Source organism: Nuphar pumila, chromosome 10 (genome assembly GCF_984573655.1).
Source record: "Nuphar pumila chromosome 10, dmNupPumi1.hap1.1, whole genome shotgun sequence".
Classification (NCBI taxonomy): Eukaryota; Viridiplantae; Streptophyta; class Magnoliopsida; order Nymphaeales; family Nymphaeaceae; genus Nuphar; species Nuphar pumila.
This window is the reverse complement of record NC_143258.1, coordinates 87,226,004-87,286,951: the sequence shown is the minus strand read 5'-3', so window position 1 is coordinate 87,286,951 and position 60,948 is coordinate 87,226,004. Positions and strand designations below refer to the sequence as shown.

Sequence of the window (60,948 nt, the reverse complement as noted above, 5' to 3'; positions counted from 1 at the left end):
GTGCGACACATGGTAGTTTTAACCAAGTCAGCCTTCTGAGTCGAGAAAGCAACACAAACACCCCACACAAGAGTGCACGGTCGTAACAGAGTGCACACAAACTTAAAGAGAGCAACCGAGAGAGAAGCAACGAAGGATAGAGAGAAAGTAACTCATATTTATAAGTTGCAAGATTACAAAAAGAGAGTAAGAGGGAGCGGGGGGGAGAGGGACCCGTAACAATTGTTGTTCATGTGAGATCTTAGGTCAAAGGTCATTTATGTATACTACGAAGGAACAAAGAGGTATTTACATCGAGAAATAAAGGCGTCAACATGGCGGATTGGAACATGTAGTCTGCCTCACGTAAATATTGTATCCATCTTATTTTGCATTCATATTATTATTGCTTTAGAGCTTTTAATAGGTATTTATTTCAAGTGTCATATAATAGGAATCTTTCATTTTTTTTTCTTTTTTTTAATGGCAAGCTGGGGTTAGGCAATATATCTTAAGCCCCATGTGGCAGAGGGATTCGAACCTGGGCTTCAGCTTGGCACAAGACCCCGCTTACCACATGGGATACCACCTCAGTGGTAATAGGAACCTTCCTTACAAAGCCCTTACAAGTCTTTTTTTTTCTTATAACGAAGAACCCTCACCGAAATGAGAAAAACCTCGAGAAGAGTCCCACGACCACCCTGCCTTACCTGACCCACCTCTGAAAGCTATAGACACAACCTTGCATAAAGCCCTTATTAAAGTTAACTCTCATCAATGTTGTTGGGTGCATGACCCACATGCTTACTCTCCCTCAACAAAAGAACATAGGTCAATCGGCTTGATTGTGAAAAGCCCAAATGATACCTAGATAAATTCTTGCTAAATTACTGTTTGATATTTTTTTGTTTATTACACCAGAAAATCTCACTTTGGATTGGAGGAACTGATCTTAGCCAGATGTATCATGGTGTTATCCGTGATAAAGCAATGGCAGCCCCATGCTCCAGCAGGATTCGATCCCGAGCCTTCAGATTGACATAGGACATTACTGACCATATGGGTAACCACCAAAGTACCTTTCTTGAACATATAAAGTGGGGTTACTCTTATCAAATTTGCATTGCTTTGCAAACATTTCAACTATAACAAGGTGTATTTGTACAGTCAACCAGCCATTTTTCAAATTGTCGTTTTTTTTTTCAAAGCTGAGGATGTGATCCACATGTCAAGTAGTAAATTCCGTTTCGGACATTTTATGATGGAAAGGGATAACTTGCCCATGTGTATTACTGAGCTAGTTTGGTGCAAAAAACAGTTGACATAGAAGACCTTTATAATATTGTAATTATGTTTTATTTAGATTAGGGGCATTTAACTCTTTTGAGAAGGCAGCGCATCTTATTTATTATAATCTTGATTTTAAGAAAATTAAGAAAACAGTGATTTTAATAGTTTGTTACCTAAAGTTATCACAGCTGGTAAAACAATAACCTTTTTGGTCAAAATGTGGTTGATTGATTGATTCTTTGATCTAAACCATCATTTATTACGGTAGTTTTGGCCGATCAATCACAACAGACCATAAAACTCAAGCCCTTATCAGGTAGGACATATATATATATATATATATATATATATATATATATATATATATATATATATATGAGAACTGAACATAGTAGCCTCATTTTTTATTCTGCCCAACAGGTTTTAAGTGTTTTATTATATATCTCAACCGTTAGATGTATTTAACATGCACAATTTAGTGAGAATAGACTTTTGGATCATGTTTTTTTGATGAAAAAAATATATTTTTATGAGACAAAAAAAAATTGATACCTTCCTAGCCATTGATTTTGGATCATCAGAAAAACCTGTATAGAAGTCAGACTCTTGGATCGTGTTTTTTTGACGAAAAAAAACATATTTTTATGAGCCAAAAAAATTTGATACCTTCCTAGCCATTGATTTTGGATCATCAGAAAAACCTGTACAGAAGTCAGACTCTTGGATCATGTTTTTTTTACCAAAAAAACATATTTTTATGAGCAAAAAAAAAACTGATACTTTCATAACCATTGATTTTGGATCATCATACAAACCTGTATACAGGTCAAATTCCAACCATCCAAAAGCCTATTCTCACTAAACAAAACCTATAGATTAGACATGAAAAAACAACTTAAAACTATGATTTTTAAAGGGGGGCTAAGGAACACATTACTTGATATATATATATATATATATATATATATATATATATATATATATATATATATATATATATATATATATATATATATATATATATATATATATATATAGAGAGAGAGAGAGAGAGAGAGAGAGAGAGAGAGAGAGAGAGAGATGAAAACCTACCGGATAGAAAGCTTACTAACCCTACCCGCTAAGAATTTTGTCAATTTTTTTAAAATTGTGACCTTTCAGATGTGTTCAACATGATTGATTTACTAAAAATTAACAAGAAAAATGATATTTGAAGCCTAAAATGTTTATGAAAATTGCAGACTGTTGATTTTTATCCTTATAAAACCTATCCATGCATCAGAATTAAATGATCCAAGTGACAGTTTTTAGTAAATCAATCGTTCTGAACACATTCATTGTAAGTAGGGGTGGCAATTTCTGACACGACCTGCCAACCCGACCCGCCAACCCGCCTCTTAGGCGGGTTCGGGTTGGGCTTAAGCCAACCCGTTTAATAAGCGGGTCGACCCGCGTAACCCGTTTATTAAACAGGTCGGGTTCGGGTTGGGGGTATGCCAACCCGCCAACCCGGCTGACCCGTTTAATAAACGGGTTAGGCGGGTGGGTCAACCCACCAACCCGTCTGCCCGACCCGTCAACCCGACTACCTGCCAACCCGATCCGTCAACCGCCAACCCGACCCGCGAACCTGAAAACCCGTTTACCCGACCCAACCCATTTATTAAATGGGTTGGCGGGTCGTGTCGGGTTACCCGTTTATTAAACGGGTCGGGTTCGTGTTTGCCACAACTGACCCGTTTAATAAACGGGTTCGGGTTGAGGTATGCTGACACGCCAACCCGTCAACCCGACCCGATTGCCACCCCTAATTGTAAGGTCAGAATTTTGAAAAAACACACAAAAAATTAATGGGTAGGGTTGGTACTTTTTTTTTATTTGGTAGGTTTCCATCTCTCTCTCTCTATATATATATATATATATATATGTCTTACCTGACAAGGGTAGACCAAGTCCTACTAAGTAGTCAAGTCAATGCAACTTGTGACCTTGAGCTTTATGGTCTGTTGTGACTGGTAGGGATGCAGTCGGTAGCTTTAGATTACTCTCTTTCTTTATATATATAACCACAAGTTGCATTGACTTGACTAGGTCTACCCTATCTCTCTCTCTCTATATATATATATATATTTATGCGAGAAAAAAGTCGTTAAGTACACCCAACAACTTTTTCTAAAAAAATTTAGAAAAACACCTTTTAACAATGGAAAAAAGTGAGAAGGTTTTTCTTTCCTGTTTAATAGGGTGTGTGAGTCTCACACAAAAACGGAACGCCCTTTAATGATATGCAGTGAACCAAGTAGTTCATTAGCCCCCAAGGGGTTTTGTGCAGTGTAGTGCGCTTTGGCCACTTAGACGGGTGGTCAGAGTTTCATTCTCACGAGTATTAAACCCTTTGCATTAATGAGGGCAAAGAATAAGCCCCTGCTCAGCCGAAGCTGGAAGCAGATCAGGTCATGCTGAACATACATGAGCGTTTTTGCTCATGCTGACATCGTAGCCATCCGATTTGCATTTTAAAAAAGCTCAAAAGTCAAACAAAACCACGTGGCATTCATCCAAAATGCAAACAGACGGCCACGATGTTGGCAGCAGAAGCAATGGGTGCACCAAGAGTTTACATTGTCTGAAAAGCATCCGTATGTCAGGCTTAGCCAATGCGACTAGGTCTCTAATCCCGAGGGTGGTTTCCCGTCCTGCTTAAGTTCGACTAGGTGTGCATTTATTTGTTAGCTTAACAAAATGAATTAAAGTGAGTTTCTGTTCCGAACAAACCAAACATAAAAATCCTTCGTAAGCTCGTTTAGAAAATATATTTATTATACCATGTTTAATGTTAAAAACCAGATGTTTTCAAAAGCTGAAATAACCTTAAAAAACATAAATTTTAAAATTTCGTCTAGTTTGAAGTTATCATGTTTTGTCATGATATTAACCCGATAAAACATCTTTTATATGTATATATTTTTATGCTGTATAATTATATTTTTGTTACAAATATCGATAGTTTCATGAGATTTTTCCGGAAAACAAAACTTTTAAACTTATCGCTAACGAAACAGACACGAATCTTAAGTCGAGCCAAACTCAAACATAGCCCAAATTCGAACCGTCAAAAGCTTGGATCATGTGCAGCCATATCAAAACCAAACCAAACCAAACCGGTTTGGTTGGGTTGGGCCCAAACCATGTCTGGGATACTCAATTTGCTCTCTTGTTGCGTACTCTAATATACCATCCCTAATCAAAATGATTAAAAAATAGCGTGTCCCATGTCTTTTTAATGTCGTGTCCATGTGACCTGAAATTTGACAATGGACCCAAATCTGTCTCTCATGCACGCACCAAAACGGTTTCACAAATGATCAAGGTAAAGAAGCTATAAAACACAAGCCCAATCAAACTCTGTAGCAAATACCAGTCCATCAGAGGATTTAAGTTGATCCTAGCTGCTCAATTGATGCATCTGGACGGCTTGTCTTAGTTCACATCCACTTAAAAATGTGGATTAACGTTAATTGGACGGTTAGGATTGAATGAAGGATGGATCCTATTAGATAAGGAGATCCGTTTTCTGATTGTTTCCCCGTTTGTTGTTATATATATATATATATATATATATATATATATATATATATATATATATATATAGAGAGAGAGAGAGAGAGAGAGAGTTATGGTCGATCGTCGGTACCGCGGTGACCAAGGAAGAATGGGTCATCGAGAGTGAGGGCCTACGTCAGAGATCTCGGGCACAATTTGAAGGAGAAGTTGCAGCAGCAGCAGGCAGGAGCAACGCAGAAAGAGGTCACCACCTTCATAGATCTTTCTCAACTCCTCGCGGCCTCTTAAAAGCTTGTTTTTTTCTGTCTTGGGGAGTGATTATTTTTTGTGGGGCTTTCCTCTTCCGTACTCTTCTGCTTTCTGGATCAAAGATGTTGCTGCACTTCCATCACCCTTCGAAACTCAAGACGAAGAAGGTAGTGGTCATATCTCGCCTCATAATTGTCTTTTTTCCATAGGAATTATTTGACCATTATGGTTTGCGGTGTGCTGTTTTAGGGTGGGTTTTTTGTGTTTCTTTCGTATTAAGTATTGGGATTGGTTGTGGTTGCAGCATTTGTTGTTCAATTTTTAATGTTTTTACTCTTCTTTAGTGTGAACTCAGCGGCAATTGTGGTTTGTAGTCTGTTACCTCGTGTGATAAATGATGGGCGTAATGTGGATTTTCATTTTCTATTTCCCTGCATACATAGAGATGGATTATGGATATACGATTGATGGTCTTTTTGGTCTGACTACTTGTTTCTTGTTCCTCTCTGACATTATAAAATTTTGGCTGTTTAGCAAATACTATGTTAAGCTAATTCAGTACATGATGATGCCAAAGGACTAGATTGTTTGGTGGCTTAAACAAGCAGGTAGTATAGTTATTCATTCGTGACAAGGGCAAAAATTGGCTTTTGATGGGCAACTTGATAAAGGGTAACAGTGACTAGAAGCGTTCACCATGGATCCTCTTAATTACATTCATAAGTTATGAGGCTGATGATGGCCAACAAAAAAAAAAGAACAGATAATCTGATTTTAAAATGCTAGGAGTTCGCAAACGATTGGATTTTCTGTAACCAATTTATATTGAAAATTTGAAATTGAACCTCTGTTTCTGATTTCTTGAGGTGTAAGGTAGCTTGATTATTCCATCATTGAGTATTCTTTGACTAAGAAACAATCCTATTCTTTGTATTTGTGCTCCTGGATACATGGTTCAAGATAGTTCCAATAGCAAGGAAGATGCACTTTCAAGAAGTTGGAGGATCAAAACCTTCTAGTACGCGAACACCACCTTGCTGCAGGCTAATGTTATTGCCAGCATCCATATTCTTCGCTGGCAAAATTACTGTTTGTTGCTTTCCTGGTTTAGCTTGAAAATAGGAGTCACGTCATGGAAATCATGCAAACTATCATGAGTGATTAATGTAAACTGTCTTAATGCTAAATTGGAGCTAGATACAGAGTACGAGGGATTGTGTATGATAAACTGAGGTTGCTCTTTAATAGGCTGGAGATTGTTTGTTGACATATTATTTAACAATTTCTTCAGGTCTTGCTGTCTTAGAGTGACTTATGATGTGCTTTCCAACTAGGGTAAATCGCTCATTATTGATAACCTTTGAAGCAAAGGATAGGCTTTCCTGAGTAAATGTATTATGAGCAATCACTGTAGAAGGCCCTGTCTGGTTGTTTCCCCACGTCCTTTTTAATAACATGTTCTGTCTATATTGACCACAGATAGTTCCATTGTGATGAAATGTACTGAGTCACACTGACCCTTGTGGATGCTAGCATCAGATTTTGGTGGATTGTGATTAAATTATAAGATTAGATATCTTAGGATGCTGGCGGTCTGACAATGTATCACTTTTTCTGCTGAGGCTCATTCTACATTGATTTAGAGTTTGTAATTGTATACTAACACTATGTTTACCTGTGTTCTTGATCTGGATGTTAATTTCACTACTTGTGACACGTATATTTGAAATCCTTTTCGTTTTTTAGTGCTTATTAGTGATGGCTTATTTGATGAAACATTCTACAGATAATCTTTGAGTGATCTCAATATGACTATCTCCCATGTTTGCATGGATCATGGGATTATGAGCTTTTAAATGGATAGAACATAAATGTTATATTCATGTAAGTGCTATTACCTAAAACACCCCTTGATTACTAATTTAGCCTTATTTCAATCTAATATAACTTTTGATTTATGTCGCCTGGACATGGCTAGAAGGACATGGGACTTGACATTGTTGTGTAATTTTTCATTAAGAACAGTATACAAGGGACACAACATGAGGGCAAGTTGAAATATCTCTGTGACTGCTTTTGGTGTCATAAATATCTGGGATTCTGAATCAGAAAACTAGAACAACTTGATTGTTTGATCTGATGCTTTAATTGTATTTGGAGATTTGGAATCTCATGTTATTAACCAAAGACTTTTATGAGCATTCATGGGATTTTTTATGCTAAATAATATTTTGTTTCTCTCAAATTCTAATTGAAGTAATATCAAATAATTTTCTTTCGTGGGAATATCCTGAAAAGTATTCTTTTACTGTCGTTCAGTAAAGAGACTGTGTTTTGTGACAGCTAAATATATTGTATTTTACCATCCAGTTTTTGCAGTGCTTTTTGGCATGTGGTTGCATGATGCAAACATTTTTTGTGGTGGGCCGGCTATAGTGTCCCTTAAGATTGTATTGCTGGGTGAGTGCTCAGTCGTTTGATAAGAGAGCAAATTCTCAATGTTTTTTGAAGCTTAATGGCAAGTTTTGACCTATTAATAGAGAAATTCTGGATATCTTGTGTCCTACAAGCAGTTGCTTAAGATCCTGATTTATCTCTGCTAATTAACACCACATATAGCTAAGCAAGGCCTATGTTGGGCTAACTTTGATCATTCTACCAGTAATACTAGCACTAGCTTCATACTTATTATCTTAAATTCATTTCTTTCAGAGTCACTTTGCCTAGCTAAACTACTTTCCTAAACAAACATTACCGCTAGAGCTGTGCACAAGAGAACCCCAGCAAGACTTGCTGTTTTTCAGCTCGTTAACAGAGAAGACCAGCTCAAGTTACCTGAGTTTGTTTAAGGCAGGCTTGAGTTTCATTTGAGGTCAAACAGCCAAGCTTGAGTTCAATTTGAATAGGCTCATTAAATTTTTTATCTTAATTTGTTATCTATGATGGGTTTTGATCTTTAATCTACACTATAATACTAATTTTTGAATTTAAACTATACCTACATACATTATATGCATATATATTATATAAATATATAAAAGAACACATATAAATGAACATGTATATATATATAACTCATTTCTTAGTAACAACCAAGCTCGAAGCAAGCTCTTACTGAGCAGAACACAGAACTTGGTTAGTTCACGAACTAACAAGTTTGTCACCGACTCACCAACCCTTAACTCTATCTTCTTCCTTATTATACTGAATGAAACTTCTTTCCAAGTCATTTTTGCCAGAATTTTTGTCTCAAGTATAGAAAATCTGAAGATTATCCTTTAATGACCTTAATGCAGTGGAACTTGAGTTCACTCTCCACCTTCTTCTTTTTGGTTGGAGACTTTTTTACATTCTCAAAGAGTAAACACATAAGGGAATTTTCAGGCCCCATTGTTCTGTGTAACATCGCTTTCCATTTATTTCAAGGATTCTCTGGCCATAAGTTGTTATTTTTTGACTTTATAGTATGTCGTACTCTGAAGTTCTTATGTCACTATATAATCTACATTTGCATCACGAGGCTATATTTTAATGTCCCAGCTACTATGCTGAATAAACATTATTATATTAGGATTCTTCAGAGAGAACCATTGCATTTCCTATTATTCTTTCTGCTGGGAGTAGAAACATCCACATACCTACCATAGCACAGACGCTTCTTTACAAATCGTTTTATCATGTGGAATTATGAGCAGGAGTATTAGTAAGATGCATGTGTTACATGAGTTTATCTTTTCCTTATTTTCTTGGTTTTCCTATTGCAACCATATGATATAATTATCTAAAAGAAAGTATTTTTTTTCTTGTCTCCTTTTTCATGTACATGGTATGTCATCATGCTACTTATTACCATTGAATGATTAGTTGTTTTTTCAAACTTTCTTCTCATGCTAAGAACTTTAATTTTTAAATTCATTGATGTCTCTCTCTCTCTCTCCAAATTTCAAACATTCCTGCAACTAACATTAATTGGATATTCTATCTCTAGTGAATGCATGCCTACTTTTCATCATCATTGATGGATATCGATGTAAAGAATAGTTAGCCTCAGACTTGCAGATACATCATATACTATTTACTTTCACAGGTGTTATTTGAAGAGAAATACCATGCACTTGATTCTGGTACATTGGAGCAACTAAAAGAGCTAAGCTCCAGGAGGAAAGCACTTGAAGAGTCTATAAATGGAACCACCTTTATTACAGAAGTGATTGCAAGGGAAATGTCTGGAGGACTTACTTCTCAATGTCAACGGGTAATATTCGATTGCCACTTGTATTTGTTCTTCGTATTTTTACTTTATGGTTCTGTTCCTGATTTGATTGCTTTCATCAGGACTTGCAAAAGTTAGAGCTGTATCTACCTTTGCTGGAGAACCTAATAGTGCATGTTGACTTGATTAAAGACAACCACCTGATGCCTCAATGGAAATCAGATCTTAAAATACGATGGACTAGTGCACTTAGTGCGTCTTCAATCTTCAGTCTTGGGGGACCTAAATTCTTTGGGATTGATAATCTACGGTTTGAACTTGGGATGATCCTTTTTCTTTATGGTGCACTTTTGCGGGAGAGAGCCCTTGAGATTGTGTCAGATGGTTCGTGTTTGGTATATGAATTGCAATTATTCTGTAACTCTATTTGTTTTCCACCGTAATCTTATGTTTGTATCATTTTTGCAGATCTTGTGCAGTCATCTGCTCTTTTCAGGAAAGCTGCAGGGGTTTACCACTATCTGGCACAGGATGTACTCCCTTCTCTAGAGCCTTTTCTTCCTCAGGACAGACCCCCAGAGGCTATGACGTCAATGTCTTCCATCATGAACCTTATTTGCCTGGCTGAAGCACAGGTTAGTTTTTCTTTTCCTCCCCCAACATAAGAGTTTCAAGATTACTGATATAAGGTACTAGAAAATGTTAATTGACAATTAGTATAATTTGCTGCAACAATTTTGTTATTTATATGTCCATATATGGTTTTCCTGTAAAACATTTGTTAAATTTACAAGCAAAATTCTCTCTCTCTGTATGGGAGCCTTTTTCATTTTCTTCTTGGTGACTTGTCATGGAGATGATCTTAACTTTGTTTTGATGATATCTTTCTTCCATATATGTAAATCACTGCTACAAGCAGAAAAAACTGATAAGTTACATCAAAGTGCTTATTTAAAACAAAATTGTTGATAAAGCAAAAATATGGATTTCCCAATGTACCATAATTTCGGGGATAAATGTAGATGTGGCAGATGAGTGCTAGTTTCATAAAAAAGATATTCCTTTTCTATTTGATGCTTGATTTGGGATCAACTCTTTCTGGTAGTAGGTTCTTGGTGCTTTGTAGTTCAACCAAAAAATAAGAATATTTAATTGTGGATATTTTTAATGTTTAAGGAGGTCTGTCAATTAATGATGAATTTATTTGTTGGTGAGTTTTACTCATAAGACTGTTGTTTGATTGATGACTTCACGTTTCAAAAAGATAAGCAATGCATGTTATTGATAAAATTTTCTCTGCTGATAGAGTCGGTGGCTATCCCTTTCCTTTAGAAAGCTTAATGGAGAGCTGCCTTTCCTATCTATTTTCTTTCTCATTTTGGAAACTAATTGGTTTTTGCTGTTAATTACTTCAAAATGGCTGAAAAGATAGCTCTTAGTTGGATGAAGTGGGTATGGAGATAATTGTGATTAGGGCTGGTAAACTATCTGAATGAACTGAACAGAGGGTGTTCAAGCTTAGCCCATTTCTTGTGTCGAGCCGATCCGAGCTTGAGCTCATGAAAATCTGGAGCTAAACGAGCCAACCATGAGCAGGTTCATTTACAAAAAAAATATATTTTTTAAAAGTTGAGCAAAATATATAATTGTTTCAAACTTGTAAGCAATAGGCTTTTAACTGGAAACTTATTGCTTGCAGGCCAAACACTTCAACCATCATCATTCTATAATATAAAATTTATGTAAAATATTTTTATTATTAATAAAGGATCCTATTTCACGAGCTTGTCGAGCCTATTTCACGAGTTTGAACAAGCACTTTACAGCCCAACATGAGCCAAACTGTGAGCGGCTCATCTCATTTCCCAGCCCTTGTTGTGATGGCCCAAATCTATCATTGGAGTTATGTGGTAGGCTACTTGATAACGGCCCATATTTTGTTTTGGTTATACACATCTATAACGAATGGTGCATCAAAAGTACATGAAAAAATTAAATGCCAATGAAGGTTTCTGTGGGCATCTTAATTGAAATTTTCCAACTTTTATATCTCCCAATAGGTGATTACTCATAACCACCAGCCAAAAACTCAAGAAATTGATTTTTTTTTTAAGTATCACATTTTTTTGCAAAATATTGGCAATAAAAAATATAAGAAAATATAAATAAAAAATATTTAAAAATAAAATCCACACAAATTTTCCACAATAAATAGCCGATAAAAACATAATATTGCGTTTAAAATGCGATATTTATATTTTTTCTGAAAAACTCGCGAGAATTTGAAAATATCGTGAGAATTTACCATTTGTAACTTTCGGGTAATTTCTCGCGATATTTTCCCGAGATTTTCATAAATTTCGCTAGATTTATCACCATGCTCATAACCAAGGTTGTGCTGGTTATCCTAAAGTGCAAAAGAGATATATATATATATATATATATATATATATATATATATATATATATATATATATATATATATATATGGCTCGCTTTGGCTCACTTTGTATTTTTGCTTCCCTCCGTGACTTCTTGCCACTCGGCATGCATCATCATAATGTTCATGTTTTAGGGAATTGGGATATCCCAAACTGTATCATGTTAAAACGTTCTGTCCTTGCTTTATGTACCTTTTACCATGATATTTTTTCCTGAATAGCATTCTGATTCATAACATCTCACGGTAGGCTGTCACAATAAGGAAAGCTGAAGAAAAGGCAAGCAGTGGGAGCCTTCTCACCAAGCTACACTATGGTGTCGTTCAGTTAGTTGATGAAGCTATTTACATCTTAAAATCAAATGCAGGAGTCTTGAACAATGTGTCAAATCAGCTAACTGTAAGTGTTCTTTTCATGTTGGCATAGGTGTTTAGCTGTTTTTGTTTTCTGTTCTTGTTATAGTTGGACTATTAGTTGCAGCTTTGGTATGTGGCTTATGTAGAAATTTCTCATGGGATTTCTTGCTTGCTTCTGTTACAGAATAGTAGCATCTTGTCAAATTGTAAATATTGCGTTCAGTTCTTTCAGTATTTTATTTCTTGTTGATGCCTCTATTAGTTCATTATTTTGGAATTATGAACTTACGGAGCATCATGGTGCAATATGCAGGATTTCATTTCCTTGAGTGGTATCCTGCATGAGGCAAGAAGTCGGAGGCATAAAGCAATGGAACTGTATGATAAGGGGCAGGTGGGTCTTGCAATAGGAGTTCTACGTCATGCCACCAACAACATGAGCAGATCACCAGGTGAAGACACTTGGCGTGCAGTTTTTAAGCAAGAAAAGAATGCACTCGGTGAGATTTTGAGGAGATTTGAACATGAGAATGAGTTTGTATGGCAAGAGAAGATTCCTTATGTGGACGAGCTACTATTTTCGGAGGGCAAGAGAATAGTAAATGCCATTCCTTACACTCCTGCAAGATTAGAAAGGGAGCTTATGTTCATGATTTAGTGCGAACGCTGGAGGAATACATTCAGTCTATACGGTGCAAGATCTTTGCCATGGATGGTCTGCCAGTTTCCAAAGGGAAGAGATTCGTGAATGACACTGGTTGTGCACTTGTGTGATTAGATGTGGAGCTTGTTTTGATGATGTACTGGTCCAGTTTTTGGGTTTTATATGTGAAGCACAATGAGATGGCTATTATAGTGATCTTGGGTTGCTGGCATTTTAGTTTGGTTTATTCAATTTCTGTCATGTTTGGCCTTCTTCATCGACTGGACAGCGATGCTGGACGCACACAGCCATGTGCCCGGTTGGTTGAAGTATGCTTGCTCTCTTCTCCAAGACAATAGCCAAGGTTGGGAGTTTGATTTAGAAGATTTGGCCAACAGATGTCAACCCCTTATCCATGCACAGTATTACATACTTGTCGACTGTTCAGATGTGCTCTATGTGATGCTTTTTTTCTTCCCTTCTTGTGGACGTATATGTCTGTGAGTCCATGCACACATGCATGAGAGAGAGAGAGAGAAAGAGAGAGAGAGAGAGAGAGAGAGAGAGAGAGAGATGTATGCTTATTTCATGTAATCCGCGGAATTCTTCTTATATACATTGCTTTTGTTTCGGATGCGCACGCCATATATTTTGTGCCAATGAATAGTATATTATCACTCATGCGTTGTTGAGTAAATATGGCCGTAGGGGTTTGAATCATGCTTCCTTAATTTTAGAACATAATCGTGAATCGATAGGTTTAGATATTTTTAACCCTATTTTCAAAACACATTTAAAAAAAGTAAAAATAAATATTAAAAATGCACCAAATATAATTATAAAAAGAAGCTTTTTTCACATCTAAATTGTTAGACTGACAATATGATTTGTAGGAAATGAACTATTACCAAACATATCATTCTGGAAAATCTGTAAGTAGGAAAAACTGAACCCATTGATATAGCATGCACCGATGCACATTACATAAACTCATTGGTACAGATATATATATATATATATATATATATATATATATATATATAGAGAGAGAGAGAGAGAGAGAGAGAGAGAGAGAGAGAGGTGCTTAATCCCTACATAATTGACAGGAACTTGATTCTGCTGCTCAGCATTTTTTTTTGTGAAAAAAACACTGAAAAACGCATTTTGGGGGGATTTAGTGGCCCTTCAAAACAAAACACCGCTAAAACCCTTTTTAAAAATGCTGAGCATGCCGTTAGGGTCTTTAATGGTGCTTTTGAAGAGTCGCTAAAGGTCCCAGCAGAACTGGGATCAAAAGCACCTAAAGACCCTTTTTAAAGCTTTTGTGCATTTTTTGTGCTGACCGTCCATCATGCATGTGCTATGGACGGTCAGCATGATTAAGTATGAGTTAAGCACACAATGATCAAGTTGCTACAACTTTTCCTATATATATATATATATATATATATATATATATATATATATATATATATATATATATATGAAAAGTGGTAGAGCCTACTGCCAGCCTATCGCTAGTAAACAAGTGTCTCTGCCTGATCGGGTGCAATATGAATGCACACAAATTTGTGCATTAAGCACCCCCATCACCCTCAATCAGGTCTTGGTCCCACACCTGACAGGCCCTGTCCCAAAGATGGAGGGTGATCAGGTGTTTAATGCATAAATATTTGTAAAATCATATTGCACCTGATCTTTTCACGTGTCTATGTTGTTTTTAGTAAATCTGGTCCTACAGGTGTGTTGGACATGATCGGTTTGCTAGAAAATGACACTTGGATCATGTTCTTTTATAACAATTATGATTTTTAACCATTAAATAATTTTCAAAATTATAGTCATTCAATTTTTAAATCTTATAAAAACCTACCTGCTTGTCTGAATCAAATGATCCAATAGTCAGTTTCTATAAAATCAAACACCAAAAATGACCATACTGTACATAAAAAATGACATGTTTTCTGAAATACCTTATAATTTTTGAAATATGCTTACAATTTTTTAAATATGCCTGATGTCCAAAGTTGCAAATTTTTTACAATAAAAGGACCTTTTTACTCTTTGCATAAGCAAATTTTCTTATATATGTGAACTTTCTCCTAAATATCCAAAATATGTAAAAAATTTCCCAAATATACAAATTTCTTCATAAATACATGAATTTACTCACACATTTGTGAATGTCCACCAATCAATACCCCTTATGCAATTTTATTAAAAGAAGGCTCACGCATTTTGGGGGCATTTGTAACCATAATTGCGAAAGTCTTCAAAATGTTCACACTTTTTTTAACTAAATACTCTCACATTTGCGAATGTCCTGACCTTTGCATGCGAATATCCTCCATATTTACGAACATCTTTCTGCCTGTGCCCCTTATGCGATTTTATTAAAGGAGTTTGCCTATTTTGTGGATCTTTGCAATTCATGGTTGTGAATGTCGTATTGTATTTGTGATGTCAAAATATGCCAGACAAAGGGCCTCTTGTCTAGTATTTACAAAAGTGTCACAAAAGGTAAAACCTTTAGCAGTGGTTCAAAAGCATTTCTAAAGTCTTTATCGATGCTTCAAAAGTGTCACTAAATCCATTAGTGATGCTTTAAAAGCGCAAAAGGCCTCCTACCTGGTGTTCGCAAAAGTATTGGTAAAAACCTTTAGTGATGCTTCAAAAGCACCGCTAACAACCCTTTGCCTTTTAGCGCACGTGAGTCCACTGACATCTCCCAGTTGTTACATATATATGAACCTTTATAAAAAAAATGGCACACGCAGGAGGATATTCGCAAATACAACATGAAATTCGTAAAAAGATATATATTTAGGAGAAATTTGCATATTTAGTAAAACATTCTCATATTTGGAAGAAAATTTTGCATATTCTCGTATTTGAGAGGAAATACAAAATTGGGTGTGAGAAAATTCGCATATTTTTTATATTTAGGAGAAAGTACGCATGAGAAAATTTGCATGTGCGAAGGGTAGAAATGCCTTTTTACCATTAAAAATTTACAACTTTGGATATCGGACAAGTTTCAAAAATTGTGATAAGTTTCAAGAATGAGTCATTAAAGTTGTTTCTCGAATCAAGCATGTAGATCACATTTGTATGGTCAAATTTAAAAATAAATAAAAAAATCCTTCTAAAGCCCGGTAGGCTGGCTGTGGCAGTACCACCTACTCTCTCTCTCTCTCTCACACAGACACATATATATATATATGCTAAATGAGTTTCTCAAGTTTTTTCATTTTATTTTTAAAATTTGACCGTATAGATATGATCTATGTACTTTATTTTATAAGGATCAACTCTTGAAGTGTTCAACTCTAACACATGGTGATTTTTTATAATGTTAAAAAAATCAATGGTCCAAAATCTTTATAAATTTTTTAGTATTCGAATATCATTTTTTTCATCAAAAATGATCCAGGTGTGGATCTCTCATAAACCAATCATGCCCAATACATTTATGGGGTCGGAACTGCAAAAAAAATACCGAAAGAGCAAAAAAACTCATTTAGCATGTACCCACTACAATATATATATATATATATATGTGTGTGTGTGTGTGTGAGAGAGAGAGAGAGAGAGAGAGAGAGAGTAGGTTGTAACTACCAACTTAGTAGGCTTTGGAAGGATTTTTTCTAACATTTGACCATACAATTGTGAACTACATGCTTGATTTTATAGAAATCAACTATTAGATTGCATGATTCAACACACAGTTAAGTTTTAATAAGATTTAAAAAACAATTATTAAAATATTTAACACTTAAAAAATCATCTTTTTTTTATCAAAATAACGTTATTCAAGTATGATTTCCTAGCCAATCGACCATGGAAAACACATCTGTAGGGTCAGATTTGGAAAAAACAACCCAAAAACCTTAAAAACTGGTGGTAGGCTTAAAAACTTTTCTTATATATATTAGTAACGACAGAGTACTCTACTCTTTAATATATACCTTTGGATTATTTTCAGTCTAACTGTTTAGAAGATGTTGAAATTTGCATGGTTTTAATTCAATCTTTAATGGCTCCGTCTCAAAATTTTGCCATTCATCCCTGCCTTCATCCTTGTAGGAGTTTTGATTTTAACCTCCATCCCAAGTCTATTCCTCGTTTCATATCTTCCATCCCTGGTCCAAACGAGATGAGGCGGGGTGGGGTTCCATTTCCCCGATCCTTTTGCTGCTACCGCTTCCCGTGGTTAGAGAAAGGAGAAAAGAGAAATAAGAACTTGTGTAAGTCGTTAGAGGAAGTAAAGATGAGAGATGCAAGAAAGGTTTTACATTAGGTTAGGGATGTATATTATATATATGATTTTATAATATATATAAAAGCATAATAGTAATTTCTTAATAAGGATCGGGGATGGGGCGGGATAGGGCAGGGCAGAGGCAAGAGTAAGTCCATCCCCGCACAGGTTTGGATTTTAACCTTCACCCCTGGTCAATTCCCCATTTCTTATCTTTCATCCCCGGTCCAAATGGGATGAGGTGGGGGCGGGGCCTCATTTCCCTTCCATCTATTGCCATCCGTAGGCGTGAGTGATAGGGTAGATTTCAAGGCTAAAAATTAATTGTTTCTGACTTTTTATTTTTCCCTCAGTTATTATTATGCATTAACGTCCATTATCCAGAATGAAAGAAAAAACATGCATCCATTTCATAATTCATCCATGCACGCTTGCCATGCAGGCATCTATGTGTATCAATGTTCATGCATTCATGCCCATGTATATGAAAGAGGGAAAGTGTAGAGAAAGAACACTTGCATCCATGTCCATCATTCATGCATGTTATGCATTCATGTTTTTCATCCACATGCATGAAATTTGAACAAAAGAGAGAGCAACTCCGTGATTTCATACCACCGAGGTGGTATCCCATGTAGTAAGCGGGTCCTGTGCCAAATTTAAGGCCCAGGTTCAAATTCCTCCCCCACATGGGGCTTAAGAGATATATGGTAGGGGTCTACCTAACCTCAGCTTGCCTTTGAAAAAAAAAACTCTGGTGATTTCATCTTTGGAAAGCTCCATTCCTCCTCCTCCCTCATTTATTTATTTGAAAATTATTAATAATAGAAAGCCCCCATTTAAGTTCTATAATAATGATAAAAGATAGATTTTCAAACAATACTTAGACCGTTGGTTTCAAAATAATCCGATAGATAAGGGAGCATGTGCTTCTAGAGCACCGCATCATATATATATATATATATATATATATATATATATATATATATATATATATATATATATATATATATATATATATATATATATATATATATATATATATATATATATATATATTTGCAATTAATTGTCATTGCCATTTTTTTTAAATTGTCTCTCCATCATTTGACAATGCAGGCATGAGGCAGAACTTGTCACCAAGATAGGTGATAAGATTTCTTTGGTATAAAGCCCATTGCAATTGATTCATGCATGATAAAGATGGTGGAGAGAAAAACAGATGGTGTTCACGTGATGGGAATATGTGGGCAAGGTAGAATCGGCAAGACAACAATTGCCATGGCCACCTATGACAAGCTTTTTGATGGATTTGAAGGTTGCAGCTTCATCACAGAAATTAAGGAAACAACAAAGAAGCGGAAGGGGCTTCTCTCACTATACAAGCCAAGCTCGTTCGTGATGTTAAGAAAGAGAATGTTAAACCAAAGGGCACGGTCGAAGAAGGAATTAGGATGATCAAGCAAAGGCTTAGTCGCAAGAGAGTCCTCATAGTGTTGGATGACCTTGATCACAAGGTGCAACTTGTTGCATTGAAAGGTGACCAAACATATCCAAAACGAGAGGGTTTGTTCGGTGTAGAAAGTAGGATCATTGTCACCGTAAGGGATAAGGCAGTATGTAACACCTCGATGTGAGACCTTAAGAGTTCGAGTTCGGTTGGTTTTACTTCCTAGAGGGAAAGTATATAACGTTCACACAGATAAAACATGACTAATTTTTTTTCCAATAACTCATTTTTTTCACAATGTTCATCATTCATAATATCAGAAAATAGCAAGTATATAAATGTTCAATGAAAAGAAAAATAAAAACTATTAAGTGCTCTGTCGAAGAAGTAGTCAATCACGTCTTACCTGTGCTAGTGTGCCTGGAACCTACAGTTATAATTATATATGGAGGTGAGTTTACAACCCAGTAAAAAATAATTATAAGCAAATAAACACTTTAACTTATAATTATAGTGCGCTCTAAGCCCTTAGTTTGAGTTTAGTTTTCGATACACTACACAAGTTTGTATATTTTAATTATCCTTCCATTAACTCTTTTAAATACTATCACACTAAGTTAACCCTATGTGGGCTATACCGGTCATAACTGTCTATGGGCGTAGCAACCCGCGTAGATTACTCAAATTCTATATGTTGGCCAGACAATGAATCATAAACTCACAGTGATTCTCAGACTACTAGACACTATAGTGAAACAAAAAAGAGACCTCATCGATAGCTAGCCGAAAGGTCATACTCAATTTCAATCTAAGTATGGTCCATGATACATCTGAACCATGATGATTATTAATCATCCATAGTTGTCTAGAGTTCCAAACACTGCCTGAGTATAACCCTAAATCATAAACTAAATTCAACACATTGGACCTTATTATCAAACTCGTATTTCACTCATTTTCTCATGAGTGATATTGTGAAATGACCATGATGAATCTTACTCTTTAATCTCAGGATGACATTAGGGTTCACACTTGTCTCATACTAAACACGCAACGATATAGAGTCTCTACATCGTTAAATCACCGGTGGCCTACTCTATATGGTGGCTACACTATAGCCACGAACCAGATAGCCCTTATCATAGGTCACCACTTCTAGAATTTAAGGGTTTGTGCATGCTAATCTCAACATATTCATTTACACGATATGAATAGAATAAAGGAACTCAAGTCTAATCACAATCTTATCTTGATGCATGTTATTAACAATTTATCACAAAATAATATTTTTCTAATATGCATGACATATCAAGACTAATGTGTGTATAATTATCTCATAATTTCATACATGGTCATTTTATGTACATCATGTTCACATGCAAAAACTATCTTTTAATCATGCTAAATCACAACATTACAATAACATGTAACACAAAAAGATTTATTAATAACTAAAATTACTTATAATATCTCTTACCTCGAATACGAATCTTGTATTCTTGTCGCAATTGAGTCTCAAGCGATTCTAATAGTAGGATCTGATCATTACACAAGCATAATCGTATTAATACTCATCACCTCTTATATTTTAACAAAATGATCAAAATACCTCTCCTAAATTGACTTGTAAGACCTTGATTTTTGCGCTCTTAATTTGATCAAAACCAGAAGACAAAAAAAAAATTCTCTACGATACGAGTCCAATGCACCAAATCTCACTCGATTCTAAGTTTGGAGTGCAAAGTTATGTTAATTTTACCAAAACAGATCTTGGGTACATATAAGGGTACTTTAGTCATTTTGATAATTATTTTCAATATTCGAAATTAAATCACAACTCGATCAAGATCCATTTCTGATCTGATTCCAAAACTATCTGATTGGATCCAAACCCATTATTGATCTGAATCCAGACCAAGTTCTGATATGGATTCAGAACTGATCAATTTAGTTGCATCCAGATGCAATTATGATATGGATCCAGTTCTATTCTAGATCCAGTATTGATCTGAACCAGGTCCAGTTCTATTCTAGATCTAGAATAGTTAATCTGGATCCAAACCCAAATCTCTTTGGATCCACTTCCATTTGGATCGGTCCAAGTTAACTGGATCCAAAAATGATCTAATCCAGATCAGACTGGATTCAAATAGAGACCCAATCAAACTCAAATTGTGAACGAAACCAATTCGGTCTAACCTGATTTGGTCTATATCAATTCGGTTCTAAACTGATTCATCTTGAGCAGACTCAATCTGAACCGGTTCAGCCTAAACTTGTTCGACCCATTTTTTTTGTACTCACTTGGTTTGGTCTAGGTCGCACCCAAACCAAATTTTTTTTCTAAAAGAAGACACGTGAAAGGGAGCTCTGCACCTTCCATCGTATTAGACACAGAGGGGTCGGCCCCTACCGACCCTCTCCCTCCTTCCTCCTCATGATAGAGGGGTCGGTCAACCGTCTCTCTCTCTCTCTCTCTCAATGTCATTTTTTTTCGTTTCTCTGCAACTAGCCAACAGTCATGGTTGCCAGCCCTCTGCTTGACCAAAAAAAGCAAGAAGGAAAATAAGAACATACCTGGAGTGTCTTTTGTTCGATAAGTCTCTCCTCTCTTTGCGACTCTTATATTTTTTTTCCATGTTCCTTTCCCTCTACCGCTTGCTTGGTCAACGGTGGAGGGGACACACCATGAGGGCCATTTATAGCCCTCGTGATGGATTGAGGATAACCTCACCCCTCCCTCGTCGATCGTGGGGGGTGAGGTTTATCCTCATCCCCCCAGTTCGTTACAAGGGAGGCGGTTCCCCCAAATGGGAAACCGTCTTCCCTCACTTTTTTTTTTTTTTAACTCTATCCCCTCCGACGATTTCATCGGAGGGGGTGGTGTTACACAGTGTCACTAATGTGAGATTGTCCTTGGATGCAAAAGTAAGCTCTTAATTGACTCTAGGGATGGCAGTGGACTGGGGGGAAATGGGGCCCTCCCCGTCTCGCCCCGTATGGACGGGGGATGAAGGGCATGAAACGGGGATGGAGGCAGGAATGAAGGTTAAAATTCATCCCCGTATGGGGATGGACTTACACTTTCCCCTGCCCCACCCCGCCCCATCCTCGTTAATAAAATTACTAAAATACTTAAACCTAACTAATAAAATTATAATAAAACCATAATAATATATACCAACTTACTAACCCTAAATCGTGTGCAACACCACGTTCGTCGGTCCTCTGTCTCTGTCCACCATGGACGACCATCATCGTCGGTGCCAGATTCATCCACCAACTTTGCAAGGGATGGGATGCATGCAAGATTTGTTGTCTCTAGTTGCCATTTACAGCGATCTGTGGTTGCTCACTGCGGCATTTTACTTTGGTTCTAGGTTCGGATTTGACAAAAATGACAAATGATTTTAGTTCTTGAAAATTCTTCATGAATTACAAGGTTTTGTTTTTCCATCCAAGGGATGCTACACATATTATAGAAGTCACTCATGATATTAAACTTAAGACACAATATCCCTAAAGTGATATCACTGATATGGTTCCAGACTAGCAGATGATTTTGTTTCTACATGTGGAATGTTTGACTTTTTTGAAGATCTTGCTGCATCCTGATTGCTTCAACATTGACACTTTTTGTTTGTGTTCAGTAGTTCGCGACATGGTTGTGTCTAACAAGTACCAATAAGTTTTAGCCTCTCTGTAGGAAGTTACTACTTTTCTACCCTATTTTTTTTTCTAGAATGATGAAAGAATGTACTCATACCTCTACCTGCTATGTGTGAACAATGGTTTCTAAATCATTCTTAGTCTCCTTGAGAAACTTATTTTGAACAATCTTGAGCTACAAATGTGTAAATTCATAGTGCAATTTTTTTTAATTAGTTTGGCTATAGCACTATTTTCTGGTTCTTTATTTGCTATTTGGGGCTACATCAACATTTTGAATGTCAATTTTGTTCCATGGAGAATGTGATCTCATAAAAGAGGAAAGAAGGGATAAATCTAGGAAGTCTTGGATGTATGTGGATAGAGCATGTAAATGTTCATACAAGCTGCTAAGAATTGATACTAGGAAAAGGAAAGAATATGTAGAAGTCAAAGGCCCGATAGTATGGCTGAGGATAGCATGAATTGTTCTAACAGCCTGTGGGAAGAAAATAATAGATTTTATTGAAATGAAGAAAATTAAAAAAAGATGGGTGGGATTCTGATGTGATGTTCATGTTACATCTTTTCTTTCCAAGTCTTTATGAACCTTAATGCATGATGGAGAGAATTTTAGAATATTAGTTCCCGGCATTTGCAAGCGGCAAATCTTTTTGGACAGCTTGTTAAAGCAGAATGAGAATTATTCAGATGAGAAATAATGGCCTAGCATCTATTAGAAAAGATTGCTGCCAGAAGCTGCTTCTTTCAGCTAACATCTAATGACCTCACCTTGTACTTAAATAGTAAGGGTCGCATTAAGGTACCATATGGCTACTGAACTTGTTTTTGGTGTTGTCTATGGTCTAACTACTTTGATCTTTGGTTATTATTTTTATTTGTGTAGGGATGATTTCTGAATGTATGTGCACTTCAAGAAAAGGTTACAAATATCTAGTATGACATGCATTTCTTATTTTTCTGCAATCATGCTTTTTGCAATTTTTTCAGAGGTAGATTGTCTTGATATCTATGAATATTTTTCATACATTGCTAATCTCAGTTTAACTTTATCCTATCAATAAAAAGAAAGAAGACTTAACTTTTTGAACAACATGTGTTTATAGTGGTGTGCCAAGAGGAATCATGGTTTGATACCGTCAGCATTTTGGAGTCTGATTGTGATGACTACAACAGTGTTCATGGAGGTTTGAAAAGTAAAACCTATGAATTTCATTTATAAGAAGAAACCTTATATGATTGTATGTTTTTGATGTTCACATTTTATTGCAAATTGTTTTCCTATCATGAGTGGCGGCTTAGGTGCTCAAATGGTGCAGTATGATGGTGCATATTGCCTAGTAGATGCCATGTGCAAGCTTGAGGATTTATCAGATGGAACTCCAATATCTTTGACAGTTGAACGCTATCTTAAAATGGATGGAGGGAAAATAGAGTTCTTAAACAAAGATGATCAGCCATTACTTGGCAGAGTTCTCCATAAGCTACAAGCCTGTCAAGCACGGGAGGCCAGGTATTGGTGCCACCCACTTGTCTAGGTTTATCCCTCTCAAGTGATAGGGCTTTTGCCGATTTTATATTTTGGTAGTGAAACTCAGAGGATGCTCTATAGTGTTTATTTGTTTCTCTTTTGATTAGACAAATTTTGGCTGCACTAGCTATTTCGAATATGTGAGTAGTGACAAGTTCCAACACATTCCAAACAGTGAAGGGCTTAGTATAATTTTTGTCATCACTTGTGTTGGTAAATTTAAGGAAAACATAGATTTGAGTGTGTTGTCGACTAGAAAATTGAGGCATCACAACTTTTTTTGGTTTCTTCTTTCAACATACTTCTTGTTTGCAAAAACTTCTAGATTTGTCAAATAAATTCTGCTTTGGTTGTACTTTTGTGCGATGGAAAGCCTCGGTTTCAACAATTCCCCGCCTCAGGGTGGCAATTTCCTGCCTCGAAGGTGAGGCACCAATAAATTACCTTGGGTATGCCATAGATTTATCAGCCTATCCCCCAAAGGAGAGCGTGCCTCACCTCATGGCATACATCTTACCACGATCCAAATGCATAACATGTGCCAAGTGTGAAATTGAAATTTATGTTTGAATTTTAGTTTCAATATGTCCATTTAGTCCACACAAGCACTATATTGGTTTTTCCTTTATAAGCGATTCTATACTTTCAATGCCATTCATTTAACTTATGGTGGCTTGCATTTTATGTCCGTTCTCCACAAAGCTTGGTGATTGCTTTATGCTTTTTATGCTATAAGTCAACCATGATAGTGATTGTGCTTATTTTGCTTTGGGTCTGCAGTAAGCGTGTCTTGGTATTTGAACCATATCCAATCCAACTAAAGTGGGTTGTATTTGGATCTAATCTTCTAGATTCAACCAGGTTTGACAGGATTCAAGCAGATCCAATAGATGAACCCATATGTTGTAACCCTTTTCTTTTCTTTCTAAACATGATTGGAAGATCCAATCTCATGTGATGAGATCCATGGTGGGGCAGGGTGGGATGGGGACGGGGATGGGCATGAGGACAGGGCGGGGCAGGGATGGGGATAATTAGTTTGAGACGGGGCAGAGGTGGAGATCCAAAGTCCCCCCGCCACGGGAATGGACCGGGGATGGAGGTTAACTTTTTGAGACAGGGCGAGGGTGGAGACTTTGTCCCCCACCCCCGCCTCAGTCCACTGTCATCCCTAATTGATTCCCATCAATTTTCGGTCATGGTAATCAGACATTGTCACTAATGTGATATTGTCCTCATGCTAACCTTGAAGTCGGCCAATAAATGAGCCAACTTAGTTTCTTGATGCAAAACCGGTTTAGATGTTATAAATTTGATGATGCAATCTTTTGTAAAGTCAAATCCAAATATATAGCTGACCTGATATCGTGTTTAGTTGAGGTTTCTAGAAGGCGTTGTTTAATTGCCCATAAGGGTTCCCCACACCTAGCTAGGTCAACATAAGACGTGAATACTAAGTTGGATGTTCATTGCCATGAAGTGGGAGTAGTAGCAAGCTCCATGGTAGATGATGGTCCAAAGTTGGTGTTTCACGTTAATGAGTGTGGCTACCATAGTACGGCAAGAGTTTCCAACAAAGCTAGTTTTTCTAACACACTAACACGTAGGATTGGGAAATAAGCCGATTCGCTAATGGCTCGGCTCATTTAGGCTTGTAAAGAACTCGTTTGAGTTCATAAAATAGGCTTGGCAAGACGAATATGAACAATAGGTACGTACTCTGCTCAAGTCAACTTGTATAAGCTTGTTAGGTATTAAAAATACATTTTTCATGTATGTTTTTGTATTCATATTTCTTTTAGCTCTAAACTAATGCATTTTTTTCTATAAACAAGCCAGCTCAAACTTGGCTCATTTAACTCGGGGCCATTATGAGTTCAAACTTGGCTTGGCTTGTCACAAGAATGAGCCAAGCTTGAACGCTTCGAGCTCAGCTTGTTAAGTTGTTTACCAGCACTACTAACACACATGGTCATAATTTTAATATTTTAGATAATTTTTAAATAGTTTTTAAATAATTTTTAATTATATCTCAATAAAAGTGTATTTTTATATTGATTAAAGAACTCAAAAATCCTTGTTTTATGTTCTATTTTTCAACAAAAACTCGCTTCAAACCCCAAAGGGGTTTGGCATAGTGGAATGGGACCTAGGCTGCTAGGCAGGTAATCCATATTCAAATCCCATGGGCATCATGAAAAGACGTCAGTCACCACGTAAACCAGATAATAAAAGTGCTTGAAGAAAATATTGCCTCGCATGTTTTGGCTGAGACGTTGAAGCATCTATTTATAACCTTCTTGATTATAGGGGATATACATGACATAATACGATATACAAAACACTCCAAATGTAATGATGATTAATCTTGAAGACTCCACAAGGCCACGATATATTGAACACTCCAAATGTAACGATGATTAATCTTGAAGAGTCCTCAGGGCCACGAGAGTCTTGGTTTGACTGGTATCTTTGGCCTTATCACTTTGATCCTTATCTCTATCGTTATTATCTTTAACACGCCCCCACAAGCTCAATGAGGGGAAGCACACGTTAAGCTTGACAAGAAAATCGTGAAACTTTGAAGTAGGCAGCGGCTTAGTGAGACCATCGACAAGTTGATCTCCTGAGGAGATGAACTGTACTTGAAGATTGCTAGTGTGGACATGATCCCGAACAAAGTGAAAGTCAATCTCAATGTGTTTCGTGCGAGCATGAAACACATGATTGGTTGCTAAAAACAATGCACCAAGATTGTCACACCATAAAATTGGCAGTTTGGCTAATGAAACACCAAGCTCTATAAGTAAAAACTTTAACCACAGTAGGTCAAAGGTGACACAAGCAAGAGACTTGTATTCAACTTCAGTGTTGGACCTAACAACTATATGTTGTTTACGAGAAGACCACGAGACAACATTGTTGCTTAGAAAAACAACAAAACCATCAGTAAATTTATGATCATCTAGGCAACCTGCCCAGTTAGCATCGAAAAAGGCACTTAGAATGAGGGAAGAAGATAGTCAAAGAAGGTCGTACTCAATGGTGCCCATCAAGTAACGAAGAATACGCTTAACTGCAGATCAATGCTTATCAAGAGGTTGATGCGTATATTGACAGACTTTGTTGACGACAAACATAATGTCAGGGCGAGTAAGAGACAAGTACTGCAGACCGCCCATGATACTACGATACATCGTTGGATATGAGAATAACATTGTTTCAAGTTTGATGAGCTTCAGAGAAGAACTCATAGGAGTGGCAACCGGCTTGGCGTCAACCATGGAAGCCTTCTTGAGAAGATTAATAATATCATCTGTTGAGAAAGATGCACACAATTGTTAAGATAGCGGACTTCAATACCCAAGAAATAGCTTAACCACCCAAGATCTTTGACTAAGAAGGTAGAGCCAAGGTTGGCGACCATTCGGGTGATGGCTTCTGAAGAGTTACCTATGATTATGATATCATCTACATAGACTACTAAGAATAAGACAAGCCAACTATCTTTATAAATAAAAAGAGATGCATCAGATTGAGACATGACGAAGCCAAGAGATAGTAAGGATGAGATCAAACATTAGTACCATGCCCGGGGGGCTTGTTTAAGCCCATAGATGGCACAGTCTAATTTGCAAGCATAATTAGGGAACTTAGCATCTTCAAAGCCTGGAGGTTGGCTCATGTACACGTCTTCATCAAGATATCTATTTAGGAAAGCATTGTTGAAGTCAAGCTGACGCATGGTCCAGTTGGAGGAGATTGCTGGAGAAAAAATAACCTGAATGGTGGTGGGCTTGATGACAGGGCTGAAGGTCTCATAGAAATCAAGACCTTCCTGATGAAACCCTTTGGCCACAAGACATTCCTTGTACTGGGCAATAGTGCCATCACAGAGATGTTTGATACGGTAGACCCACTTACAACCGACAATATTGAGATGGGGATGTGAAGGGATAATGTGCCACGTTCGATTAGTCATAAGAGCATCATATTTTTGTTAAATAGTGGTCTGTCAATGGGCAAGCTGGGAAGCTTGTTCAAAGGTAGACGGTTCAAGCTCAAGAAGAGATGGGATAAGAAGATAAAGAGAAGTTGTGAAGGTTTTGGGTTTTAGAGAGCCAATCATAGACCGAGTGACCATCAGATGGAAATGATTCAGGAGACAATGAATAGCCGAATCGGACTCCGGTGGTTGAGAAAGGAGGGGAGGAGTTAGGGAAGGGTCGGAAGACACAGAGGGGTCAGGAAGAGAAACAATAGCAGGAGGGGAACACAGTAGGGATGGTGAACTAGTTACAATATTCTCCATAATAGTGGGAAGATAAGGAGACACAGGAGAAGGGCTGGTGGGTGGGGGGGGGGGGAGGATAGTCTGGGAGGGACAAAAGGTGGGGCATATAAGGAAAGACCCTACTAAAGCATGATTGAGGAAGGGAGAGAGGATGGGTTGGAAAAAACTAGGGCACTAGGAAGAGAAGACTCATCAAAATATACATGAGAGATATATGTTAGACCGGTTTGTGGATGAAAACAAATATATCCTTTTTGGCAAGAGGAATAACCTAGGAAAATACAGGGTAGAGTTTTGGGTTAAAACTTGGATTTATTGTAGGGTGTAAGGAGAGGGTAGCAGACACAACCAAATATACTCAGGTGAGAGTAATCAGGTTTATGATGGAAGAAGAGTTTATATGGTGTGTGGCATTTCAGAACGATGGTTCGAAGTCGATTGATAATGCAGACTGTCATCCGGAACACATCGACCCAATATTCAAAGGCAAGACTGGTACTGCTAAGCATGTTTAAGTTGATTTCAATAACATGATGGTGCTTGCATTCAACAAGATTGTTCTCCTCATGTGTGTGCAGGCATGAGAGACGATGAAAAATACCATGTTGTTGAAGATAACTCTTGAACTCTGAACTAGTAAATTCACCATCATTGTAAGACTGAAAATATGTGATAGTAAACCCAACTTGGGTTTCAACAATGGGCTTAAAATTTTTGAAGTAGTCAAAAACTTGAGATTTATTTTTCATAGAAAATAACCAACAAAACCTTGAAAAATCATCAACTAACAATAAGTAATATCTAAAACCTTCTCTAGATTCCACAGGTGCATGACCCCAGACATCTGCATGCAAATGTTCTAGAGCCCATGAACTAGAAGATTGAGAGTGCCCAAACGATAGCTTATGAGCCTTACCGATGAGACACTTAAGGCAGGGTTTTATTTGTCTTTCTTTATTTAAAATTGTTGGATCTAAGAAGGGAAATGATAGCTTTGTTGGCATGTTCGAGCCATCGATGACATAGGTCAGATGATTGACGACTTGATGTATATGTCGTGCATAGAGATGGGTCAATGCATGCCTTGATGGGATATAGTCCCGCACTGGTTTTCGGACCTTGAAGCTGAATCTTGCCTATCTGATGATCCTTAACAATAAAGTGAAATAGTGAGAACTCAAAAATACAATCATTTTTTTGAGTAAATTGACCAACAGATAATAAGTTCTTTGTAATAATTGAAACATGAAAGACATTTTTTAACGAGAACTGAGATACATTAGATGAGATAACCATGTCTCCTGTATGAGAAATAGGAAGAGTCTTACCATTGCCTATCATAATAGAATCGCTCCCAAGATATGGAGACTTATTGATAAGATTTTTCTCATGCATAGTTAGATGATTGGTGGCTCTTGTGTCAGGATACCAAAAATCATCACCTCCTTGTTGTATAGACATTGCTGAAAAATTCATTGGAATGTCTCAATAGTCCTTAGCAATATGCCCACGTCTGTTACAGTATTGACAAGTAATTGGTAAATGTGGGTTAGAGTAGCCTTGATTGTTGTTCAATGGAGAACCGCATCCATTTTCCATACCTTGATTCCACCATCCTCTATAGGAGGTGCATCCTCGACCTCTACCTCGAGTGGTAGAGAATGCAGTTTGACTGGATTCTTGAACTTCAGACGACTTAGTGATGCAGAGCATCCTAGTCATCAATTTAGTGAAGATGAGTTGGATTCAAATCCAACTCACCATACCCGATTCAAGATGCAATACCCTTGCAAATTCAATGTCATGCAGGACTATCAGAGTCTAATTGGATCTCTGAGAAAATCTATTTTTTATTATCGTATTTTAATTTGCTAAGATTTTTGCTTTCACCTTCTTAGAAATTGCATTTTTACTTTCGATTCCATTTTGTCAAATTAAGGAATTATATTAGATATTTCTTTTTTATTTTATTTTATTTTTAGGTGTCAAATTCTACGGATATGGATAGTTCTAGTGTTCTATAGAATCTTTTTTGTGGCACTAGAGGGTGTATGGGGTTGAAGGGTAGTTTTTTTTTTATCGCATTTAATTTTAATATATTTTTTTGTTGGGTATGGATCTTAAAGTTGTATGGATCTTGCCTAAGATCCAAACCAATTGGACCTCTGTGGGTGACGACACTTCATGTGAACATCCATAGGCCTCATTTGAATTCTGTTTGACTTTGAAGTCAATAGGGTTGTTGGAGACTTATTAATGCCTTATTCAAAATTAGCCTATTCTTGGCCTTGGGAGAGCTCCAACTTGGGGAAGGGCTCTCTCTCTTTATGAGGCCCCTTCCCCATGTTTTAAGAGGCCAAGGGGGGGGGGGGGGGGGGTCAACCAAGAGGGGAGATTTTGAATTTTGAAGAGCAAAAAAAAAAGCTGAAAATTGAGAGAGGGAGGAAACTCTAGCATTATGGCTGGTTTGGCATATTCTTGAGTTTGATTGTGTGTGAGTGAATGATTGAAACTCGTCAGCTGTTCGAAGATATGTCTTCTCTGAGCTTGGAGGCATTGTGGATTGCATCGTGGAGACTACTGAAGTGTTCTTTCGTTTGTTGGCTGCAAACAAGATACAATTCTGCAACTTGTTTTCATTCCATGTGTTTTTTGCATAGATGTTATCATTGATTACTGGAAATCATTGTCGAAGATTATGGAAATTATTTTCAAATTATTATTGTTGTTGTTTATGTCATTCTTGTTGTTCATAACTCGGATTGTTTGAGTTGCATCTGATTTCTAAAACTTATTTCCTTCTAAAGAAAAAATTGACTTTCCTTGTGTTGGATGATTCATGTGTGTTTCTGCATTCAGAATTGTCAGATATTGTCCTGGTATTAAGACCATATCTCTCTAGCTACTTATTTGCTTTGGGTGATCTTTGACTTGTTGGAAAGCTAAGATCCGCCTCTTGAACTTTACTGTTTACCATTATTTTTGAATCATTTTTGTTAAGCTCTCAAAATTCATAGCAAATTTTGGTCGAATGGACAAGACCAGAATTTTGTCCTGTTAGTTGCATCCTTGCTAGTGTTTTGTATTTTAATCATATCTACTTTTATGTTGAATAAAAATTTGTGAACCATAACTTGTTGGAAAGCTAACATCTGACTCTACAAGTTTTCTGTTTTGTGTTTTGTTTGATTTGTTTTTATTGAGTGTCAAAAATCCCTAACAATGTTATTTTGTTGCATATGGTCTAAGCTATACTCTGTTGTTTGAAGTTTCTGACAGAGTTTCATATTTTAATCATATCTCACTCATTTCCAATTTGTTTATTGATCTGTTTAAAGTTCTAGTTTAGTAATATTTTGATGAATATCTTTCATGTTTTAAGGATCTGTTGAATCGTCCATCTGTAACTTCAAAAGTTGACTTGTTTATTGCATGATTAATTCCCATATCGATTTTTTGAATGTTGAGGTTATGAAAATATTGAAGAGTAATTTAATCATAACTTTCAATTGACTTTCCCAAAATCCACAAACCTTGATTTGTTTGAAAGTTAATAGCATCCCGCAAAACGTTTGTCTTGAGTTTTTCTAAACTCAGTTGTCAGATGGATCAAAAACCCTCTCGAAGTTGTTGGACTAGTCATTGATCTGTTTTGGATGTCTTGTCCATCCATCTCATAGATCCTGTCATAACTCAATCATCACATATTCAAATTTTGTGTTTTTAGATCTGTTGGAAAGGTGTGCTCGTTGCACAACTTTTCTGTGTTTACCTCTTCTATCGAAATAGAGTGTTCAGATCTCGAATGATAGAGTGTTTGAGTCCTGTTTGGACTCACTTGTTATAACTTTAGCTTTCGTGCATAGAGATCGATTTGAATCTCAAATCGTGAATCGGTTTATGCATCGAGTCTGCCATCATTTTGGTATCAGAGCTGACTCACCATCATTTTGGTATCAGAGTTGACTCACCATTACTTAGAGTGCAGCATGAGCACTTTTTTTCTTGATTGATTAATAAATCATATATATCAGCAAACTCATAAATAATGGAGCCTATCGTGACTGATGTTACAAAACTTTTAGATTCAATGGGCAGGCAATTCAGCGTGACCTGAATAAGATCTGGGTCATTGATAAGATGGCTTGTGGATGCTTGTGAATCAGATAAAAATCTGATCTTTTCAAGATATGCCATCATATCCCGTGATTCCTTCTTGATGAGGGTTAATTCTTTCTTCAACATCATGGTGCACAAAGGTGATTGTGAACCATAAGCTTTCTCTAACATTATCTAGGCTTCTTGGGCAGACTTAGTTCTTATTATTTGCTAGAATACTACTTCAAAGACAGTAGCCTTAATCCAACTTAAGGCAAGTTGGTCGGCTTTACGCCATGCATGGTAGCCAGGGTTGACTACCTGTCTGCCTTCTTTATCAAGTATGAACTCAACTGATTTAGAAGATGACCCATTAACAAAACCTAATAAATCTTGACTCACCATGACAGATTTCAGCTGCGAATGCCAGAGAAGGTAGTTTTCTCTATTCAATTTAATAGATACAAGACTTGCTACAATGTTCTATTGAGTGGCAGATACAGTAGGAGTCATTGAGTCATTCTACCTTTCCTATCAAAGAAGGACAAGATCGAAGGCAGATACAGTAGGAGTCGCAAGAAAAGAAAATTGATTAGAGGGGATGCTTTTGCAGCAATGGACATTCTCAAGGTGCTCCATATTGACTACTTTGATTTGCGAGGTCAATCGATGCAGCTGCCAAGGAATCTAAGATGGCTGTAAATGAAAGAATGCTTGACGGAGTCGTTTCTCTGTAACGATGAATGCGATCTTCGGAAACTTGTGGCCCTACAACTGGATGGCTGCTTTGAGTTGGAAAGAGTCTGCCAATGGTCTAGCACGGTAGACCTAATATCGAAACTAATAAAAGCAAGAGTATTGTGTACATTCCAGACCATTTATTTTGGACTCCTTTAAAAAAAACATATTTGCATTTGTTTTTTACTTAATCTAAAAAATGTGCTTTATTTAGTAGAAAACATGTATTAGTTGAAACATTTTTATTGTTTACATATGTTTTTAGCTCAACAAAAAATATCAACTGTTTATATTAAACCAAAAAATTAATTAACTAAAAATCAAGAATTCTTGTTAAATTGATTTGATCCAAAGCATGGTACTTAGTGAATGAGTAATGATAAATACATCTCTGGGTTTGGTTGACAATACGACAGATAAATGATGTGGAACCTGCACATTACTCGTAAAAATCAATACAAATGGAGGGACACCTTCTAAATCACGTGATTTGGAATTACAAAGGGCCCTTTGCAAATCCGATTCGGGTGAAATGAGAAAAATGACTCATTTGCCACGAGGAAACGATAATCATTCTCTCACGTTTGTTTTGACAAACGTGAGAGAGTGGAGCCAATGAGAATCATTTTCTCATTTGGGTGAGAGAATGATTCTCATGGGATCTAAACAAAAGCGTCAAAGAATCTTGCACTTAATCCTTCTTTTAATAAATGAAATGTTGTGCAGGTTTTCAAGAAATTGAAAGTCTTGGAGCTCAATTATTGTGTGAGTTTATATTGTAATCAAATCACCATTCTGTAACTCTCCTAAGGAGAAATCCCTATGTAATCTATAAATACATAAGGATAATCACCACCAAAATTCATTCAAGGTGGTTGATAGCTTGTGGACGTAGGTGCTTCACCGAACCACGTTAAAAATTCTTGTCTTTCTTTTTTTTCTTTATGGTATCAGAGCTTCACGATCCTACGATCGCTTCCATGGCTACTTCCTCCGCTACTTCCTCTCTAGCTTACCCATATCCATATAACCTCAATGTTGCAAACTTTGTGACGATTAGGCTAAACTCGTCAAACTTTCTTCTTTGGAAGACTCAGCTTCTTGGCCTCATCGAAAGCCAAGATATGACAGATTTTATTGAAGATGATGTTGCTCCCCCTGCTCCTCGGATTCAAATCATCTCTGCCACCAGAGAAGTTGAGGAAAGACCTAATCCCCACTATCAGGCTTGGCGCAAATCAGATCGTCTTCTACGAGGTTGGATTACGGGAACTCTCGCCGAAGAAGTGATGGGCCTGGTTATTGGCCTCCAAACATCTAATGAGGTATGGAACACTCTGTTGACACATTTCTCTCATAAATGTCAAGAGAGGGAGCACCTTCTTATGCAAAAATTACAGACTAATAGAAAGAGGGATCTATCTATTGCTGAATATATCTCTACTTTCAAAAAAAATTGTGATGAGCTTGCTGCCATCGGAAAGCCTATTGAAGACCGATCTAAAGTTTTTTGGCTTCTTAGTGGATTAGGACCGGATTATGAATCCTTTACCACCACTATGATGAAACCTCCCACACCGACTTACATTGATACGGTTGCTCTCCTTCAAAGCCATGAGACTATGAAAAATATGTATCATGACAATGGAAATCAGCAAGTTGCTTTCTTCAACAAGCGCTATGCTAACTCCAAGTCTAAAAACAATAGACAACCGTCTTTCAACTCTCATGGATGAGAGTTTACTCAAGCTGCGCAGCAGGGTAATCCGACTAGCCGGCAAAAGAATGTTGAGGCAGGCAGCCACCAATCTCAAAATAAAGGGGTACGCTGCCAAATATGCCACAAAATGAATCATAGTGCCGCAAATTGCTGGCATCGATTCAATCATGCTTTTCAGGCACAGGAAGTACCTGAAGCTTTGGCAGCCATGAAAATAGCTGATGGCTACGATGAAACTTGGTTTCCCGACACCGGAGCTTCCACCCATGTGACGGCTGACCCAGGTAACCTCTCAACTCTTGCCCCTTATAGAGGAAAAGATGAAATTATGGTTGGAAATGGAGAAAATTTGCGTATTACTCATATTGGGAATACTATACTTCAAACCGGGAAACATGGTCTTCCCTTAAAAAATGTTTTTGTCGTGCCACAAATTAAGAAAAATTTGGTTTCGGTCAGTCAGTTAACTTCAGATTACCCTTGCTTTTTTGAATTTTCTGCTGATGGGTTTTTTGTTAAGGACAAGAACCACAAGGTGATAGCATCCGGGCATAGAGCTGGCGATCTTTACGCATTTCAGAAGGCATCCACTTCACCACCGACAACAGTTTTTTTCTCCTCCAGGTTTCGTTCAGTTAATAAGGATGTATGGCATCAACGATTAGGACATCCACACCTTCAGATAGTTGATTTTTTGGCCTCTAAACAGCATATTAACATTTCTGGTTCTTTGAAAAACCAGCATGTTTGTTCTAGTTGTCAACTTGCTAAAATGTGTCGTCTCCCCTTCCTTTCAATAAAAGAGCATTCTACTACTCTTCTTGAACGCATTCACTGCGATTTATGGGGACCAGCCCCAATTGTCTCAGTTCAACAATACCGGTTTTATGCTATCTTTGTGGATGAAGCCACCCGCTTTACTTGGATGTACCCTCTTCGATTTAAATCTGATTTATATCAAGTCTTTCTTGATTTTCACAAATTGGTTGAGCGACAATTTGATAAAAAGATCAAAGTTTTCCAAACCGATGAAGGAGGAGAGTTCAACAGCCATGCCTTGGCCACCTACTTGCGTTCCCATGGAATTCGACATATAAAAGCTTGTCCCAAAACCCCAGCCCAAAATGGTTTAGTGGAACGCCGCCATCGTACTATTGTTGAATTGGGGCTAACTATGCTTTTTCATGCTCATGTTCCTTTGAAGTATTGGGTTGACGCATTTTTAACTGCAGTTTGGTTAATAAATCGCTTGCCCACTCCCACATTGAACATGCAATCTCCCTTTCAAGTTGTGTACCACAAATTTCCTGAATTTTCAAGCCTTAGGGTTTTTGGTTGCCGATGTTTCCCATACCTTAGAGACTATGCTAGACACAAATTCGAACCACGGTCTCTACCTTGTGTTTTTCTGTAGTATAGCTCTATTCACAAAGGCTATAGATGCCTATACCCCGTCCAACCGCATCTACATATCCCGTCATGTTGTTTTCGATGAACAACTCTTCCCCTTTCATCAACCGGGCCTTTTATACTCCCATCCTATCTCTCATTCATTACCGACCTCCTATAGTGAATGGTGTGATTTCTCAAACCCAACTTCATCACCGACTGCCCCTTCTCTTCCTCTCACCCAAATGCACAATCCAGATCTGCCCTCTTCCACACAGTTACCGGCCTCCCCTGCTCTTACATTTTCCTCTGATTCCTTAGCTTCTACTCTTCCTTCTCCTGTTCACACTACTACAAGTCCATCCTCATCCCCTCTTCTCTTACCTTCTAATCCCCATCCTATGATTACCCGGGCCAAGGCTGGCATTGTCAAACCCAATCCTCGCTACATCCTTACCCTAACTGTTCCCCTTGAGCCAAGAAATGTTAAAGAAGCCCTCACTCAACCAGCTTGGGTAGCCGCTATGCACGAAGAACTCCAAGCCTTACATCAGTGTCAAACATGGACTCTTGTTCCTCGCCACAAGGACATGAATGTTATTGGAACACGCTGAGTGTTTAAAACCAAAGTCAAGAGTGATGGGACTCTTGATCGCCTGAAAGCTCGCCTAGTTGCTCGGGGTTTCAATCAAATTCCTGGAATTGATTTTTTGGAAACTTTTTCCCCGATTATTAAACCGGCCACCATTCGGCTTGTTATCACCCTTGCTTTGACTTTTCAGTGGGAAATTCGTCAACTCGACGTCAAGAATGCCTTCCTCCATGGCCGTTTGGATCAACCCGTTTACATTGAACAACCACCTGGGTTTATTGATTCTACTTGTCCGCATCATGTCTGCCGCCTTCACCGAGCTCTTTATGGACTCCGGCAGGCCCCACGAGCGTGGTTCGACCGGTTTGGAATTTTTTTATTGGAAAAGGGATTTTATGCTAGTGTTTCAGATTCCTCTTTGTTTATTTACAAAGACAAGCAGCATACAATTTTCTTGCTCCTCTACGTTGATGATATCATCCTCACTGGCAGCTCTTTCACCTTCCTTCAACAGTTCATCGGGACACTCAGTCATGAATTTGCTATGAAAGATCTTGGATTATTACACCATTTTTTAGGGATTGAAGTCGTTCCCACTGCCACCGGACTGTTCCTCAATCAGAAACGCTATGCGTATAGTCTTCTTGCGCGAGCCAACTTACTTGGATGTAAACCTGTCTCCACGCCTTTGGTTGCTCCTTATCAAGTTTCGGCTTCCGATGAGCCCTTTTCGGATCCTACCTTATTTCGCAGCCTCGTCGGCGGCCTTCAATATCTAACTTATACCCGGCCGGATATTACTTTCAGCGTGAACTATGTGAGCCAATTCATGCACGCGCCCACTACCGGACGGTTTCAACTTGTCAAGAGGCTTCTTCGTTATGTTAGTGGCACCCTTTCGCTCGGCTATACGCTCTCTCCTCAATCTCAGCTGTCCTTACAAGCTTTTTCTGATTCGAATTGGGCCGGTTGTCAGCTGACCCGACGCTCCACCACCGGCTATTGCACCTTCTTGGGAACCAACTGCATCTCTTGGTCGGCTAAGAAACAGCCCACTGTTGCTCGTTCCACTACTGAGGCCGAATATCGATCTATGGCATCGGCTGCCGCTGAGCTCACTTGGATCACATACATTTTAAAAGACTTGGGCGTATATTTGGCTACTCCACCCGTACTATTTTGTGATAATATGTCAGCTTTACAAGTTTCCATTAAACCTGTTTTTCACTCCCGCATGAAGCATGTCGAACTGGATTATCATTTTCTACGCGAGAAGATTGCTCTCGGCCAGCTTGCTACTCAGTACGTTCCTTCTGCTCAACAACTTGCTGACATTTTTACCAAGCCTTTATCGAGCTCTACCTTCAATTTTTTACGCGACAAACTGGGCTTGACATCTGCCCCGCCCAGTTTGAGGGGGGCTGAAAAGGAAACTACTATTCAAGATCAAAAGGAAAGAAATTCTCAACGGTGTCAATCCTCTCCACTGATTGTGCCCAATTACTTGGGCTCAGCTGGCCAACCATCCAAAAGGCAAGACGCTGATTTTGTGGACAGAAATCCCTGCGTGATTACTTCTCAACAGAAACAGTTTGAGGAATTAAATGGTGAAAGAGCTAATCAAGGGATTGTAATCAAATCACCATTCTGTAACTCTCCTAAGGAGAAATCCCTATGTAATCTATAAATACATAAGGATAATCACCACCAAAATTCATTCAAGGTGGTTGATAGCTTGTGGACGTAGGTGCTTCACCGAACCACGTTAAAAATTCTTGTCTTTCTTTTTTTTCTTTAGTTTAACCCAATCTCTTGCTCTTATGCCATGCCCAGTGAAGATGGTGATTGATTGTTCTGTAAATTTAAAGAAAATTGATAAATCAATTGAGGATCTTAAGAAGTTGAAATTCTTGAGCATGAGGTACTGTTTGAATCTAGAAGAACTGCCCAGAAGCATTTGTCAAATGAGTTGCCTTGAAACCCTCAACTTAGGAGAATGCTATGCACTTTCTGCTTTGCCAGAACCATTGGGGGATTTGGCATCTCTGAGAGAGCTCAACCTTCACGGATGTGGATTCCTGATTCGATTGCCGGACTCAACCGATTACAGAGCCTCGATGTCGGTGAGTGTAGGTGCCTTAAACGTCTCCCCCACCTTCCCTCCTCTATAATCACTCTTGGTGCCTCTAGCTGTGATAACATTGCACGCTTTTGAGTGTGCCACCTGGCTGCCCTTCATCTGTGAGGCCCAATCGAGTGGCACAAAATTTGTGAATTAAGCACCTGCTCGCCCTCCATCAGTCTTTGGGCCCCACAACTGGCAGGCCCTGTCCCAAATATGGAGGGCGATCAAGGGGTTAATGCACAAATATTTATGCAATCATATTGCACCCGATCTTTTTCCTTCATGTGGGCACAGCCTATCAATCGTGGGGCAGGAGACCAGATGAGGTTAGGGGTGGCAAACTAGCAATCGTGTCGGGTTGGCGGGTCGACCCAACGGGTTGGCATACCCCCAACCCGAACCCGACCCGTTTAATAAACGGGTTACGCGGGTCAACCTGTTTATTAAACGGGTTGGCTTAAGCCCAACCCGAACCCGCCTAAGAGGTGGGTTGGCGGGTCGTGTCAGGTTTTGCCACCCCTAGATGAGGTTATGTCAGTGCAATGTGATTACACTTGATCTGCCATCCTTCACACTAGCCTTAGCCTGCCGTACCTATGTAAAACTTTTTTTAGTTTTGAAAGACAAGCTGGGGTTAAGAAGGACCCCACCAGTTATACACGGTACCATTGGATTTTGAACTTGCAACGCCCCCAACACAAGGTAACTAGAACTGACAGCTCCTACCAAACAAGCGGATCCCCGTAAGACCTATAGGTGCCTGGTTAGGGAGACTCAAGTTTGGCATAGAGGGGAAAGCATGGACGGATCAGTGACTTGAGAAACCACAATTTCTTTTAATCACTTCAATCACCACCGTCCATTGTGCTAGCAGTAGGGCCCACCTTGCTGATGTCATCATTTCACAATGAATGGTGATGAGGGAAGCGATGGAGGGTGGTGATTTAGAAACACAAAAAATTGTGTTTTTGTCAAATCACCTGATCTGTCCTGAGGGAGAGCTTTCTATCCACAGGGTGAGGGATGTGGATGGCTTGTTTAACACATCATTGCTGTGCTTCTTGACTGAAAGGGTACCTGTTTCTGGCACCTTCTTTCTTTCTGTGGAAAGCAGGCCAGGTTTGAACATTTGGTGGATAAGCCATGAGGATCAGCACTTCTTGTTGCACTTCCACGAATAGTCTGCCCTGCATTGAAGCTCATTTCTACTTGCAAGTGGAAAGATGGTTTTGTTGGATTGATATTCCCATCAAGGTCATTGCAGATAGCCTTGAGGTAGCCTTTAAGATGACAAGGCGTGCTACCAGTCTTCATGATACCACTCAATAAGTAATTGATTTCACAGATGATCAGGAGATGAAGCGGTATTTTAGGGATGGATGTAAGATGCTGCAGGTTCCAACACTCGAGTTTATGGTGTTTACAAGCTGACAAGTGGCTACATCTGCCTTAAAAGAAGCGGTTGAATACTCGGATTAACGGGCTTAAACAATGACTTATATTTAGGCAAGCCTATTGTGAAGCCCTTCTGTATCATGTCAAGTATTTGTTTAATTTCTATGATTGAGTCAAATATGTTCCTTTCATCTGATTCCTTTCACACTGACATAATCTTAGGAACAGTCACAAACTTTGTTATTTGGATTTTCTCGGTAAAGAGAATTCTCACAATAGATTTAAAAACAATTATTTTACTTGGAAAATTTTTGAAAAAATATTGGTATATATAAAATTTAAAAATATATAATAAAATACACATAAATATAAAAGAAAAAGTTTGAGATATAAACACAAATATCATGTAAATAACATGAATATCATGTAAATAACATGAATATCATGATAAAGAAATGATATTTTAAAAAATAAGTGACATTTCCAATGTCTTTTTTTTTTTGAGATTACATCAGTCTTTGAAAATCTGGATATAAAAATTGGGTGATTTTTTTTTTAAAAGGATGGATAAACATTTCACTATCACCATAAAAACTTAATACATTTGTATGGGTTGAAGAGAGATCAACCTGGAGGGATCGTAACATAGTTTGGTTACATTGAAACGAGGGGGAAAGCCAATCCAGAGACTGGCTACGTCCCACCATGTAGAAGAAATCGAAAAGGATTTGCCGATGAACATTCGAGTGCTTATCCTAGAAGAGCCGAGAGTTCCTTTCCTTCCACATAGTCCCCATGCAGTTAAAATCCAGCAGCGCCACACAAAATGCCAATGCTTGCTGGCCACAATGACAGGCGGTCAGAGAAGAAGAGACCTGGCCCATGAATCCTCCCGAGCTGATGGAGCGGGAAAAGCCCATGCTGCCACAAAGAGATCCTGAACGAATGGGCATTGCCAAAAGAGATGAAAACTTGTTTCTTCTGCAACACAGCACAGCGAGCAACAACTCGAAATCTCAATACCCGTCTTCTTCAAGGTCGATTGAGTCGGCACACGATCTAACACAACCAACCAGGCGAACACCTTTGATCTAGGAGATGAGCCGCTAGCCCAAAGCATGTCCAAGGGCATAGATGACACACCAGAGTCGGTGAGAGAATAGTAACAACTTGCTGTGGAAAAAAATCCGATCGATCTTTGAAGTAAGCCCAAATAAAATCACCCGACAGGGATGAGTGTCCTTTAAAGAAACCCCAAATCTTCCGCCAACCTGACCAAATATGTGAGATCTTCAAAAAATGGTCGATATTTGTGACTATGAATAGACCCTCCTATTATAAATGTGAGAGAGAGGGAGAGAGTTCAATGGCTGCTTAGGAGCATTTAGCGTCACTTTGTGTTGGGACGTTAAAAATGGTCGAACGAACTGTTTGTCTAAGTTATCACCTAAAAAATTAAGTGCCATCTAAGTGTCGCCTGAAAAAACAAGCGCCATGTAGTTTGTCACTTAGAAAAATCCGACATCATATAAGTTGTCACCTGAAAATTTATGCATCCAAATTTTGAGGCCACAAAGGAAAAAATTATCAAGTAAATAGTAAATTGATCAGGTTGAACATATTTTCTAGCTTGCCGTTAATAATGATATTTTCACTAAAAGCAAGAGTCATTTGCATAATTGCTCAAAAGTTTAATGATGAAAACAAAACAAACAATAGAAAATACTGACAATGACATAAATGGCAGTTACTTTTGACACAATTCCTTGTTTTAACCATGACTAAAGAATATGTCAAACATAGCCAACTCACTACTCAAAATGTAGCAAACATGGACACTTGATTTTTTATCTTGATAATTTTACCCTTTTGTTAACAACAAAATTAGAAGCCTTAGTTAAACCACTTGTCTAAGTTGTCGCTTAAAAAAATCAGGTGTTGCCACATGAGGGCAAAAATGTCAAGTAAACAGTAAATTAGCCATATATATTGAGTCTATTTTCTAGCTTGCTGTTAGTAATGGTATCTCCAATAAAAGCAAGGGTCATCTATGTCATTGCCGGTAGGAAATATGACCAATTCACACTCCATATTTAGCCCAAAAACCCGATATAGTCTTATTAAGGAGGACAAATGCTAATGTTGTTTTGTGTCATGCATTATAGACCTATAAGCTTAATGACATAATATATTTTTTGTCAAATTTCTCATTAGATAAATTCAAATTTTTTGTTTTCTTGCATTTTAGCAAAAGGAAGCAAAAATTAAATTAAATTACAAAAAAAAAACCATTTTCATCTATTTTTACAGAAGAAAAATTAAACAATTAAGTTTATGTTGTTTTCATCAAAAGATCGCTAGCCAATTTCTTGCATTCTTTTTGTGTTTTTTTTCCAAAAAACACTAATATTTGTCACTATGCTTATAAGTATTGACAAATTAATGGCCAATTACTAGGTATTTAATCATGGTTCATAAACCATACTACATTTATATTTCTTGGATTGGTGGTTTGTCCACTTTACCAATTCATCTACACATTATGAATTTACCTAATGTACGAAACTATCAATTCGATCATATGCTAAAATAAGAATGACCAACTTTAAATGAAAGCAGAGTTTGATCAATAAAAAGAAATTTTTTTATTAAATTGCATATTTGGAATTACTAACCAAGACATAAGTTTATGCTGCTGGCTGGTCAAATTAGTCATGCAATTTTGATTTAAAGAGAAGATTAATGTGATTTTAGAAAGGAGATATCGATTAATTTACAGCTGGCAGAAGGTAACATATATAATCACGTCAAAATTTTGATTTGTAAGGGCTTTTTGGCAAAATATGCAGCAATACACATAGGGGTAGCCATCGAGCGATGTACCCAATGGGCAACCGACCCATTTGAGTTGGACCCAGGCGGCACATTGCAAACTTGGGCATGCCCAGCTCAACCCAACCCAACCCAACATGAGCCCAGGTAGCCTGGGTGAACTTAGGGTATAAGTAATAGCAACAGAATTTACAACGTCCTACACTAGGCCGTCACTATTACTTAATTATAGGGACTGCCCTAGCCTTAAGGTGTTTTCGGTGTAGTGTACTATTGGCCTTTAACCTGGGTCCTTCCCACGGGAGAAGCCAGGAATCTAAATTAGGATGGGCACAGGTGTATCAATAGGTCGGGTTTGACACAAACCTTACCCGTACCAAACCTTATAGAGTGAAGGTTGAAGGTTGGTGACAAAGAAGGTTGGATCTTAAGGATCCGATTAGTATATGAAGGTGGGTGTAGTTTGTAAAATTTCATACCAGACCAACATCTGACACGAGTTCAGATCCGAGTTTTCAATGTAAAAAAGAAAAAAAGTATTATTTTACCCATTTATATAGTCCTTATGGGACCTGGGTATGGTTTTTCTTATAGTGGATCCATCAGACTCAGGTCTGAACCCAGTTTCAACACCTTGAAATCAAATCCAAATTCATACCCATCTAGGTCAAAACTAGAACCAACCCGTTGACACCCTTAAGCACAAACACACAATAAAAGGGGCAAATAATTACTAATAAATTATACTAACAATATGTTTAAAAGACAATAAAACAAAACCGGTAATATTTTAACTAAAATCAACCACTCATTATTAATGCTAATGGAAAAAAAAACACAAAAAACCTTAAATCTTTAATTAAGCATTCATGTTATTAAAAAATATATCAAAACCCTAAACCTTAACAAACATCATACTATATGTTAAGTGAGGAAGAAACAAAATACAACCCCTTAGATAGATCTAAATCATAAAAAAGCTTATCCAATAATTATTGAGTTGAGCTCAGCTGAAAATTGTATTAATTCTTTGCCCGATACCTAATAAGCCATTTTGGATCAGATCAGAGCGAGCCTCACACGAGTCAACGACCCTTTGATTTGCTACATAAAAAAATAAAAGAGCCCTTTTTATATGTTTTGGGAGGGCCTTGCCTTGCCCCTCTGAACTGATCAATATAAGGCTAATCCACGCCACTTTTAACGCTTTTATGAGTGGTTTATTTTGAGAAAGACGAAAGAGACGTGCATTTCACCACGGCAGGGGTCGCTGGATTGGCCAACGGGGTAGTTGTGAAGGTGTTACGATGAAGGCACAGGATCAAACCCTACTAGGGAACAGGTGTGCCTGCAACTTTAAAAGGTGGGCCATGCAAGGTAGGATGATTATGGGGCACCACCTAGGGTTTTTCTGGCTTTGACGAGGGTGTGAGTGTTCTTTGTCATAAAAAAAAGGCATGCATTTGAAAGAGGGAGAGAAAGAGAGAGAGAGAGCACATTAATAAGAATACATTTGAGATAGAGAGAAAGAGCATTAATAGGAATAGTCTCATATGTTCCTTTGTGACTTACATTGTAAAGTTGCGTCTAGAGTCTGTTTTGCTTATGTTGAGTCTGATGTAAGTTGTCCGGTTCAAGTGAATCAATAGCCCAAAAGGGCAACCCGTATACTTGAATTATAATAGCCTACGGGCAAATTTGTGAATGAATCAAATGCATTGAGCTTTCTTTTGTTTACCCTCATCGTGATTTCAATTTTTTTCTCTCTATTCTCTCTTGCTCTTTTGCACCCTGATTACAAGCTTTCACGACTGGCAAGTGAGCGACAAGTAGGCTTGCGGCAGTGAGGAAGGATTGTCGCATCGTGCTAGCTTATTGAAGAAAATAGGCTAGTGATAAGTGGTACCAGAGTTCATTCTCATACTGAGGAAGGAACTCTGGAGTTGGTGTCGACAAACACATCGATAGGCTGCAATTTGTAAGCAAGACATTGTGGCATCCTATCAAAACTTGTATAACACCAAAGGCAAGGCAGTGGTCGAAGCTGAGAAGATGGGTTCACCTCGAGGCCAAAAGCAGATAGCTGCAACTGTCAACAAGCTGGTGGAAGATGTGACTTCGCACGAAGAAGCGATTTTACGTGCAGTTGAATCATTCAGTGGACTGAATAATGTGGTAGTGAGCCTGACATGTGAACTAGCTGATGGATCAGGTCACTTCATTGACAGCAACAGTGACTGACTTGCAAACTGAAGTAAGGGAAATTCAGTTGAAGAATCGCACATTGCAGCAGACTGTGACCCTAAATGGGGAAAATGGTGAGAGGCCATCAAGGATTGATGTGCCGAGACCGACAAAGTTCAATGGTTCTCGCGATAGCAAAGCCATTGAGAATTTCTTGTTCCAAGTAGAAGACTACTTGGATATTTAAAATGTGATCGTTGAAGATCTTATGATAAAGGTTGTAGCATCTCTAATCGATGGAGATGCTATTGCTTGATGGAGGCAGAAACGTAGTGACATGGAGAGGGGTCAATGTGTGATAAACACCATTAACAACTTTAAAATGAAGTTGTGCAACTACTTCATGCTGAGGAATGCATAGAGATAGGTATATCGAATGGTGGACGAGCTTAAACATACTGGTTCATTATAAGACTATGTCAAAATGTTCCAGAAGCTTATGCTGGAGGTGGCAAACATGCCAGAAGAGGACAAGCTCAATTGGTTCATCATGGGACTTTAGTCATGGGCACAGTCTAAAGTGAAAATAAGCAACCCTCGTATTTTGGAAGATGCATATGTGGCGGTCGAGCGCTTAGTTGACACTCAGCACAAACCCTTCAGCCCATCAACCAAGGTCGAGAAGAAGCCTAACTACAGAGGCAAGAAGAATGAGCGATGCGACAACAAAGGTGAGGCGTTGATATGCCATCAATCTGATAAGAAACAGAACCATATAAAGTATAAAAACAACAACAAGGGTGCAGTTATGACATGTTGGTTCTATGGTGATAGACATATCGTCAGGCAATGCCCAAAGCGCCTTGTGAAGGACGACGAGCATGCCAACACTGCGCAGGCAGAATGCAGTGATACTGAGACCATGCAACCAAGGATGGGAGTCATGCGGTCGATCAACGCAACTAGAAGTTGCGCAGTTGAGAACATGCAGATTATCAAAGAACTGATGTATTTCAAACTCATTACGAATGAAAAGCCTACTTCAGCAATGATAGACTCTGGGGCCACATACAACTTTGTCTCGCGAGAAGAGGCAGAGCGGTTGAACTTGAAGCTCATGCCAAAATAGAGGACCATCAAAACAGTGAACTCTAAAGCCAAGCATATCCTTGGTGAAGCAAGAGATGTAGTTATCCAATTGGGGAGTTGGGCTGACAAAGCCAACTTCTCTGTGGTGCCCCTGGACGATTTTAAGATGATTTTGGGTATATAGTTTCTGCGAAGCCAGAATGTTATGATGCTATCAAAATTTAACACGTTGATAATCATGAGGTCAAACTTGTCCCACATAGTGCAGTGCTTTACACAGAAAGGTAAGTCTTCAGTGTTATCGATAATGCAACTAAAGAAGGGTGTCAAACATGGGGAGCAAACATTCTTAGTTGTCGTGTGTGAAGAAGAAGGAAAGGTGCTAGCAGCAGTACCTCCAACCCTAGCTCCACTGTTGGAGAAGTTTCGGGGGGTGATGCATCTGGAATTGCTGAAGCGTCTTTCACCAAGATGTGCGGTCGACCATAAGATTGAGTTGACCCCGAGAGCGAAGCCTCCTGTAATGGTTTCATAACGCATGGGGTCAGCTGAGTTGAAAGAGCTGCACAGGCACTAGATGAGATGTTGGATGCAAGCATCATTCGTCCATCAAAAGCCCCATTTGGCACCCCGATCCTATTTCAGATGAAACATGACGGCTCCAAATGGTTATATGTAGATTATTGTGCTTTGAACAAGGTCACGGTGAAGAACAAGTACCCATTGTCATTGATAACAGACTTGTTTGATCAAATAGGCAGTGTCTGTATCTTTTTCAAGCTAGATCTGCGATTGGGTTACTGGCAGGTGAGGATTGCTGAAGGTGATGAGCCGAAGATAACTTGCATCACCCGTTATGGTACTTATGAATTCTTAGTAATGCCATTTGGGTTGACGAATGCTCCAGCCACGTTCATGACTTTAATGAACCAAATCTTCTAGTCATACTTGGACAAGTTTGTGGTGGTCTACCTAGATGATATTGTGATCTACAATAGCAATATGGAGGAACATGTCCAACACTTGCGAACAGTGTTTCAAGTGTTGAAGGAGAATGATCTTTATGTTAAACGAGAAAAGTGTCTCTTCAAGCAAGAGGAGATCAGCTTTCTTGGCCACGTTGTGGTGTGTGGTGTGGTATGTATGGATGGGCAAAAGATAAAATTCATCCAAGAATGGGTTCGGCCAAGAAAAGTACCAGAGCTGCCGTCATTTCTTGGTTTGGCAAACTGCTATCGACGTTTAATCGAAGGTTATTCTCCCATTGTTGCGCCCCTCACAGATTTGTTAAAGAAAAATCCAGTATGACTCTAGAAAGGAGCGTGCCAAGGTGCTTTCGACAGCTTGAAGAAAGCCTTAGTGAGAGAATCAGTGTTGTGACTGTCAGATCACTCAAAACCCTTTGAGGTTCACACAGACGCATCAGACTTTGCCATTGACAAAGTTATTATGTAGGAGGGTCATCCGATTGCATATGAGAGTCGTAAGTTGAAGGACGCAGAAAGGTGTTATATGGTGCATGAACGTGAGATGACCGCCATCGTGTATTGCCTCAAGACCTAGCGACACTACCTCTTGGGTGCCCAGTTCATCGTCAAGACGAACAATGTTGCTACAAGCTATTTTTAGACATAGAAGAAATTGACGCCCAAGCAAGCTTAGTGATAGATATTTTTGATTGAGCTCGACTTTGTCTTAGAGTACAAGGTTGGAAAGACCAAAGTTGTGGTGGATGCTTTGAGTCGCAGGGCTGAACTGGCAGCTACACACGCGGAGCCTTCTGAAGTATATTTGGAGAGCGCATTGTTGAGCCACATCTGTGAGGGTATGCAGCAGGAACCGACAACACAACACCTTGTTTCTCTAGCGCAGGCAGGAAAGACTCAGTGATTTTGGCAACAAGATGGCCTTCTCATGACAAAAGGGGGACGTGTTTTCGTGCCGCGGTGGGGAAACCTCCGTCGAGAACTACTTAAGGAGTGTCATGATACACTATGGGTCAGCCATCCTAGTCAAGAGCGGACCTTAGAACTCCTTGAGTGCGGCTACTACTGGCTACAGATGAGAGACGACGTGGAGGAGTATGTGCAAACATGCCTCATCTGCCAGCAAGATAAAGGGATAAACCAGAACTTTCGATCTCCTTGAGCCTCTACCAATTCCAGAATGTTCTTAGGATAGCATCTCCATGGACTTTATTGTTAGTCTGTCAAAGGTAGAGGGCCTCAGTTTCATTCTGGTTATGGTGGATCGTTTCTCAAAGTATGCCATTTTCATTCAAGCTTCGAAGGAGTACCTTGTAGAGAAGACTACAAAATTGTTTGTAAAGCATGTGGTGAAGCACTGGGGCATACCAAAGAGCATTGTGAGTGATCATGATGTTCACTTCATGGGCAAGTTCTGGCATGAAGTATTTCGGTTACTTGACTCTGATTTATTGCTTTCAACAAGCTTCCATCCGCAAACAGATAAGCAACTAGAGCACATCAACGGGATACTTGAGCAGTATTTTAGGCACTTTGTTAGTGTCAATCAAAAAAATTGAGTAAAGCTCCTTGACGTAGCATAATTTTGTTATAATCTACAGAAGAACGAGTCTTCAGGCCATAACCCATTTGAGATAGCCATGAGGCAACAGCCACTGACCCCGCACACTCTTGTTGTGCAAGAAAAGGGAAGGTCATCCTTCGCCTAACAGATTGTTCAAGATTGGCACAAACAAAATGAGCTGACAATGGCATTCCTACACAAGGCGACAAAGAGAATGAAGAAGTGGGTGAACAGGCATCGTCGGTGTAAAGAACATGAAAAAAAAAATCGTGTCCGACTCGCGTAAGACACGTGCCCGGCACGTGTCGGACGCGAGTCAGGGTCTGACCCCCCTGTATCGGGGCCGGACCCGAGATCAACCCAGACCCGGGTTCTCGAACTCTCGAGAACTTGCGTCTTTAAAAAAGACACAGGTGTCTCGGGCGAGGGGCAAAACCCTCGCCCCTTCTCTCTCTCCTCTCCTCCGATCTCCCGCCCCTCACGCTGCCGCCGACGATCGGAGACGCTGGCGAGTGATTCCGTCCAGTCGGCCTCTCTGACGATCGACGATCCTTGGGCGTCGACGACTCCCAGTCCTCGACGCCGTCGCCTGCGACCTCGGTTTCCTCGATGGCCACCCGTGACCCAGTCGACTGCGCGAGAGCCCCCGTCGTCGGAGCTTTTTGCCGCTTGCGTCCTTAGCGACCTCGAGCACCGACGAATCGCCGGCGACCTTCGAGCCTTGCCGGCCACCCCTCTTCCCTTTGCTGTCTCCTCTTCGCCTCTCACCCTTCGAGCGAGGGTTCCTTGCCTTCGGCTGCCCCTCTCTTCTCCCCCTTCGTCTGAGGCTGCGCCAGGGACCCCGAGCGCACCGTCAGCCTCTGCTTCCGTTCGGGGTGCTGCAGCCGCCACCGTTCGTCGCCACCGCCTTCCTCGTTCTCCTTGGAGCCTGTGCTGTCGACAAGGGGGGTGAGCCCCCTGTCACTCTCCCTGTTTATTGTTGATCGACAGGGGGGTTGAGCCCCCTGTTGCCTCTTGTGTTGGCAGGGGGATACCCCCCCCCCCCCCCCCTTGCCTCTTTGCTGTGGGTCGACAGGGGGGGCGAGCCCCCTGTCGCCTCTTGTCTTGGCAGGGGGTTACCCCCCCTGCCTCTTTGTTGTTAGTCGACAGGGGGCTGAGCCCCCTGTCGCTCCTTGTCGGCAGGGGGTTACCCCCCTTGCCTTTTTGCAGTGGGTTGGTAGGGGGGCTGAGTCCCCCTGCACTTTTGGTGCCTTTCGGCAGGGGGCGGGCCCCCCTGCCTTCTGTTTGTTTCCTCTGCAGGGGGCGGAGCCCCCTGCACCATTCTGTTGATCCTCGGCAGGGGGCTCTGTCCCCTTGCCTCTTGTATTGTGCCGGCAGGGGGCGAGGCCCCCCTGTCTTTGCTTTTGTTTTTCGGCAGGGGGCTTCGCCCCCCCCCTGCTCTTCTGTTGCTCCTCGGCAGGGGGCTCTATCCCCCTGCCTCTTGCATTGTGTCGGCAGGGGGCGAGCCCCCCCTGCCTCCTGCGTTGTGCCAGCAGGGGGCGAAGCCCCCCCTGCTTTTCTGTTTTCGAGCAAAGGCTTGCTCCCTGCATCTCCGTGTTTTCTGGCAAGGGGCTCTGCCCCCTTGCCTTGTTCTTGCTGCCGGCAGGGGGCTGCGCCCCTGTCTCGTGTTCTGACAGGGGGTGCTTCCCCCCCCCCCCCCTGCCTTGTTGTGGCAGGTGTGGCAGGGAGCTTCTGCTCCCTCCCCTGCTTTTCCTTGTGCTAGCAGACAGGGAGCTCCTGCTCCCTGCCTCTGCTGTTGTTGCCAAGCAGGGCTGAGGCCCCTGCCTCTGGCACCCCTGTCTGCAGGATGCAGAGTTTCTGCATCTGCCTCTTGCAGGCAGGGAGGCCTTGCTGCCTTGTTGCTTATTTATATTCGGCATATGCTATCGTTCTAAGATCTCCAGGTTGAATGGTGGATCCAGCTCGCCCTCTGTGGCTCGAGCTCTTCTTTGCCTACGCTGCATGCGTACGAGGACCCGCAACCCCTTAAGGTAGGGGATTCTTGCGTGAAAGGACAATGAACTGATAAATGCTAAAATAAGAAAGATAACTAAAAGAGGATGATATATATATACGTATAATATATATACGTATGTCTTTACCTTCAAGGACGCGGTTTCGCGATCCTTGTCCTCTTTACTTTCCTGCACTTTCCTTTCTGTCGCCGCCGCGCTATATGTGCCTAGGCTTTCCATTCCTATCTTTACATTCCATGTCTTTTAACTCAAGGATGCGGTTTCGCGATCCTTGTCCTCTTTACTTTTCCGCACTTCACTTTCATATTGCCCCGCGCTTTGCGCCTTGGCATTTACTTGCTTATGTCTGCCTTGTTCTCCAGGGTGTAGATCCTGGTCCTTCTTTACGTTCTTGCACTTTACTTCCTGCATTTATTTGTTGCCTCGCGCTTTATGCGCCATGGCCTTGCCCCTGCTTTACTTCTCGCGCTTTACCTTCTTGTACTGTCGTGCTTTCTCTTGCACTTGCCTTTTGCTTGTGTTTGTTCTTACCTTGTCGTTGCCTTTCATGCATGTATTATTATCTTTGTCGTATGCTTTTTTTCTTGCTTACGCTTATCAATCTATCGAGGTGCAACCCTATGTCTCGTGAGTCATCCTTTACACTTGTGTAGTCAGTATAAGATCTCTTACCTCACAAGTTGTTTGTGTAGTTGTCTGCTTGTGCGTTACGATGATTGAGGTATGATCTCATACCTCGTGTGGAGCTTTAGTGTTCTACCCTCGCGGTGCGGCTTCACCCACCGAGTCTTGTCCATCGTTTTGCCTTTGTATTAGTATGTGCATGAGTTTGCCTTTTGTCAGCTTGCACTCCCTGAGTGCAACTTCGAGTGCAGTGTATATCGTCTCACTTGACTTTCAAGCCACGACACACACTTATGCACTTCAGTTCTCAAAAGACATCGTCGTAGGTGCAAACCTATTTTCAATATGTATAGCTTGTAAAATAGAGGTAGCGGTCGGACCTCCCAAATTGATGTATTTGGGACAGATGTGTTACAACCTTAGTTTGCCTATTTCGATACGACTTAGATAACCTTATTTAGGATCCTGTGCACGAATGGGGCAGGGATCCTAGCAAGGTACTTGCGCCATCACTAGATCGATGTTACCTCACTTCTGATACGAGACCTAGTCTCTAGGCTTTCTGGTTCAACCAAGATTGTAGTGCCTTCCATTGTGAAGGTATTGTTGGATCTCTTACGAAGGATCCATGTTTCTCCTCTTGTAGTTGTACCCTTAGTCACATATGATATGTTTGGGCTACGAGAGCAGAACGAGAGGTCTACAGTAACCTCTAAGCGTGTATTGACACATTAAGCTAATCCTGTTATATTGCTTTCGCCTAATAGGCAGATTGCTCGCGATTGTCTAAAGGACCCGAGCACGATCAGTTGGAACTGGAATGAGTTCACTGCAGGCTTCTATAAAGTAAAAGCATTGGGATTTCCTGCGAGAGATTCATACCCCTCTCATCGTGGTTGTACTTTTGAACAGGTACGTTGCGTACTACGATGAGTAGGATGAGAGGTTTATGTCTGCCTCGAACATGCAATGGCATGTGTCTGAGATCACAAGAGTGATGTTTCTACCCTCACTGGGGATTAACCCCCCTTTTCTTTGTGATTGTATATGTGAATAGTTACGATGCGTACTGCGGTGAGTAAGATGTAAATTGTGTGCTAGCCTCGAATGCGCAATGGCGCATATAACTCACCTAAATAATAATCATGCGCCTTCACAGGCAAGATGCTCGATTGGGTTGAAAGACCAGAGCATGCGAATGGGACGGCGGTTAAGAAACCCTCCGTCGTGCTCATTCGGGACGGTTCATCAAGAGAGAGGATGGATGGTACAAAACTCTGATAGACAGCCATATGTGGCAATCTCGGGCAAAGATCCGACCTTCCCCAGTCATCGGAGGTTAGGGAAAATCCTTTGGGCCACTTCTGCAGAAGTACGGATGCGCATCCTTTGGGCCTTTGTTTTCCTTTGGGGATTTACTCTCTTGGTCACAGACCGTCCCCTTAGGAAGCGGACTCAGTCAGTCATTCGGGGTATAATAAAATACATAGCATAATGGACCCCCGAATCGATCTCGACTGTTTCTACGTTTTGCCTTGTGCGTACCCACAACGGTCTGCTCAGTAATGAGACAAGATATAACTTATACACATGATCGTGAGATACGCATGTTGTGACGTGCTTTGCTTGCTTGCTTGTTAGCTCGGTAGTTCGGTATGCTATTCGTTGAGCTAGGTACGCCCGTCGAGGCGTTACCCTTGTTGGTTAAACTGCTTACGCAGTTCCTTGCTTAGTAATAACTAGCTTCTCATACTAGTTGATTTCTTATCTTGTATTGCTTATGAATTGCTTGTGATGCAATAACTTGTGCCTCACAATTAATGAAATCACTTGTCGATGGACTGAGCCATCCTATGGTACTTGTATGTATTACGAGTGTTGTTATGAATACCTGTCTTATGAAATTGCTTTGCTTGGCTGGTGGATAGAGTTAGTTACTCTTCACCCATTATATTTGTGAGATTGCTATAGTTGTCTGTTCAGCACTCTGATCCTTCCTGCTCTTTTACGTAGTTGACTGCTTTACTAGAACTTTGCTTACTCCACAATACATTTGGTTAGATCTGCTAGTCTTGCTTGTTTCTGCTTGAGCTAGCGTTTATCTTACTTATTGCAGCTTCTGCTCTTTCTTGTCCTTTGCACCCCTACTAGTCTGTTGTGTGACTGACCCATTTTCATGGGCAGGTGGTGAACAGGTTGAGACAGTTTGCGATGGCATGATGACGCGATGCATTCAAGGTAATGCCCTTTCCTGACGTTGCGCTCCTGGGGACTCTTTTGATAGATGTGGTATAAGGTTTCTTTGAAAGCATCTCTTTTGATTAGAACTCTGGATTTCTAAAACTGTATTACCAAAAATGTGGTTCTTCTTTTCATTTCAATAAAATATATATTTGAACTGCAAACCGGTTTATAAGGGGGAATCTGCTTTTGATTGTAATGTGCCCAAGGTCTAGGGACTTGTTGTTTTGAACCTGATCTTCCGCCGAACTCCTGTTTTAAACTCTGATAAATGATTGATTTCAAAACTTTCAACTTTTTCATAAAAGGTTTCAAGTCCATGATTTTGGGGCGTTACAGTCGGCTCGCTGGGTTTCAAATTGGGGACCAAGTGTTGGTGAAGTTATATCCAGATCACATAGGCATCTTCCGCAGGCGACACCGCAGACTGCTTAGAAAGTATGAAGGATCTTTCATCATCATAAAGAAGGTGGGCAAGCTGGCGTACAAGCTGTAGTTGCCCCTAGACTTCAAAGTGCACCTGGTGTTTTACGTGTGTAACCTCAAGCAGTTCTATCCAGACGATGGAGATCCAAAATGCAGCGTGCCACAACGCGCTCCCATCATGTAGAGGGCTCCGACAGCACAACGGGCCGAGAAGCACCTCAGTCAGATCCTTCGTCATAAGGTCAACTATTTGGGCAAAGCGAAGAAATACTTAGTGCAATGGGAGAAAATAACAGAACCTACGTGGGAGTCAGCTTTTCGAATGAACAACCACTACCTGGCTGAAGTCAGGGCTTACCATGAAACAGATGGCGTCGAGGATGGTGAATGATTTGAAGGGGGAAGCATGTTTCCTTACGACTTACATTGTAAAGTTGCATCTAGAGTTTGTTTTGCTTTTGTTGAGTCTGATGTAAGTTGCCCGGTTCAGGTGAATCCATACCCCGAAGGGGCAACCTGTATACTTGAACTATAATAGCCTGCAGGCGAAATTGTGAATGAATCAAATGCGTACATTGTAAAGTTGGGTCTAGAGTCTGTTTTGCTTTTGTTGAGTCTGATGTAAGTTGCCTGGTTCAGGTGAATCCATACCCCAAAGGGGCAGCCCGTATACTTGAACTATAATAGTCTGCGGGCAAAATTGTGAATGAATTAAATGCGTTGAGCTTTCTTTTGTTCACTCTTGTTGTGATTGCTTCTTGTGATTGCAATTCTTCTCCCTCTATTCTCTCTTGCACTCTGATTACAAGCTTCCATGACTGGCAAGCGAGTGACAAGTAGGCTTGCGGCGGTGAGGAAGGACCGTCGCGCTGCGCTGGCCTATTGAAGGAAATAGACCCGTGACACCGTATGGAGGATAAAAAAAAAAGTGAAAACCCTCTTTTGTGTATAAAATGAGAGAGTTCCACCTGTTTTTTTTTTTTTTGTGTGTGGGGGAAGGCAAGCTGGGGTTAGACAGACCCCTACCAGTTATACGATGATACCATTGGGATTCGACACACAAGGTAACCTGCATCAGCTGCTCCTACCAGACAAGCCGAGTCCTGTTGGTTGCTCCACCTGTTCTATACATGCAAAAGGCACAATTTTGGGCACTCAACATGGGGTGGGCACAATTTCAGGTCAGGGTAGGCACTAACCACTATGAGATGTACCTCCCTGTTAGGGGTTTTTCAGGCCAGGGTGGGCACGTACCCTAACCACTACGTCCCTCCGCCTCTGGTCCTTCCCATTCAAAAAATGTGAAACTGGTTACTCCCAACCCCAAAAATGTGAAACAGGCTAGGCTGAACTCCATAGAAGTCGGGCCAGGCATATGTAGGGCTTGAGTTCGAGTGAGGCCTACTGGGCCCTTACTAGACCCTATTTGAGCCAGCTGACTCCTAACTCATTTACAAATAAATACATTGTTTCAAAGCTGTAAGCAATAGGATTTGAACTCTTAAACTTATCTGTTGCAAGCCAAACACTTCAACCATATAAAATTTATCTATCAAAAAACATATTTTTGTTGTATTTATCTCTACTGAAGATGAAAAACTATGATAAAAATACATGCAAAATATATTTATTAGCTGTTAATGAGTCAAACAATCAGGGCTCATGTTTGGCTTGTCAAGCCTATTCCACGAGTTCAAACAAGCGGTTTACTAGCCAAGATGCAAGCGACTCGTTTCTTTTCTCAGCCCTACCCCTGAGAAGACCCTTGCTATGGTATATGCTTCATCTGTGTAAATCTAATTTCAAAAGCTAGAAACTATTCTTTAGATGCACATTGGTAGCTTGTTTTCTTGTACATAAATTAGTCCAAGATGAGAAACTGTTCTGTTACTACTGAAGATTAAGGGTGTCAACGGGTCGGGTTTGGTTTAGGCTCGGGTAAAACCATACCCAAACCTGATTTGAGATAATGGTATCCGGTCCGGACTCAGGTCTAATCGAACCCAAAGAAAAACTATACCCGGATTCTATAAGAATTACATGAACCAGACCCAGACCATAACCAATAAAATAAAATTTTGTAATCATTTTTACATTGAAAAATTCAGATCTTAATCAAAACTCGGGTCAGGCCTGTGTCTGGTATGAAATTTCACAAACCACTGTCCTAGACAAGAAGTCACCTTGACAAATTTGTCCTGGAGATCAACTCAAGACAATTTGACCTGGAAAAAATGGGTTTGTGACATTCTTTTACTGCTTGACTGGAATGGAAAAATGCAAGTAAATTGTCTATACCGATCGAAACCAGTGAATCTCTCTTTAGACCTTTCAACATGAATGCCTAAAGATGACACCAACTAGCCAGGTGTGCAGAGCTCTTGCGGGCCAATGATGGCCATGAGTTTCATCGATTTCTAAAATAAGTATCAAATCTTAAGATGAAAGGGCTTTGTTTCATGAATAGTTAATGTTAAGAAAATTTACAAAACATACGATTAACCATGGAACTGGCGTGTCACGTATTACACAGTAAGTCAAATAATCAAGGCAACTGTCAGCACTACAATCCTTGTTTTATCACTGTACTCCTTCCTTGCTACTGTTCATTTTATTGTGGCCACCATGATAAATAGAACGCATTGACTCCTTGAATTTGAATTTTGAATGACAAAAAGTTGGGTGTAGTTCGAAAATATAAGTAGCAAATGAAACATAGCCCATGAAAGAACATCGCCCCCTTTAAACATTGTGGACAAGATAAACTTATAAATAATAAACTTGATCATGGTGGTGGTATCTCCATCGGAACACCTGGTGTTGGCTCAAGTACCTGTACATCTGGTAACTCTCTTGACAAGAGTGCCTGTGCATTACAACCGTAGCGAGAATTCATATCTGAAGAATAATTATGATCTGCAAATAATATGAATAGAATTGACATGGTCTAAGATATCAAAGTATCTCTAAAGCAAAAATTGTATATCAAAGTATCTCTAAAGAAAAAATTACCATGACTACATGGTTGCAATGCTGCAATAGTAACCAATACCCATTGCAACAGATGAGCTTATGCCAAAATAGACGAACATTGACGGTGATTACTAATGGTAACAATGCACATGCACTAGTGCTAAACCGAACTGCTACCACCCATGACGTTACACCATGCAGCCCACCAATGAACTGTAGTAGAGAAAACCATGCAGACATCTACACCTAGCTGACACCGACCTGACCTGATGCAGCATTAGCGCTAAGAAAATTTGTAATGACAAATCTAAGTAGCTTCCAAAATATGTATGTAAGAAAGAATATAACAAAGTGTACCCAAAACGATTACAGAAAATATAACGAAGTGTCAAAAAAAAAACAAAGAATGCATCTCGAAGAAATAATAGGGAAAAAGACGAAAAGCTAAGATTTTAGCAACACTAATTTCAGTGCCTACAAACACAAGGGCACATGAGTGTAAATAGCAGAAAAAGATAAGCAAAAAAAAAAAATTCAACATCTAGATTATTTCTTTTTGGTTGCATGACATCAGTTTTAAAATCCTCTGTTATGGAGAAAATGGATGTACCGCATCTTACAAATTCATTAGAATATATTTATAGGCTAGAGATTTAATTGGACCTCTTAGCAAGATCTAACATAAGGTGAGGAAAAATAAAATTCGATTTTAATCACCCAGGAAAGTCACAATATGATTTCATAATTCTGCAAGCCTATCAATGTTAACAACAATCCCATTGTAGATGTCACATAAACCATTTTCATGGATGATTCTTTAATGCACCTTGTAATAAAATGTTTAAAGTTTTCAGTAATCTATCATCTAGCATATATCTGACCTTAAATGAGTTCACTGTTCCTTCATTTTGCAGAATATTAGCAAGAAATCCTCCCGCATCAAGATCTCCATTATTCATTACCACAATAAACCTGAAGAAAATATAACAAGAATGGTAGTCAAATAATAAAAGCAAGCCAACATTGATTTCCTTTGCTTTATGTGACCATGAAATTGTCATGATTGAACTATAAAAAGAGTATATAGTACTTGGCACCAAGTAGCTGTGCTAGCTTGACAGCATCTTCTTGCCCTGAAACCAAAGTAAATGCAGGAAGTAGCTGCTTTACAACTGGTGTAATAACTATGTCAGCCTTTTGCAATGAGGATTCGTTGTATACACAATGTGGCTCAAGGTACAGACTTAACTGTGTTTGTTGGGAAACAATGAAATACCTGAATGTATTTTAAGACCATTGTTAAGATGGATAAAACACCTCTAAAAGGATTTATGTACGAACCAAATGGAGAATGAGATAAGGTTAAACCAAATAAATGTATTTTCCAAAGTGCAGGTTTTACCCATTCTCAGGACGTTGCCAGGGAGGACCAAGTATAGGGCCGGCAGAAGCACGAATAATGACTTTGGAGCCATTTTTTCCTTCTATTACAGAGCTTTCTCCAGGCTCTAGGTATATGACCTGCATATCTTCAAAAACATTATTCAAGATAGCATACCCTTTTTAATGAATCATCACATATTTCTCACACGACTCTGCTTAATTTGGTTTTTAGGATTAATAGTTGACATCACAGACTCATCAAATACGTCATAAAGAAAGTGCTCATATCATGGTTACTTTTAAGCTGTCAATGAAGCATGAGGTAGATGATAATGATGAATGTGGAGAAGTATCGAAATAAAAAGACCAGAAATAAACCACTAGCCAGAATTTGAATAATGTAATATCAACACTAATGTGATAATGTTTTCTATAGCTTATACTTTTACTACCAATAATGTGATAATGTTTTTATTATTTTAGTAGTTCTTAAATTCATGTTGTATGGATTATGGAATATGAATTATGATTTTTTCTTGATGTATTAATTATTAAATGCTTGCAACAGGATGCATTTGTTAAATTATTGCACTTGCATATATGATTCAGTTTTGAGATTAATAGATCAACTTTGATGTTATCTGCTCATGTTTTATTTTGTCAATGATAACATAAATGTCATATTTTGATAAATTAGAAAAAATATAATTACATTCTTGCTTCTTGTTCGATTCCTATTCGCTTCTCACTCAAATCCTAGGTTGTTTCTCCTTTGAATCCTTATTCACTTTTGGTTCGATTTCTAGGTCGCTTCCGAGACAATTCTTGGTTCGTTTCTAAGTCGTTTCACACTTCCCACTTCATAAAATTATAGAAGTGCCTCGCTTCCTGCCTACCACTTTCGCTTCTTGAATTTCTTCTCGCTCCCGCTTCCTCGACTGGCAACTATGGTACAAACCAAACTAGAGAGACCAACAAAGACCCGAAGGAGGCTTATGACTAAGGATACAAATGGGCATAGGATGACACCAGTTCTAGTTATAGATAGAAAGAAGTGGAGAAACAAAAGTTATAAGACCAACCCCATGTAGTTGGGTGGAGGCTTATTGATGATGATAATGATGACAATGAGTAAGTTTGATTAAAAAGGAAAAAAATATATGCACATTCATACTTGATCAAATCTAGACAATGCATGAACCACATGTTACTGGCCCATGTTTAATTGCTACCTAGCTCACTCTGGTTACACGATCAGCTTAATGTCTCACCACAAGATATTATGTATGCAAATTTGAAATGAGGTAGGCAGTTAAACATAATATTTTAGAAGTAATTAGGCTTTATCTTGGCAGTAGCACTTCATTAATCAGGGTATGCAATAAAACCAATAGGATGTGATACAAGATAAAACATAGTTAAATGAAAAATATAACATAATTATTGAATTTCAATAAATACAAAGGCAGTTTCAAGAACATAATGATTAACCCGTTCTCCTTTCTACTTTCAAATTTCCAATTTATTATGGCCAATCATAATTTTGTTCATCTCATGCTTTTTACTTGTATTTCTAATCAAATTTCATCTATGTTTCCTTGTTGCTGGATCTGTTCATTGCTCAATCTTTTTAATCTAAAGCAGCTAAATTTATTTCACATGCTAATGATACTAGAAGAAAAAGTAGTAACTGCATAAGGTAACTTGCCTAACTACTTCAGGTTTTCACTTCAAAGTTCAACTACATCATATTCTTCATATGTATTCTTGATCAACTTCATCTTGATTTCTTTTTTGTTCCAAATTTCTAATGTATCTCTTGGTGTTTCCTAGAGTAGTTATCTTGTTAATCCATAGACCACAAACACTTATTGATATGCTAATGATATCGCTGTCTCAAAGTGGTAATCTTTTTAATCTGGAGTATGCTACAGTGCTTCACATGTCAGTGACATTGTGCCTTAGGCCTTAGATGCTTCAAATTCATATATTATTCCCCGCCTACCCTTAGTGCATGCTAACATGGTATAGATTTAGTTGTTAGCCCCAAAGTGAATCATAAGAATATTAATTCCTGGCCTAGAGCCATGGCATTTTCGATATGTTATGGATATCCTACATATTGTTGCATTCAGAGGCATTTACAGTAGGATTATTCAACTGGCAACTTATATGGACCAGAGCATAAGGCTAGCTAAAGCATAAACAGGAAATGGAAATTATTGCACTATGAATAACCGGTGAAATCAGTCTTAAGTGTAACCAGCCTGTCCATAACCCAAATCACTCCTATCCTCAATTTCCAAAAGAAAACACTCATTTCCATGCTTAAGGGAGAAGAAGGTAAGCAACAGATGAACTTCACTTACATTTTTGAATAACTGATTTAGGATGGGCTCTGCATTAGGGGTTGCTATAACTTGTAAATTAGGGAACATTTTCGACAATGGCTTCAGAGTTCTCACATGGCAATGATCATCAAGGCTTTGAGTGATTAGCAGAAAATCAATCTCTGGAAGACTGTTCAGCTGCCACAATTAATAAAACTATTAAATAAACATGCTAATAATAACCAATGCCGATAGAACATATATATATATATATATATATAACCATGCGCACGAATACATAAAT

The 60,948-nt window shown here is 39.2% G+C and overlaps 2 protein-coding genes across 3 annotated transcripts in view; one reads left to right on the top strand and one right to left on the bottom strand.

Moving 5' to 3' along the window:
* Positions 1-4,925: 4,925 nt before the first annotated feature.
* Positions 4,926-13,369, top strand: LOC149827209 (uncharacterized). Of its 2 annotated transcripts, XM_090020263.1 has the most exons (6): positions 4,926-5,249; positions 9,170-9,337; positions 9,418-9,679; positions 9,764-9,930; positions 11,986-12,135; positions 12,406-13,369. In XM_090020263.1, the coding sequence occupies exons 1-6, from the start codon at positions 5,205-5,207 to the stop codon at positions 12,748-12,750; spliced, it is 1,137 nt and encodes a 378-aa protein (XP_089876389.1). In that variant the 5' UTR covers positions 4,926-5,204; the 3' UTR covers positions 12,751-13,369. The 2 variants fall into 2 exon arrangements, with proteins under 2 accessions (XP_089876389.1, XP_089876390.1); XM_090020264.1 differs by lacking the exon at positions 11,986-12,135 and having other exon boundaries at positions 12,406-12,967.
* Positions 13,370-56,394: 43,025 nt separating this feature from the next.
* LOC149827208 (uncharacterized) overlaps positions 56,395-60,948 on the bottom strand; it is a 5,508-nt gene continuing 954 nt past the window's right edge. Inside the window, exons 3-7 of the mRNA XM_090020262.1 lie at positions 60,684-60,842; positions 58,334-58,452; positions 58,022-58,207; positions 57,813-57,903; positions 56,395-56,824 (exon numbers count right to left, since the gene is read on the bottom strand). Coding sequence (XP_089876388.1) covers positions 56,744-56,824; positions 57,813-57,903; positions 58,022-58,207; positions 58,334-58,452; positions 60,684-60,842 — 636 coding nt within the window. The 3' untranslated portion in view covers positions 56,395-56,743. The remainder of the gene's footprint in view (positions 56,825-57,812; positions 57,904-58,021; positions 58,208-58,333; positions 58,453-60,683; positions 60,843-60,948) is intronic.

Excerpts from the sequence above, each read along its gene's own strand:
- LOC149827209 (XM_090020263.1), top strand. The coding sequence starts at position 5,205 with ATGTTGCTGCACTTCCATCACCCTTCGAAACTCAAGACGAAGAAG. Across the intron at positions 5,250-9,169 it reads CGAAACTCAAGACGAAGAAG|GTGTTATTTGAAGAGAAATA; the intron begins GTAGTGGTCATA and ends TTACTTTCACAG. Across the intron at positions 12,136-12,405 it reads ATGTGTCAAATCAGCTAACT|GATTTCATTTCCTTGAGTGG; the intron begins GTAAGTGTTCTT and ends TGCAATATGCAG.